General features: G+C 37.7%; 1 protein-coding gene, 3 long non-coding RNA genes and 1 pseudogene across 11 annotated transcripts; 4 read left to right on the top strand and 1 right to left on the bottom strand.

The window, feature by feature from the left end:
- The first annotated feature begins 12,531 nt into the window (after positions 1 to 12,531).
- Positions 12,532 to 13,267, top strand: LOC131227555 (copper transporter 5). Its single transcript, XM_058223356.1, has one exon. The coding sequence runs from the start codon at positions 12,619 to 12,621 to the stop codon at positions 13,048 to 13,050; it is 432 nt and encodes a 143-aa protein (XP_058079339.1). The 5' UTR covers positions 12,532 to 12,618; the 3' UTR covers positions 13,051 to 13,267.
- A 15,531-nt stretch (positions 13,268 to 28,798) lies between these two features.
- On the top strand, positions 28,799 to 31,527 carry LOC131227970 (pentatricopeptide repeat-containing protein At5g46460, mitochondrial-like; annotated as a pseudogene).
- Positions 31,528 to 32,724: 1,197 nt separating this feature from the next.
- Positions 32,725 to 50,242, top strand: LOC131227446 (uncharacterized). 5 transcript variants are annotated; one of them, XR_009162282.1, is made up of 7 exons: positions 32,725 to 32,940; positions 33,602 to 33,751; positions 36,032 to 36,128; positions 36,210 to 36,290; positions 38,056 to 38,140; positions 38,220 to 38,370; positions 39,137 to 39,438. It is a non-coding gene; the product is annotated as an uncharacterized LOC131227446 (long non-coding RNA). The 5 variants fall into 5 exon arrangements; XR_009162280.1 differs by lacking the exons at positions 32,725 to 32,940; positions 33,602 to 33,751 and adding an exon at positions 50,107 to 50,242 and having other exon boundaries at positions 35,826 to 36,128; positions 39,137 to 39,266; XR_009162281.1 differs by lacking the exons at positions 32,725 to 32,940; positions 33,602 to 33,751 and adding an exon at positions 38,542 to 38,684 and having other exon boundaries at positions 35,826 to 36,128.
- Positions 50,243 to 51,722: 1,480 nt separating this feature from the next.
- LOC131227447 (uncharacterized) lies at positions 51,723 to 58,365 on the top strand. The gene is made up of 7 exons (XR_009162284.1): positions 51,723 to 52,603; positions 52,760 to 53,052; positions 54,739 to 54,927; positions 56,272 to 56,427; positions 56,533 to 56,954; positions 57,035 to 57,092; positions 57,603 to 58,365. It is a non-coding gene; the product is annotated as an uncharacterized LOC131227447 (long non-coding RNA).
- A 4,670-nt stretch (positions 58,366 to 63,035) lies between these two features.
- Positions 63,036 to 68,241, bottom strand: LOC131227888 (uncharacterized). Of its 4 annotated transcripts, XR_009162570.1 has the most exons (6): positions 66,298 to 68,241; positions 65,739 to 65,878; positions 65,590 to 65,626; positions 64,449 to 64,517; positions 63,967 to 64,110; positions 63,036 to 63,472 (listed from the first exon to the last, which is right to left on the bottom strand). It is a non-coding gene; the product is annotated as an uncharacterized LOC131227888 (long non-coding RNA). The 4 variants fall into 4 exon arrangements; XR_009162568.1 differs by lacking the exon at positions 63,036 to 63,472 and having other exon boundaries at positions 63,684 to 64,110; XR_009162569.1 differs by lacking the exon at positions 63,036 to 63,472 and having other exon boundaries at positions 63,684 to 64,110; positions 67,284 to 68,240.
- Positions 68,242 to 72,089: the final 3,848 nt, after the last annotated feature.

Genomic DNA, 72,089 nt, shown 5'->3' with positions numbered 1-72,089 from the left:
AATGTACTTTAAAAACCTACTTTGATAGCATAAATTTTCGAGCTTTGAAAAAAAAAAAAAAAAAACACACGCATCCAGAGGAGGAGCCTACATTACTAATATTTTCAATTATAAAACCAAAATTCCAAACGAATAGAAATGAAAGAGAATTGGAGGGCGGATTCGGTGCTAACCGGGTAGCACGTCAGTGAGTGTTTCCCTAACCGTGGGGCCTACCTTTATGAATATGTTGCATATCCACGCCGTCCATCCATTTCTAAGATAATTTTATAATATGCAACCCAAAATTGAATCAAATCCAACTCTCAGGAGAATCACGCCACAGAAACAGTGGTAATTGAATGCCTACCATTAGAAACTTTGTAAGGCCCACTGTATGTTTGTATTTGCCATCTAACCTGTTGATAAGGTCACACATACTCAGGTAAAGGGAAAAAATATCATCTTGATCCAAAAATTTTGCCTCTGAAAAGTTTTTAATGGTGAAAATTCAATCCCCATTGTGTGGACCGCTTGAGATTTCGATCTACTTCATTTTGAGATCACTTCCTAAAATGATCTGAAAAAAAAGGGATGGACGGCGTGGATATTTTTTTTAAAAAATCATCTAGGTGGGTCCCACGGTAAGCGAAACCCACTATCGTGTTTACCCGGATGGCGGCGGGAACGGATTGGCTACTCCCCCTTACACCAGCCAATGGCTGTGGTCAGTGCTCTGTGGGCCCCACCATGATTTATGTGTTTCATCCATGCCATCCATCTATTTTTACAGATAATTTTACAGACTGAGACAAAAATGAGATATATCCAAATCTAAAAACATTTCGGCTGCTATAAAAGTTTTGGATCAAGCAGATTTTTGTTTTTTACCTTCATCTGCACCTGTATGATCAAATCAATAGGTTGGACGTCAAATAAACAATACAGTGGGCCTTAGGAGGATTTTAATGGTGGATATCCAATTGCTATTGTTTTCATGTAGTGTGGACCACCTGAGATTTATATCCTTCTAATTTTTGGTATAAAGCCCTATAATGATCTTTCAAAATGGATGAACGGAATGGATGAAACACATACATCATGATAGGGGCCACAGAGCACCGATCACCAGCCACGAGGCTCGTGGCAGGGGAGTAGCCAATCCGTTTCTGATGGCGGCTTTATCCACTTCCGGAGAATTGTTGATGTGCAGGTTGCCGTATGAAATTTCTATGCGGTTTCCCTTCTCTCGGTACACGTGGCACAAATGAAGGATGATCCGATCACATGTTTTGATGGGCCATTACGTGGATAGACCATTTGAAATATTCAAAGCCATCAAGCCATGGTAATGGTCCAATAAGTGGCCTACAAAGGGAACGGTTAGATCAATGGTCAATGTTCGATCAGGAAAAATACTTCCAATAACTGGATGGTCGTAGTTGTACAATCGTAGCTATTCTCACCATGCTTATAGCCAATTCACAGGGCGTCCAACGAGATCAACGGTCCCAATCAACGGATACATTTATCACGGCTACCGTAAGAAAGCCAAGTGCACGGAACTTCTATGCATTGCACAAGGAGAACTGACCATCTATCTACAGGCATCGGTTCCACGACTTGTGGTACGGCACCAATTTTTCCGATAAATTACCAATTAATAAGAAATCCGTACCATGAAAATGAATAAAAAAACGGTTAGGATTAGACTCGTAAAATATAAGCTGATATTATTATTAGGTGGCCCTCACCTATATGTTGAGTCATACCGTCCTTTGTTCATTGATTCCAACAGTATGGGCCATATGGTGATTGGAACAGATCGATTATTTTTTCACATTATCTTCATGGTTGGGCCTACCGATTCAATGGTACTGATGTTCGCAAGAGTTGAATTTTGGCAGAAAAGATGATGTGGCGCCACAAGGTATGGTACATTGCCTGTAGGTCATCCGTTCATCACGCCTTTTCTTGTATGGCAGAAAAAGAAAGTGTTTTTCCTTTGGGAAAATAAGAAATATTTTTTTCTTCGGATCTTCCCAAAAAATTCCCATCTTTCCCTAAAAAGAAAAAGAAAAAAGAGTTCGAGCCATTGCCTAAAGAAATAAACGGATCAGATGCTTAACCACGTCACTACTTGGTATCAAGCCCTAAATGATGTGTAAAAATGGATGAACGGAGTGGATGAAACACGTACATCATAGTGGGGCCCACAGAGCACCGACACCGGCCACCGGGCTCGTGGCTGGGGGAGTAGGCAATTCGTTTCCAGATTACACACCCTCTAAATATTTTACGTTTTTACACGCGTAAATGCAGTACTAGCGGCTATATATTTTGGACGAAAATGGCCCTATCGTCAAGAATAGAAAATATTGAAGGGTACATGATGGACGGTGAGATCTCTTCTGCCCATGTACCTCTCAGTAGTAAGGTGGTTACGTAGCATAAGGTACACTACCGGGTTCATAATCTGAGTGCCAGTGTATCAAGCTTCAAACAGTGCCAGAGTATCTAATAATTCCACCAATGGAATAAAAAAAAGAAAATGACCACTGTAGACAAAACCTAAGTTACCAACTTAGACTAGCACCAACCTAAGCCGAGCGCTGACGCTCCTCCAACTGAGAGTTGTACGAACGGCTTAGAAGAGATCAAAGTTACATGGCCCCGCAGCTATGTATTTATTATATCCTCAACGTTCATCCATATTTCAAGATCATTTCGGAGCATTATCCAAAAAAAAAAAAAAAATCATATCCAAAGATCAACTGGACCACACCACAAAGAGCAGCGGGGAAATTTCTAGCTTCCCTTGCTCAATTCCTAGGTTGCATCGCTGAATTTCTAGCTTCCCTCGCTCAATTCCTAGGATGTCTCGCTCAATTCATAGGTTCCTTCGCTAAATTTTTAGCTTCCCTCGCTCAATTCGTGGGTTTCCTTGCTGAATTTCTACGTTGTCTCGCTCAATTGCTAGGTTGCCTCGCTTAATTCTTAAGTTCCTTCGCTCAATTTATATATTGCCTCACTAAATTTCTAGCTTCTCTCGACAATTTATAGCTTCCCTCGCTCAAATCTTAGGTTGTCTCACTCAAATCCTATGTTGTCTCACTCAAATCCTAGGTTTCCTCGCTGAATTTCTAACTTCCCTCGCTCAATTCTTAGGTTGTCTCGCTCAATTCATAGGTTCTCTCACTCAATTGTTAGGTTGTCTGTCACGCCTCAAACTCGAAAACCGGGCTCACAAAATTCCTGATCGTCGAATCCAGCGCCGACAACATCTGTAGTACCTCATTCTATGCTCCCAGCGCCCATTCACCAGGTTCCGATCCTGGGATACTACGAGGAAGATTTTCATCATCAGTTTGATTCATAATAAGCATAACCAAAAGCATAACCTACAAACGATAACCAAATACTCCATCACATTTTTACTATGATAAAAAACTTTACAAGAACAATGAGCATAAAGGGAAATACAATGATAATGAACAAAAAGCTCCAAGATGATTTGCAAAGTGCTCCTGCCTCAGCGCTGCTGCGCTCCAACGTCACCTGCACGCAACGGTCGTGCATAAGCTTATGGAAAGCTTAGAGGGTGGTGTAAGTGTGTGCGTAAGGTAGTAATACAATTATGCAGTATCAGAGTAATGCGGAATATGCTGATGAATCCATGAATGCTATTAGTCGTACCAAGGCCATGCGGTGCAAGGCATGAATGATGTCAGCCATACTAAGGCCATACGATGCGAAATGCAACTCAAGCATGTGAATCCTCATCTAAGTCCACATATCAATACAGCTCAACTCTGGAATATCACCAGGGTCTAGTACACTCTAAACCAGATTGCCGCTCCATCGCGTAATAAGGCGAATGGAAGAGACCTCACTATCCGCCTGTCAATATCGGGCTCAGCTCGTCGATAGCGAACTCATTCCTCGAGCTGGTCAAACTCAGTCTAGCTTTGCCCCCTCCTCTCGGGCAGGTAAGGCCGCACCCCCTTCCAACCGACCATGACACAGTGGAAAGCGCGACCGTCTGGTAATCGGCACTCGGCGCTCATGCACCCACTCGGTTTAGACATTAGAGCAACCTCCTGGTACCATAAGGGTTTAGGAACTTTCACCCAGGGATATTTATAACACCCCATGTAGAACAAGATTTCCGGTCTCCAATCCTGCCAATCACAATATGCCTGTGGAAGCTACGACTCTGATGTCGCTAGGTCGTACAGTAACCATATCACCCAATGCAAAATGCATGAATCACACTATCCAATTATGTGACAATCCTGCACATATCGTGTGCTCATGTAGGACAGCACCGCCTATCCAGGTGCCCATAGACAATCTGTCCGAAGGCATATGCTATGATCAATCACTCCTCATATCAAGCATACATATGATGCGTATGAGCATGAATCATGGGATTATACTTAGCATGTTATATGGCGATGAATTTTATTCGCAACAAAGATGGGCCTAGATGGCCTACACATTACATGTACGGGCCTATCAATGGGCCCTAGGGAGAGTCATAATGCGGACATTTAACCAACACTATACTTGCAATGTGGACGTCAAACCATCATTGCTCCCAAGGCACGACCGCCATAAACATCATTACTCAAACCATGGTAGGGTCACACATTGTACCATGGGCCTTAGATACAATAAATGGGCCGCATCACATGGGCCTTATGTATATCAGGTGGGCCTCAAAGGATGGGCCATAACTGCATCAAGATGGGCCTCATCATATGGGCCTCATATATATCAGGGTGGGCCGAATTAAATGGGCCGATCAAATGGGCCTCAGGTATATCAATCGGGCCCACCCTTATGTATTTTGAGATCCGACCTATTCACAAGTTAACATGAGGATGGAGGAAATGAAAACAAATATCAACTAAATAGGAAACTACTGCTGCCCTTAGAAGTTGAACGGTGGATGTCATGGCCCACTATTTAAATGGTGGGGTCCACTTGAACTTTAGATCTGATTCATCCTTTTTGCCCATGCCATAAAATGGTATCCCAAAATGTTTGGATGGTATGGATACAGCGTGTGCATCATGGTGGGCCTCACCGTTCAAACAATGAATGGTGTAAAATACATACATCAATGTGGGGCCTGTGGGCTTCCTGCCGTTAAAGGGGCAGCTATATAGCTGTTACACATGCTGTAGTTGCACTAGAAAGGTAGAGTTGGGTCCCACGTAAGGCCCACCATCATGTATATATTATATAATATAATATATAATATATATAATATAATATATACTATATAAAATATAATATAATATATCCACGTCCAGGCCCTGGACGGCCTGGACAGTGCTACATACTATATACAATATATATAATATAATATATACTATATATATAATATAATATATATAATATAATAAAAAATCATGATCATCCAGGCCCTGGACGGCCCGGCCAACACACACATCAGGTGTAGCCCCACATGGGGCCCACCGTAATGTTTATTTTCCATCCAAACCGCTGAGAGTGAGAACCCAAAAGGGTTTTAATGGTAGCCACTCAATCCCACTATTTCCTAACGTGCGGGCCACCTGAGCTTCGGATGACGCTGGTTTTCGGGGGGCCCACCACCCAAAAGGAGGCCCACTAGATGCACGGTGTGGATCGCTCAACTCACATCACGGTGGGGGCCACGGTTGGGGCCGTGGGTCTGCCTGCCCGTCCGTCCGCCCTTCCGTCAGCACAGCAGGCCTGCGCGTTGACAGCAGCAGCGCCTGCTGCATGCATTTCATATTTTTTTTGTTTTTTATCTCTGAGGTATTTCATTTGTGGGGCCTGCGCTGGAAGAATCCAACCCCGCCATTGCTTCTCATATCTCAAGATAAGCCAAACAAGCCCAATATTCAATAGATTTTAGGGTACATAAACGAAAGAGGGATATTTCAACGGTAAAATCCGCTGTTTGCTATGTTATGGCCCGCCTGAAAGTCAGATTGGCCCCATTTTTCGGCTCAACACCTAAAATAATCTGGAGAATGGAATGGACGGCTTGGATTAGAACTATTCATCAAGGTGGGGCATACATAGACAGCCCTCCTAAAAGCTTTGAAAACAAAGCTAAAATTTGTGTTTTCCATTGACGTCCAGCGTCCCTGGACGCTGGACGGTATGGGCAACCCACATACATAAGGTGGGCCCTACTGAGGTGGGCCACTAAATGGAGGATGGTGTGAACACAACATATATAAAGTGGGCCCCACCAATAGATGGCTTGGATAAAATACATGCCTTATGGTGGAGTCCATCTTGATGGGCCACACAACCACCTCATCATCACATTAAAAAAATAGAAAAAGAGGGAGAGAGAGAGAGAGAGGGAAAGAGAGTGGGACTCGCGTGTGATGGAGGGACCCCGACACTATGGGCCTTCCGTTGCAATCAATCATACATCAAGTGGGTCTCATAACACATGGACCCAATAAATCAAAGATCAACGGTGGAGATCCCTTCTCTACCAAAATGGAAGGTTTAGATGACCTCTAACCATGCAAAAAAAATAAACATCATGATGGGGTCCATGGGGAATGGCCCCATCATGGAATGATCATGTGGATCAAGGTGGGCCATCGGCCACACCTAGGGTCCAAAGTGAGATCCATACCATCAATCGGTAGGTCTCACTTGGCCCTTCATAAAAAACAGAAATCTAGGCCTAATAGAAGCACTCACCGTTCGATCTTCTTGTTCCCTTGGATTCCTTTACTCCTTAGCTTTGATTCTAGCAGAAGAGATGAAGTTTGGATGGTTGAGATGGGAGATGAAAGGGTAGGAAAGGTGGGATACACTTGTTGCTTAGGAGGGCTTGGAGAGGCTTGGACGTGTGGTGTTTTCTTGCTTGGGAAAGAGAGTTTGAGAAATGAAAATGAGAGAGAGGGTTGTAAAGAGAGAGAGTGAAAGATGGGTGATGGATGATGGATGTGGTGGGTGATGTGTGTAAGAGCTTTTTGACTTTTGTGGTTGCTTGGTGTAAGAAAGGCATGGGTGTGTAAGAGACTTTTTGACTTTAGGGGATTGCTTGGGAATGGGTAAAAGGTGATGTGTACTTGATATGATGAGATTGATTGATGTGAAAAGTTTTAGAGATTCTCTCAAAATTCCCACGTGCGGTATTTTTCTCGCACCGAACGCTGGCCCACATCTCCTGGCCAGAGTATCGGATCGGCGCGGGAGATGCGGCATCGAAACCGCGGCGACGGCGCGGTTGCTAGGGTACAAGTTTCAAGTTGAGTCAATTTGATTTGACGGCATATGACGCTGGGTCATACGTAAATGTCGATTAAGGGTCGAATGTTGCCAGAATTCGACCGAAAAAACTGTGAAAACCTAAGGAACAGTACGGTCTAGGATACGGGTCTTACATTGCCTCCCTCAATTCCTAGGCTGTCTCGCTCAATTTCTAGCTTCCTTTACGCAATTTCTAGCTTCCCTCGCTCAAATCCTAAGTTGTTATGCTGAATATCTAGGTTCTCTCGCTTAATTTCTAGCTTCCCTCGCTCAATTCCTACGTTGCCTCGCTCAATTCCTACGTTGCCTCATTCAATTTCTAGGTTTCCTCGCACAATTTTTAGCTTTCCTCCCTCAAATCCTAGGTTGCCTCGCTGAATTTCTAGGTTCCCTCGCTCAAATTCTAGCTTCCCTCGCTCAATTTCTAACTTCCCTCGCTCAAATCGTATGTTTCCTCGCTGAATTTTTACTTTGCCTCGCTCAATTTCTTGGTTCCCTCGCTCAAATCTTAGGTTGTCTCGCTGAATTTCTAGGTTGCCTCGCTCAATTTCTAGTTTCTCTTGCTCAATTCGTAGGTTGCCTCGCTCAATTCTTAGGTTCCCTCGCTCAATTCCTATGTTGCCTTGCTCAATTTCTAGGTTCCCTCGCACAATTTCTAGCTTCCCTTGCTCAAATCCTAGGTTCCCTCGCTCAAATTCTAGCTTCCCTCGCTCAATTCCTAAGTTGCCTAGCTCAAATCGTAGGTTCCCTCGCTCAATTTCTAGGTTCCCTCGCTTAATTAATAGATAAAAATCATTGGTAAGTCACTCAGATGTGATCATATGCTAGTGGCATATCCAAGACTTGGAATTTCTTCATTTTGAGGTCAAATATATAATTTCATGGGTTTAGTATAAACATTATGTCAAACATTACGTACATTCCTAGGTTGTCTCGCTCAATTCATAGGTTCTCTCACTCAATTTTTAGCTTGCCTCAATGAATTTCTAGCTTCCCTTGCTCAATTCCTAGGTTGCCTCGCTCAATTCATATGTTCCCTTGCTCAATTCCTCGGTTCCCTCGCTCAATTCCTAAGTTGTCTTGCTCAATTCCTAGGTTCGCTCGCTCAATTTTTAGCATGCCTCGTTCAATTCCTAGGTTGCCTCGCTCAATTCCTAAGTTGTCGTGCTCAATTCCTAAGTTCCCTCGCTCAATTTCTAGCTTCCCTCCCTTAATTCCTAGGTTGCCTTGCTCAATTTGTATGTTGCCTCACTCAAATCCTATGTTCCCTCGCTCAATTCCTAGGTTGCCTTGCTCAATTTTTAGATTCCGTCGTTGAATTTTTAGGTTGCCTCGCTCAATTCTTAGGTTGCCTCTCTTAATTGCAAGGTTCCCTCGCTCAATTCCTAGGTTGCCTCGCTCAATTTCTAGCTTCTCTCACTCAATTCCTAAGTTCCCTCACTCAATTTTTAGCATGCCTCGCTCAATTCCTAGCTTCCCTCGCTCAATTTCTACCTTCCCTCGCTCAATTCCTAGGTTGCCTCGTTCAATTTGTAGGTTGCCTCGCTCAAATCCTATATTCCCTCACTCAATTTCTAGCTTCCCTCGCTCAATTCCTAGGTTGCCTCACTCAATTCCTAGGTTGTCTCGCTCAAATTGCGAGGTTCCCTCGCTTAATTTTTATCTTACCTCGTTCAATTCCTAGGTTGCCTCACTCAATTCCTAGGAGTGTGTGATCCTGATTTTTGATAAGATTTTAGATGCACCTTTGGCGCGGGTATGATCCTTTTGGACTGTTCTAAGATTTAAGATAATAGTCAATATGCCACATGGCTTAGTCCAATTCATAGCATGCTTGGAATATTATTATTTATGTATTTTTTTTGAGGCTATTGGAAACTAATCAAATGGGTTAAGTTGTTGTGCCAATTTGAACCTAACCTTTTCTTAGAAGGCTGCTTCCACCGTATTGGTTCTGGTTGCATTGACTTTTAGCTGGTTATATTAGAATCTGAGTTATCTCAATTTGTATAGTTGCTTATCCCCAACTACTGGCTGTTCTAACTTTAGGCAGAGACATGGTTTTTAACTACCACTAATTAAAAAGCATACTTTAACTAGTACTAAAATACATAATTTGCATGTTGTTACTCTCATTATTAGTAAATCTTATGTTTCCTTATCTTTCATTTATACAATTTGTATTCATGATTAGCTGGGTTTTCTTATTCTATTTGTTTAGTTGAATGAGTATGCTTGGCCTGCTATCAATTCCTTTCCTCGGTGTCTCACATGCTTAGTTGGTTTCAATGAAGTGCCTTAGGGGTTGTTTGGATGCGTGGAACTCCCCATTTAAGTTCAATGGAAACTGAGTTTCTATAATGAGTGTGTAATGGATAAAAAAGTCTCTTCTTCTTCTTCTTCTTCTTCTTCATATTCTTTTTTGATTCCCAGTATTGGCCATACCATGAGAATTTAGTGGTTTCTGACGTTCTGAATACTTTTAAACAGGTCCATTGTTGAATCAGTTGATTTTTGGATCAAGGCCAAACAAGGAATGGTATACTTGAGGGATGGGATGGATTTTATGCATGTTAGATCATTTAACCATCGTATGAGAATGTTGGATCATTTTTCATTTTCTTCTCTAAGAAATTGATCGCTTCTTGTTCTTTGCCTCTCTAATTTATTTCTTTTACAGGAATGATTATTCAATACATGTTTAGATTCAGAGGTGATTCGGTAAATGATGTATGTGAAATTTGTCTCATTGTATTTGATGCTCAAATGCAAGAAGAATGCATCATGATGCATGATTTTGCAAGAAAAGATTCGCAAATTCATATTGTTTTCATCTTGCATTAGAAAATTGCTATTCAAATCGCAATTGCCACTTTTCATATTGCAGCAGAAAAATGTTACTTGAATCAACTTAATGTGAATGGAGCATGGCCCAAAAAACCACCTCCCATTGACCTGGTTGACCCCATTTCAATGTCTTGCCCCAATGTTAAGGTTGGGTGTTTATGGTAATTAGGCTACGGTTATAATCCGTAGCCTTAGAGGTCCGCAAAATCCGTAGAAAGCAGGGGTATTTTCGTCCTCAAATTCACTCTCCGCACGTGCTCGTCTAAGTTGGTCACTTAAGCTTGTCTTCCTTCATAAAAACCGCTGGATAAAAGGTTTTGTCTACAGTGGTCATTTTCTCAATAAAAAATATTCGCGGGAAATGCTCCTGTGCTCCAGAGCACTAGAAGTTACAGTGCTTTTAGTTGCATCACTTGAACAGTCCATTCAATCAATCTGAACTGTTGGCTATGGAAAAATCACATCCATCAGATGTCATTCTGTCCTTGATTTGACCTTATTTTTTACAACCGTCCGATTTAAAAGCCATGGATGGGATTATTACAATTGCCTAACAAAAGTTGTCCTTTAGAATCATAAGAAATCTATTATAATACCTAACAAATAAATGAAAAAGATTTGTCAGTTGGACCTATTTTTACCTACATGATCTTGACCGTCCATATTAAAGTCCACTGATCAACGTTTCGTATTTGTCAGATCAGTGTCATGTTTAAATGGTACTCCATGATATCTGTTCTGAACCTAATGAACAGTCCAGATTAATAGATTAGACTCTCTAAGTGTTTCAATGCAAGTAGCACCACTATATTTTACAGAGCTACTTAGAGAAGATAGCATCTCTCCAAAGAGACAGCGATGACATCTTTCCTTGATTCTCACGGCTGTAAGCAAGTCCTCTATTTTGAGTTTTTGCAGGTGCCATCATTTGCCGTTGCATATTTCCTGGGATGATTTGTTAGCACCACTGTCTCTAAGAAGTTGACCACTTTAACCCCAGCTCATAAGTAATTATTTAAGTCAAAACTTATGTTGGGTGGACCATGGAATTGCAGTCAATGAACCAAATTCACAACTGATGTTAATTACTTTTATATATATATATATATATATATATATATATACATATATATATATATATATATATATATATGTGTGTGTGTGTGTGAGCGTGTGCGCACGTGCGTTTAACTTAAATGTCACATGTATATTAATGTGGGGCCATAAATCAAACATATTAAGGAGGCATATGAATGGACAACATGAATCAAACATATATATTAATGTGGGGCCATAAATATAATAGATTTCAAAATGTACTAAAATTTCAGCAATATCTATGATTGGAATAAGATAATATGATGCTTTGGTTAATCCAATCCTCCTGTAGTTAACAAACGTCAGATGGAATGAGGCAGATTTAAATCTCAGGTGGACCATAGAGTAGGGATTGAATTCCCACAGTTTGACACTCTATGGGGGTGCCAAGCTGCAAATTTTGTTTTCCTTTCATCCGTGTCTTTGTGGCCTTATCAACAAGTTGTATGCTAAATAAACATTAAAATGAGACATTTATAAGTTTTTTAATGGTGGGTGTTCAATCACCACTGTTTTCCTATGGTGTGGTCCACCTAAGATTTGGATCTGCCTTTTTCTACAGACCAGGCCGTTAAGATGATTTTTCAAAACAGATTACCGGCATGGATGTACAACACATACATTGAGGTGAGCCCCACAGTCAAGGCCTCACCAGGTAAGCTGTTACCCTGTCTGAAGCTTGAAGGCGATAATTGCAATGAAATCGGAACGCGTACTGAGTTACCTCAGTGCGCTTTTATCGTACTGAGTTAACTCTTTTAGGCCCACTGTGAATTTGTGGTTTATCCGCCCTGTTTATCTGCTTTTTCAGCTCATTTTAAGTAAAATTAAAAATTTTCCAAAACTCAAGTAGACCATACCATAGAGAACCGTTAGAATAATAATTTCCATTGTTGAAACCTTGCTATGGCCCACAGTGATGTTTATTTATCATCCCACGTGTTCATAAAATCACACATGCATGGATGAAAGGAAATCCAAAATTTTCTGTGGCCCTCAAAAAAATTTCAACGGTAGATCTTTAATTCAACTGTTTCCTATGGTATGGTCCACTTGAGCCTTGGAATATACTTCAATTTTGGGATCAAGCACTAAAATCATCTGATAAAATGGATGGATGGACTGGATAAAATACATAAATCACGGTGGGGCCCACAGAGCATACTGAGTTACTCAGTACGCAATCCGCTTCCAATTTCAATAATCCAAACCATAGGGAGTTATTTACAATTATCCCAAAAGGTAATGTCATTTTAGTAAATTAAGAGAAGATTAGTGGCAGTTCCCGGTCTTCATCTACCATTCTTCTCCTAACAAAAAAAAACCCATTCCTGTCTTGCCTTCCTCTCGCCACCCTCTCCTCTTCATCTCCTTCCCAAATCTCTCTCTCTCTCTCTCTCTCTCTCTCTCGCGAAGATGATGCATATGACCTTCTACTGGGGGAGGAAAGTAACTCTCCTGGTCGATTCGTGGAAGACCGATTCCTGGCCGAGTTACCTTCTCACTCTCCTCGCCCTCTTCCTTTTCTCCGCCTTCTACCAGTACATGGAAAACCGACGGCTCAGATTCAAGATCCTCTCTTCCTCCTCCTCCAAGCCCGCGCCATCATCATCCCCACCGTCCATCACCACCCCCCTCCTCTACCACACCAAGAACCCTGCTCGAGTCGCCTCTGCCATCCTCTTCGGTATCAATTCCGCCCTCGGATACCTCCTCATGCTCGCGATCATGTCCTTCAACGGTGGAGTCTTCATCGCCGTCGTCGTCGGCCTCGCTGTGGGGTATCTCATCTTTCGGGGCAGCGATGAGGATCTGATCGTCGTCGAGAATCCCTGCGCCTGCGCCTGAGATCCGACGGCTGGGATCTGATGGTTGGATGCCGCGACGGTTAGAGATCTGACCGTTGAACTCTCTCTCTCTGTCTCTGTTCCTGTCTTTTAAATTAGGGTTTCTTTTAAAAGAAAATATAGTGTGCGTTTGCTTTTATGTATGAATTTCTGAAATTGTTTGTATTTTTAAATATGCATATTTAAATGAATGATTTCTATGTATTTCTTGATCTGAATTCTGTGTGGATGATAAATGATGGATCTGTGATCCGGACCGTTGGATAACATGGGCTCGCTCTTGGATTGGGGGTGTACTTTGAAAATTTCCCGGTCGGAAGATCCTTGCCATCCAATGTTTGGCCCTTTTCTAGACATTTACAGGCCATTTGGCAGCATGGATCTTGGGGAGTTTGGAATTTCAATCCTGGCCGTGTTTGGCATCCAGGATTTTGGTGAATTTTAAATCAGTCTAAGATTGAAAATCCTCAAGCGGATGTCCTCGTCCTCTTTTGTTCTCAGAAAGAAGGGGATTATGGAATTCTAGAATTTTTAATCCTCTCCAATTATCATAAATACCTACTCCTCATTTTCTCATAGGCGGCTTTTTGAAACTCAACTAATGGAATGAAAATCTCAGAGATCAAGAACCATGGATTTGGATTCTTAAGTTAAAATCCAATAACCTTGAAACTAATTGCAAAAACAAATTCTACATGCTAGATTGAATGATCAAATATCACAAATAAGAGTGTTGGGTTGGGTTCATATAATCTTTTTTCAATTGAAACTAAGGGGTCCTATGGATGCCTGTAAAATTTTAAGTTGTAAACACTTTACACCTGAAATGAGTTTCAACTGTAAATCATTTACATAGTACTGTATTTACCTTTTAAATGGTATTCACACCACATAGAACTTGTGTCAGTAAATCCCCCAAAATCAGCTAATCACATAAAAAGGACTTGATTTTTTTAGGAGAGCGTCCAAGCAAGCACGCACCGGAGGTAGGGCTGTCAACGGGCCAGGCCTGGGGTAGATCTCGGCCCGGATTTTGAACTGTTTTAGGCTGGGCCATTCAAAATTCTGATTTTTCAGTCCCGTGCCCGGCCCATTGACAGCCCTAATTGGATTGATTGGATGTCCTTCACCCACCATAATGGCCCCAAATGCAATATGGAAGTTTTAAATGGTGGATGTCCCATCCTTCTCTCTTTTGTGGTCCATTTGATTATCAATCAAACTGTTTTACACACACACACAAAGCACATGACGGACATATTGGATGTATCGTATACATTATGGTGGGCACACACATCATGAGTGTGTATCAACCATTGTATTTTATTACGTATAAATAAAAGACTTTACCTATAATATGAAACATGACTTTTTATCAAATTTCGGATTACAGCTAAAAGTTTTACTCATTTTACTCTTTTTCAATCTGATTACTTTTACTCCTTTTACAACTCAAAGATTTTTACAAGCATCCGAATGACCCCTAAATGTAGTAAGTTTGGGTTTGCCAAACCCAGAGATTTATTTATTAAGATTATTATTATTTTTTTTATTTTTTATTATTTTTTTTAAGGGTGGCAAAACTTGGACCCAACCTAGAAATTCAAGGTTTGGGTTCATCTATCTTCCATATGGGTTGAGTTCGGATTGTGTCATGAAACCCAAAATTAGATGGTTTGGATTGGTTAATTGCTAGGGCGAAGATGGCAAGTCACCAGTATGTTCTACCCTTTGCTTCCTCATTAAACGCTACCTTTATATATACTTATTATATATTATAAAATAAATGAGTTTTAAAAACATGTAAACTTGATTCTAATAGTTCGAATTTGATTATAATAAGACTTATTTTATATTGAGTAAGAGCTCTAATTATGAGGTTGCTATTTTTATTTCTTTTTTTAACAAAATGATAATATATTTAGTTTATTTATTTATTTATATTTTTGGTTAAATAGGTTAGATGGATTCAATTTAGGTTTACCCATTTATAGATGGGTTAAGTTGGGATGGAGATTTTCAATTCATTTAACCCAAACCCATTGCCACCCCTAAATTTTGGTGTTCTAGCCAGATATCCCAAGCTGAGGCTTAGAATCTCGTTTCCGTCCTCATATTTTAGAAGATTTACTAACATTCACCCACACATTCACCATGTGGGTGAACTATGTACATGTTGGTTTATGTTGTAGGCCTTTTTGGTGTAGATTCAAGACTCCAACGTGAGACATGGAGTGACAATTAAAGCTCTAATAATTCCAGATATTAAGCTCATAAAATTCCAAGTCTACATCAGTTTGAAGAAGAAAAAGACGCCTGGGAAGATTCGCGCCCCCATGTTGGCACCGAAAGCTCTCACCCTTAGCGGGCGATATTCCTCTCCTTTTTCTATTCCAAAATCCTAAGGTGGGATTCATTTGGTACGTGTGGGCTTATATAGGATTAGGTGGGATGGAATTGCATTTGGTACCGTGCAAATTTTATCCGGCATTTGGGGAGGATGGGACGGGTTGGGATTAGGTGGGATCTAATTGCATTAGATCCCATGCGGGATTTCCGGTGGATTTTGAAAATCACTACACATGTGGGCCCCATGTTAATGCATGTGTTTTATCCACGCCATATCCATCCATATACACCCTTTATAGGTGACATTCTAGTTATATATGTATACAAGTGACCGACATCCATTGTGAATTTGGTTCGTTGATTATAAATCCATAGTTCACCAAACTGGATTTTGCTTAATCTAATGTTTTTCTCATGGCAAGAATTTAATCCCAAACATGAGGATTGGATGGCGCAAATACCCTGATATTTCGAGACATGCAATCATTGTGCAATAATGGTGTTAATCCTAACTAATTCAATTCTATACCATTTAATCCCACAGACCAAAGAGGCCCTAAGGTGGGCCCATGGTAAGGGCAGCACCTAGCCTTACAAGTGGGCCCGGCATTGAAGATGTACTACCAGATCGATGATCTGCCACTAAATTGAAAAAAAATGGAATCTTTATATAGAGGATTAACAAAATGTCTTTGATGTAGTTTAAGATTTTTTGAAGACTAGGCATCGGGTTAGCGTGACTCACTGGGTCGAATGATATTTACTGGTGGTCCGTGTTTGTCTGGCAAAGAGAATAAAGGGTGTAGATTCTTCAAAGCAGGCATGATTAGGCCATGAATCGCTGTGACTCAAGCCATCAGTTGGCTCGACTCAAGATGACTCACACGCTTGAGAAGCTTTATATATATATATATATAGAGAGAGAGAGAGAGAGAGAGAGAGAGAGAGAGAGAGAGAGAGAGAGGGGCATGCTTACCTACGCACGTGCGCACCTTTGCACACGTGTCATGGGTGTTGAATCCAAACGGTCCATAAGATGCGGAATCCCATGAAACCTTAGAGGGTGAATTTTCACCCTGATCTAAGATTCTGGTGGGCCATAGCAAAGAGAAATTCAAATCAAGGGAAGAAACTGTTTGCATTTTTCACGGCCCACCAAAGTTTCGGATCAAAGTAAAAATTTGTACTAGGACGTTTCATGAGGTTCTGCTTCATGTGGACCGTTCAGATTTGCGTGACTCATCAGATATGATGAGTTCTCAAAAAAGTTCGTATGTAGTACGTACGAACTGGTTAGCAGGTGAGCGTTTCCGTGCGTTTCCGTGTATATATATATATATATACACGAAAATGGAAGAGGCAGGTTTTGAACTAGTAACCTGCCATATGAGCCTGATTGTTTCTTCTGAGTTTCGTATGGTACTAAACATACAATGGTTGGAGTGAATCTCACGTAAAGATGACATTGTGCCTGTCAAAATCAAAGGTGGAGTGTCTTCGTGTTTTGACTTTAATTTTGATTTTGATTTTTTTCTTTTTTTCTTTTTTTCACTACTTTGAACATTTGATACCTAACCCTGGTTTAGGCCGTGATATAAAAATAAAATAAAATCAGGATGAATTGTGATTTAGATGGGTCACTACAGAATCCACTTCTCTTTTTGAAGGCTGAAATTAAAAAATGTCCGGCACGGACTGGTACTAGGTCCTGTCAGGGGCTCTGTGGGGCCACCATGATATATATGTTTTATCCATGCCGTCCATCAATTTTTAAAGATTATTATAGGGCATGGCCCAAAATGAGGCAGTCTGAAGGCTCAAGTGGACCACGCCACACGAAGCAGTGGGAATTAAATTTCTACTCTAAAAACTTCTTGAAGGGCACAGAAGGCATAGATCAAGCTGTTGTTTATATTTTCACTTCATACGGGTCCACGTGACCTTATGAACAAATTGGATAGAAATAAATATCATAGTGGGCCTTCGTAAGTTTTCAATTATCGGAAGTCAATCTCCACGGCTAGTTGTGGTGTGGTCCACTTAAGCCTTTAATCTGTCTCATTGTTTTATCTCGCACGCTATAATGATATGAAAAAATAGATAGACAACATCGATGAAAGATATACATCACGGTGGGCCCTACAGATCCCTTGCCAGGACCATCCATCTCTAGGTAGGTCCCGGTGAGGGGTGGTACCCAATTCACCCCCTAAAAATAGTGAAGGTCAAGACTGGTGGGGCATGCGTGGCATGCCATGACATCAACATAATATCAGGTCAATTAGATCATCAGATGTGCTACATTTGAATTGAAATATTTTGAATGGTATACATTATTTGTTATAGAGTGGCCTGCCTTACAATTGGATTGTCATTTATTTACTTCACCTACTAATAATGTTGATGTGCATCTGTTGGACGGATTGGATGTAAGTAGGGGTGTACATGAACCAAGTTAGCTCCGTTAGCTCGCTCAACTTGACTCGAAAAAGCTCAATTCGACTCGGTTGGAACTGAGTTCGAGCCGAGTTGAATTGATTTTTTGAGCTTGAAAAAATTTCGAATTGAATTCGAGCTTGCCTGAGCCCGACTCGACTTGGAAAGAACCCCAACTCAAATCAAACTCAGATCAAAATAGTTCGGTGACTCGGTTACTTTGATATTGATGTTACTCACCAAGTGTTTGATGAAATGACTCAACGAAGTGTCAACTGGTGGCAATGAATGTTTGTATATGAAACAAATACCATTTTTTCTTGATATTGATGTTGCCTTCAAGGTGTTTGATGAAATACTTGTAAACAGTTGTTGCTATTTTACATGTAGCGAGAGATTGAAAGTGCACAACATGTGTTTGTGAAAATGCCGTAGAGGCTGGATTTTTGTTCGAACTCAGCTTGAATTGGCCTGAGCTGGCTAGTCAAGCTCGAGGACTGAGCCGAGCCAAGCCGAGTTCGAGCTGGGTCAGCTAGTGGCCGAGCCAAATCGAGCTGAGGCCAACTCGACTCAGTTCGACTCGACGTACACCCCTAGATGTAAGACACATACCACATGGGCCCCACAACATTTGGATTTTCTACTTTGTTGCGAATAAAAGGCAAATGAGGGTGGTAATGTAATTTCTCCTCTTTAGAAAGGACCGCCCTGGAATATTAGTGTCTTAACCCACTGAGGGTGGTAATGTAATTTCTCCTCTTTAAAAAAATAAAAATAAAAATTCATTTACATATTGTTTTGGTTCGATTTACAGATTCGATCACGTGATAAATGCAGGCATGCTATAATATAATGTGCGACTCAATTTAATCCGAACAACTATGACCCCCAGCGCCAAGATAGGCGGATATGAAGTATGTGACCAAGATCGAATAAGATTAATTGCCTACTCAGCCACTTGCACATAGTAATTTCCCATCGTTATATGTCATCAAAACTTTTACTTTTCACCTTGTTTATTTTTCAATTATCGCTTCCACGTATTAAACGTGACAAACACATCAGATTTATGTCTCAAAATATAAACATAAACCTTCTTAGAGAAGTCGTCTATAAATGTGATAAAGTAAGACGACCATCTTCAAAAAATAATAGGCGATGGCCCCCACACATCAGAATGCACGTAATTAAGCTGCTCTTCACTGACATATATATATATATATATATATATATATATATATATATATATATATATATATTTTAAATTTTAAATGCAGCATCGACTCTTTCTCATATGTGCAATGCTTACATACATACAAATCAAAACTTTTAAAACTAGGAATTAACTTACGATTAAGAAGCATATTAATACCCCACTTACTCATGTGGCCTAGGCGTCCATGCCACAAATATGCCAATGTGAAATCCACTACAAATGTTTCGGCTCCACTAGATATGATATTTTCGATCAACCAGTAAATTTTATCGCTCCGTTGTGCCTTTATTACTGTAAAAGCCCATTTTAAAACCTTTAGGACACCATCATAACCAACGAACTTGCAACTAATTGTATCTGAAGTTCCCATATAGATCAAATTCCTTTTCAAATCCAGAATGTACCTCACATATGTCAGAATACACTATACCCCATCAAACATTCTGATGTGAATCGAACCAATTCTGATTATCTTATAAACATGATCATTGCTCATAAGAACCAACCCACCATTATACTCGCTATATGTGGTAAACCAACTTTGATAATGACACATATGGCACGATGCCCCCATATCCAAGATCCATTCCTGATAGAATTTTTTAGTTTTGGTCACCGACAATGCATCACAACTATCTGAGCCTTCACCGGATTCAACTGAATTAGCTTCCTTTGATGAATCATCTGACTTTTCATTCTTCTGACTTTGAGAAATTAACAGTCCTTTTTTAAATGTCGCATTCTCTGACAATTTCAATACTTTAACTTTCCTTTACCTTTTGGCTTAGATATATATCTTGGTTTTCCCTTTTCTCGCTTAGGGCGAGTTTGGGTAGCATAATTACGCGTTGATAGGAAGGATAAGATTGTCAAATCCCTCAATCCAAAATCCTATCTCATTTGGATATGTTGGGATTGCAGGCCAAAGTATAGATCCTATCCAGATGAATGGATTGTGAAATCCAACATTGGATATATCGTCGGGTTGCAGCTGAACCTCGAACCCATCCCGTTGTCTTCCTGAATCTATCCTACGGACTGTAGGATGAATTCTTTCAGGTTCGGCTTCGTTGACTGTAATGGTAGAGAAGCAATACTTTTTAGTGGGAAGCTGGCCCTTATTAAAGGTAGGTGGGCACTATTCCTCCTATTAGAGGGAGAAGGGAGCTCCATACCATTCGATTGGGGGTAAATAGAAGAAGTAAGCCCTCGTTTTCACACACTCAACCCCTTTTCCTTTGATCTTCCTTGAAATTTCCCTTCCATCAGGCAAACACAAGTGAATTGTACTAATTGCCTTGATCAAGTTCATCCAAATTTTCTTCATTCACAAAATCTAGACAATATGCTTTCCCAATTAGTATATGCTGAGGCCTTGCTAAATTAGGAGGGCTTTCATATTTAATCTTCATAGTTCAAAGTAATTTTTATCCTTAAATTTCTTTGTCTCAAACTTTATATTCGATCCCATTAACGTCATATCTCAAATCCAAATTAACAAACCAACTTATCTTGAACACCAATTGTTGGAAATCTAGCCATATGGAAGCACCTTAATCTTAATTAAAAAATTTAAAAAAAAAAATTTGAAAAAATGAAAATCCAAGGAAACACAGAGAATACATACTTTTTATGTGGAAAATCCTTGTAAGAAAATATCATGGCACGAAGTGATGATCAATCTACCATTCAAAGAGGACTACATGGATAAAGAGAACTTACAACAATGAAAACTTTAGTTCTCTCTCTCTCTCTCTCTCTCTCTCTCTCTCTCGTCGAGGCCTTAAAAAAATATAAAAATAACAAAAAATCGTTAACTCACTCTTAACCCTAAAAGCCCCCTATTCATGAGGGAAATGTCAAAAATACCTCTCTAAAGATTCACTAATACTTAAGCCTTGTTAACATATGAGCTCAGAAAAGTGAATAGACCCAATATTAATTTTGGTGTCACAATTTTAACAATTTTATAAGTATTATCTTATAGATAAGATGTATCTAGTGGGACCCACAATTTCAATGGTCTACATACATTAATACCACATGCGAGGAGGATGAGTCCTCAAATGAGAAAGTGGATTGCCCAATGAGGTGTACATGGGTGTGAGGAGGATGAGTTAAATACTTTCAATACTAAGGTCATGGGCTCGAGTACGTATTATGGTGTGGGTGGGTGTGAGGGCGTACATGTAAGTAATTTTTTTTTTAAAAAAAAAGAACAAAGAAGAGGCATATTGCCTGTGGCTCAACGTGGCTAAAGCTTTGTCGGCCAAGCATGATGGATGTGTTTTATTTAAATTGTCCATCTGTTTTGCCAACTTCTTAACGAATAAGCCTAAAAATGATGCAGAGCTGAAGCTCATGTGGACCACTACAGAAAGCATAAAACGTTGGGAATATAACGCTACTGTTGAAAACATCTTATGGGCTATGAAAGTTTTGGATAAGTTTGTATGTGTTCATCCTGCACCGATGTCTCTTTGACCTCAGGAACACTAGATGAAATAAACATCAAGGTAGGCCTTGGGAAGTTTTCAATAGTGGGCATTCAATCCGTGCTGTTTTCCATCATGTGATCCATTTGAGCTTTGTATCTGCATCATTTTAGGGCTAAGATGAGCTAACAAAACGGATATAACACATATAACACAGTCAGTACGGTATTAACATCATTATTGCACAATGATTGTATGTCTGGAAATACTATTGCATTGTAGCCATCAAATTTCATATTTGGGATAACATTTTTGTTTAAAAAAATACTGAATTAAGCAAAATTATGTTTGGTGGACCATGGAATTATAATCTACGGACCAAATTAACAGCGGATGACATTCACTTATATACTTATACAAGCAGAATGTCACATGTAAATAGTGTGTATGGATGTACAGCATGAATAAACACATGATCAATGTGAGGCCCACTTGTACAGTGGATTTCAAAATTCACAGGAATTCCGCATGGATCAAATGCCACTAAATGCAATTCTATCTCATATAATCCCAACCTTTACCATCCTCTCCAAATGCTGTATGGAATTGTGACGGCCAAATACAATTCTATCCCACAAGAACACCATGGATTGGTGGGTGGAGGTAGAATGCACTTACTCAGGAAAAGAAAAGGAAAGGAAAGAAGAAATCCAGTTGTCGCTGGTATACTCTCTCTTATCGATGGTGGCTTCACGGCACATGGACAGATCTGGGCCATCCATCACGTAGGGACTTCACAGCACATTGACAGATCTGGGCCATCCATCACATATGGATCGCTGTGGGAAATCAATGTCTGAAGAATCAGACTGGTTCAGCCATCAGGGGAGTGAAACTTTTATCTTAAAAAATAGATATATACTAAAACTGTCCAACGGTCTAAATTCAAAATACATGTACGTCCTACCTAATGACCCGCAGATCTTTTTTCTCTTATGCATGATCGCATTGCTCCCGATTCTATGAATGGCGTGGATCTGGCACAAGTATGCCATGTTGCGCACGAGTCACGCTTTAAGTCCAATCTCACACGCACGCGAGTCCAGGCAGTATTCCTAGACCCTCAAACATGGGAAGCTTTGTTTATTGTAACCTTGGATGTTGCAACTGCTAAGGATTAAAGACAGAACGGTCAGTGTCTCTCGAATCATCAAAATCAAGAAAGTGAAATTTCCAACTGAGAAGGAATCCTCTACCAATGGGAAACGGATGTGGGCCCCACCATGATGTATGTGTTTCATCCATGCCGTCCACCCATTCTTACAGATCATTTTATGGTATGAGCCCAAAAATTAGGTTGATCCAAATCTCAAGTGGACCCCACAATGTTGATTGAACGCCCACCATTAAAAACTTATTGGGGGCACAAAAGTTTTGGATCAATCTGATATATTTTTCCCCTCTTCATCCAAGTCTGTATGACCTAATCAACAGCTTAGATGTCAAATAACCATTACAGTCAGCCCTAGGAGGTTTTTAATGGTGGAAATCCAATCACTACTGTTTTCCCATCGTGTGGTCCACCTGAGATTTAAATCTACCTCAATTTTAGGATCAAGCCCTAAAATTATCTTTCAAAATGGATGGACAGCGTGGATAAAACACATATATCGTGGTGGCGTCCACATAACACTGACCACTAGCCACCTGGCTGGTGGCAGCGTCTTTAGCCAAACCGCGTCGGAAAAGCTTTTACAACGGCTCTTATACACGGACGCGGATTGCGTCCTACCCCAGTCCGTCCGGGTAGGGCTCTGTGGTGCCCACCGTGATGTAAGAGTTCTATCCACGCCGTTAATCGCTTTTCTCATGTCAAAGATATGTATTTAAAATTGAAGCAGGTCCACAGCTCCATTGGACCACACTGGAGGAAGCTGCAGTCATAATGACACCCACTGTTGAAACCTCTCTAAGGGTCACCGTGATGTTTTTTTTATCATCCGACCTATAAATAAGGTCATGTAGACGTGGATGAAGTGAAAAAACAAATATTATCTTGATCCGAAACTTCTCCAACTCCCAAGAAGTTTTTAATTGTGGATATTAAATCCCCACTTTGTGGTCCACTTAAGCCCTGTACCTTGCTCAGTGTTTGGTTCATACATTAAAATGATCTGAGAAAAGCAATTAACGGCTTGGATAAAACACTTACATCATGGTGGGCCCCACAGAGCCTTGCCCGAACATACACCTTCCTAATTCAAGTTATTAATATGCAGTTAATAACTTTTCAAGTTTAGGATTTCCATAGGCATACCTCCATGTATCCTTTAAACTCAATAGGGAAGAAACTTCACATTTTAGTTTCTCATTTTTTATTTTTAATTTTTCCAGTTCAGTTGTTTTGGAATTCAAATCACATTTAGTTTTTTCAAAACAATCAGAAATATGAGATTTTTCTAATACTGAATTTTCAAAATCCTCTTTTAATTTTAGAAATTTTTCTTTTTGAAGTTTAAGCTTAACAGCAATCTTACAACTCTCCCTGTATAGGGCATTATAGGCATCCTAAAGATCATCTTCATTATCATTCTCAGGGTCACTCCTTTGATATTCAGATGTATCGCAACTATCAAAAGAAGTGACTCTGACTAGAGTCATTAAAGCCTTGACTTTATTTGAAGTTTCAGGTTCTGATTCATTCGACTCAGAAGAATCTTCAGAGTTGGATGATTCATCCCATGTGGCTAACATGCGTTTTCGCTTTGGCTTGTCCTTCTTTGGACACTTATTTGTCAAATGCTCATATTCATGACAGGTGAAACACTATCTTTTAGAGATTTACAGTTTTTAGATTTACCCTTTTTCTTCTCAGAGGGTTTTTTAAAATCAACTCTTTTCTTACTTTTAAAAATCTTATAAAACTTTTTTGCAAGTAAAGTCATATCATCCTTTGAGTTTTCACAATCAGAATTAACATTACTATCATGAGAAGTAGATTTAGATGATTTAAGAGCTATAGACTTACCCTTTGGAGTTTTGAAATTTAACTCGTATGTTTGAAGTGAACCAATAAATTCTTCAACCTTCATGTTATCTGTGTCTCTAAGTTCCTGAATGGCAATCATCTTGGAATTAGTTTCGTATAGAAGTCCATGAAAGACTCATTTTCTTTCATACGAATTTCCTCAAACTTAGTGGTGAGGATCTGAACCTTAGACTTTTTTACAATAGATGTACCCTCGCGTGTCATTTCAAGAATGTCCCAGGCTTATTTAGCAATATCACAAGAAATGATTCTTTTAAATTCATTAGGTGATAGTGCACAAGTGATTGCATTTAAAGCCTTAGCATTTGCACTGCTCTCATTTTTCTGAAGAGTAGTCCACGTGTAAAATGGTGTTTCCTTCATAGACTTGGTTCCATCACTGCCTAGAACCTCAGACATTAGTGGTTTCCATTTAGTCACCATAGCTTGCCACACGCTTTCATCAATGGATTTCAGAAATATCTTCATCCTGACTTTCCAATAAGCATACTTGGAGCCATTAATGGTGATGGCCTAGTAATAGATAGACTATCAAAATTTGACATCCTAAAAGCTCTAGATCGATAAGCTCAGGAAATAAATCAAATAGAATGAGCCACGTAGTTTTGATACCACTTGAAGAGGGCGAGCTCCTAGTCCTACAGGGCGGGGGACTACCAAATAAAAAATAAACACAGAAAATAAAAGTAGATGGCCGAAACAAATAGCAACCTCAAATGTAATAGTATTGAGAGGTTGATACAAACGTTGTTCAAAGGACAACCTTACACCAAAAACCAAGGTTTATAGTAGGACAACCTGATTTCTTGAACGCAATAAGGATAAAAAACTCAAACCAATGCAAGGAGCAATAGAAGCAAATCTAGCTATTACAACATTCATCACAAATACATGAAATAAATACAAGCATTCACGACATACATCATCACCATCCAAACTCCAAGAATTATAGTGGTTCGGTGTGTACACCAACTGTTCTAAAACAGTCACACCTACTCCACTCCCAATAATCACAACCTATACGATATTGGCTTTCACTATGAAAGAAGGTTTTCTAAGGTTCACCTTAAAACCTTTATAATTGCGTTTTCAATGGGCTACCACAAAAAAAAAAAAAAAAATCCACACTGAGATTTTCTGGCTATCTTGGTCTAAACTAGTGTTCGTAATATCAATACTATATATCGGCCGATATTATCGTTATCGATGGTCGGCGATACGAAACCCTTGAGATTTCCCTCAGAAATACAAAAAAATATGGAATCCTGTGTATCGTGCGATATATCGCACAAATATTGTAAAATATCATGCGATATTGCCGATATCGATGATATATCGGCATTTATCGTGACTTTTTCCCTTGATTGCATAAACAAAATCGTCGGAATATCTTCATAACCACCTACGATTCCATAAATTCGAAAAATAAAAATAAATAATAAATAGGAAAAAAATCTCTTACCTCAAATATGCCTGAAGGGGTGGCCTTACTAGATTTGGTGGGCCAATCGTCGACAATGCCGGATAAGCTTAAAACCCTTTTTTTTTTCTTCTGGATAGAATCGCTTTGAAAGAAATCAGATTTTCATCGAGGTTTTTGGGATTTGGGTAGGGATTTTGAAAAAAGAAAGAAAGAATAGAGAAATTTTTGGGATTTTGAATGGATTTGAAATCGCAGGGCTTGCAGCGGGTTGCGCCTTTAACAGAGAAGAAGAGTTGGTTTCCTCTTTTAATTCGGAGGAAATCGGATTGCATATTGAGTTATTCAATACGCTCTTATGGTACTGAGTAAATTCTTTTGGGCCCACTTTGAATTCACATGGTTTATCCACGCCGTCCATCCGTTTTTGAAAATCATTTTAGTGGTTGAGCCCAAAATTGAAGTATATCAAAAGCTCAAGTAGACCATACCAAAGGAAACAGTGAAGGTATTGATTTCCACCGTTGAAACCTTTCCAAGGACCCCAGTGATGTTTATTTGTCATCCAAACTGTTCATAAAATCAAAAAGACATGGATGAAGGGAAAACACAAATATTATCTTGATCTAAAACTTTTGTGGGCCCTCAAGAAATTTTCAACGGTAGAATTCTATTCACATTGTTTCAGGTGCTATGGTCCACTTGAGCTTTGGATATGATTCATTTTTGGTCTAAAGCGCTAAAGTTATATGATAAAATGGATGGACGGAGTTGATAAAATGCATGAATGACGGTGGGCCACACAGAGTTTATTCAATACGCTCAGCATACAAATTTACTCGGTACGCGCTCCGCTTACCACTGTATACCCCACCTTTTATCTACGAAAACTGTGTTTCTGTAGACCTATAGCTACGGATTATAACCGTAGCCATATGAGTAAGCCCAGGGCCCACCTCCATAGATGTATTATACATCCATACCATCCATATGTTCTTCTATATTATTTTAGGATATGATCTAAAAAATGAAGGTGATAAAAGTTTAAGGTAGACCACACCACTAGAAAAAGTTATCATTGAATTTCCACTATTAAAAGCTTCCTAGTGTCCACAATAATGGTTATTGAACATCCAACCTATTTATAAGGTCATACAGATTTGGATGGAAAGAAAATGCAATATCGGCTTGATCTAAAACTTTTATGGCCCATAAAAGGTTTTTAGCGGTTATTAAGAACTATTTCCTATGGTGTGGCTCACTAGTAAAAACTTCCTCAGGCCCATTGTTTCTTGTGGTGTGATCCACCTAAGATTTGGATCTGCTTCAGTTTTGGGCCGGTGTCCTAAAATGAATTGGCAAGAAGGATGGACAGTGTAGATATATCACGCACACACTGAGGTGTGGCCCACATAATAGTAACGGTGTCTAATGGTTTCGTTTTAACAATTAAGTGTCCACTAATGATATTAGAATTTTTTTGGCCTAATAATAATTGGGTTTTTATACATCTCTTGATACATTTATAAATATTATGCATTTTATTTTAATATAGTTGCCTTAGTTCAATCGGACAACGCTTAGCTTAGGACCTTATACAAAAGATCCTTATTGTGTGCAAATTTTTTTGCAATGTTATGATTTAAAACTATGTATTAAGATCTTTTTGGACAATCCCTGAAGTTTTATTAAAAAATTCAACTATTTTCCCAATGTTTCCCAAAAAGTGTGATAAATTATACGATACAAATGATATGTCCCGTGCGATAACCGATACATATCTATATCCCAAGGGTGCGATACATAGCGCGATACCGATATTTCGAACGCTAGTCAAAACCACAATAGAGATTTTCTAATAATCTCAAAAACTAAAAACTATAATTGAAAATACTTATCTATAGATTCTCTTTGAATGTAGCCTGGAAGAACTACTTCTTGATGATGAAGATGTCCAATGTTCAATCACTCAAATGGAAAGGTTCTATGTCTAAATGATTTTTAAATTAAATCAACCTTAGGCTACTTTGATTCAATTTCTTAGATCTCAAAAAAAGGTAGAATAAAATTTCTTTTTATCAAATTAGAATGAAGTAGCTATAGATCAAGAAATTATAAATCAAAAAGCTATAAAAAGAATCTTTAAATTACCTTATAATAGCTTAACAATCACGCAGACTCATCTCTAGAGTGGTGGCTTGAATTGGCTTGGAATGAATGAAAAAAGCTAAGAAAAGTCCTCTATTTATAAGCTGAAAACGGTTTCATCGACTGGTCTAAGGTCAACCTCGACTGGTCCCGAGAGCAACTAAATTTCAAAAATTTTGGTACGATCGGATAAGACTGACCTTTGACTGGTCAAGTGGGGTTCAAAGTAGTTGCTGAAGTTCGAGCCGAGATAAATCTAACTATCAAGTGGACCACACTGCAAAAAGCATTGGGGGATTGAATATATACAATTGAATCCCGTTTTGCTGTCACCGAAGTTTTGGATCAATATGAAATTTGTTTTTCCTCTTCATTCAGGTCTTTTTGACCTTATGATCAGATTGGATGGAGGGTAAACATTACGGTGGCCCTATGAATTTTTTAACAGTGAAAATCATCATATCCGCTGTTATTTGTGGTGTGATCCAGATGATATTTGGATATAATTCATTTTTTTGGATAATGCTCTAAAATGATCTCTAAAAATAGGTGTAGATATAATAAATACATTACAGTGGGCCCCACGTAACTTTGATCTCCTTTGAACCGTTGGTACAACTCGGAGCCCGAGGAGCGTCAATGCTCGTCTTCTCACGACACGTACCTACAGCAGCTATATAGCTGCTGTGTGGTACACCAGCCAATCCGCTTCCGGAAAGATAAGGGGCCGATCCGTACCGTACATCTCGTGGGCCCAGGCTCAGCTATGTTTGGTTCAGCAAAAACAGTTGTTGTGAATGTTCAGTTCCGTTGTTCCTTTGCAATACCATGCAGAAACTTCCGGCTATTATTCTGGATTTCAAATTGTTACAAACACTCTTCTTGGATTTCAATACTTGGTCAGAAATCCTTCGCTTCGTTGGTGGGTATGAAAAATACTTACCCAAAAAGCACTCCTTCATGGAATTCGATCATCTCCAATCACATCAGAAATGAAAGATTAGATGACGCCCGTCGCGTTTTCGACAAAATCCCATCACCCGATCTATACCTATATACAATAATGATCACGGGCTACTCTCGAATCAATCGAATTAATGAAGCCCTCCAAATGTTCTACAAAATGCCGACTCGCGACGTGGTCTCTTGGAATTCAATGATCAAAGGGTGTCTAGATTGTGGGAAATTGGATATTGCTAGGAGAATTTTTGACGAGATGCCTGAACGAAATTGCGTCTCTTGGACTACCATTGTAGATGGGTTTGCTCGGTTTGGAAGAATTGAAGTTGCGGAGGAATTGTTTTATAACATGCCTTCGAGGGATGCTGCTGCATGGAATTCAATGATTTTTGGATATTGTAGCAATGGTAGAATTGAAGATGCCTGTAAACTGTTCGAAAAGATGCCTCACCCAAATGTGATTTCGTGGACCACGATGATCAGTGGGCTTGATCAGTGTGGGGACAGTGACAAAGCATTGGTTTTCTTTCAGCAAATGCAGGTTTCGGGAGTTGAACCCACCTCAAGCACCTTTGCTTGTGTGGTTACAGCTTGTGCTAATATACCAGCATTAGATCAAGGCATTCAGCTCCATGCCCATCTTGTAAAGGTGGGTGACATCTTCGACACTTTTGTTTCTACTTCGCTTATTACTCTTTATGCAAACTGCAAGAGAATTGAAAATTCTTGCAAGCTTTTTGAAGAAAACAAGAATAGAGATGTGGTTGTATGGACAGCTCTTTTAACTGGTTATGGCTCAAACGATCAACATGAAAGTGCATTGGAAGTTTTTTGTAACATGACCAAGGTCAGGATAAAGCCCAACCAGTCCACTTTCACCAGTGTATTGAATTCATGCTGTAGGCTAGAGGCTCTTGATGGAGGAAAAGCGGTCCACACAAAAACCATTAAGGCGGGACTGGATCTTGAAGTATTTGTGGGGAATTCTCTCATTGTCATGTATACCAAATGCGGAAACATCAGTGATGGGGTGATCGTGTTTAACAGCATGAGCAAGAGGAACCTTGTTTCATGGAACGCTATTATAACCGGGTGTGCACAACATGGGTATGGCCAGCTTGCACTTGAATTCTTTGACCGTATGGTACACGCTGCTGTACGACCGGATGAGATCACATTCGTGGGATTGCTAACTGCCTGTAGCCATTGTAGAATGTTAGAGATGGGTCGGCATTTTTTCGAATTGTTGAATCAGGACCCATCCATTGACATGAGGCTTGAGCACTATGCATGTATGGTGGATGTTTTAGGTCGATCTGGACAGTTGGAGGAAGCAGAGGAGATTATTAAAAACATGCCCATGAGTCCAAATTCAATGATCTGGCTGGCTCTACTTGGTGCTTGCAAGGTGCATTCTAACTTAGAAGTGGGTAGAAGAGCTGCAAAACAGTTATTCCATCTTGAACCACATAGTAGTGCTGCTTATATTTTATTGTCGAACATATATGCTTCGTCTGGTAGATGGAATGATGTCTTGCGAATTAGAGCGATGATGAAAGAGAGAGGGATTATAAAGACACCTGGGTGCAGTTGGATTACACCAAAGTGGTCGAGGCATGAGTTCTTGAGTGTAGATAGGTCTCCACCCAATGAGCACGCAAATATATGAAAAGCTGGATTTTTTGAGTGGTAAATTGAAAGAGCTTGGTTATCTTCCTGATAAGCAGTTTGTGTTACATGATGTGGAGGATGAACAAAGGAAACAATGTTGGCCTACCACAGCGAGAGGCTTGCTATTGGCTTTGGGCTTGTTAGTACTGCAGAGGGGAGTGCGATAACGATGATCAAGAATCTTCGCATTTGTGGTGATTGTCATTGTGCCATAAAGCTTATATCGAAGATCATTGGCCGTGAGATCGTTGTAAGAGATTCGAATCGCTTCCACCATTTTAGGAATGAGACTTGCTCCTGCGGAGATTATTGGTAGATGTTTTGCAAAGTTTGGATCACTTTGAAAGGTTGGTAATGCTTGAGTTGATTCTTGGGTAAGCTCCAAAAAGTGCGATATGTGACACCAAGAACAAGTGTACAGTGGCGATTGGAGCTGCATGTTTGTATAATTTTGAAATTGGGAAGCAATGTTGAGAAATGTTTACAAGTGAGAGTAATCACAGCTAGAAATTGTGATTTTTACCAACACATCAAAGTCATTGGGTTTGACAGCTTTCTTGACTGCTGTAGAGAGAGAAGTGGAGGTGAAAGGGAATCAAAGTGCTCTTTGTTAATTTATAATAATAATAATAATAAATTGGTTCATTCGGAAAACAACAATCTTCTCTCGATCTTCTTTTCTATCATTTTCTTGTCTTTAGTTATTTTTAAAATTTGTTCTTTTTTTATCTTGAGTTATTTTGAAGATTTGGAGAAATTTCAGAAATTTTAGATTGCAAATTAAAAAAAAAGAAAAAAAAGTCAGGGTATAAACTGTAAATTAAATAAAATAAAGAAGTCAGGAATGTATGTTGTATAAGTGTATTCAAGGTGCAAGTTTGTGGATTTGCAGGCCAAAAGTCCACATTGCTCTAATTCAGTATATATATATATATATATATATATATATATATATATATATATATATATATATATATATTATTTCGGAGCTGGATTTGTTGTAACCTCTTACAAACTGGTTTAAACATTAGTAGAATGAGAATAATTCTATAAAGATACCAACACTATAATGCACCTTAAACATATTTTTAAGTGTATTTTCTTTTATTTCCACCTCTTTTATGCACATCCCCTCTTTCAAGAAATGCGCAGGGAACTTTTGATTGGCTCCTTACTGCAAGTGGCCCGCCAATGCAACCTAAACAGCCGATGTGTGGTTAGCCTTGAAGGATGGGGAGATTGCATGTATTGTCTTCTAAAGTAATATAGAATACATTGACTCAACCTCAATTATAAGTAACTCAGTAGGTTTAGGGTACTGAGTAAACTCTGTGGGGCCTACCATAATTTATGTATTTTATCCCCTCTATCCATCCATTTACCAGATAATTTTAGGGCTTGTTCTCAAAAAATGAAACATGTCCAAAGCTCAAGTGGACAATACCATGGGAAACAGTGTGAATTGAATGTCTACAGTTGAAAACTTCTTATAGGCCACGGGAGTATTGGATCAAGCTGATATTCTTGTTTTCCCTTTATCCATATCAATGTGATCTCATGAACAAATTGGATGACAATTAAACATAACTGTGGGCCCTAGGTGTGGTCCACTTGAACTTTGGATATATTTTAATTTAGGACGCAACTACTGAAATGAGCTGGAAAAAAGATGTATGGCATGGATAAACCACGTACATTTATAGTGGGCGCAACAGAGTTACTGAACAAGATAAAAGTGTACTAACTTACTCAGCACGCAATTCCAATTCGGATCTTTGAGCAGCTAGCTAGCGCGTCCGGATCCTCTGTTACAGGTGAACAGGGATTTCCTATTACCCCAGTCTTGATTGGTCCATGTCACCGCTCTCTTTTTTTTAAAAAAAAAACTTAAAGAAAATTACGGACTCCAAACCATTATAAAAAAAAAAGTAAAAAACAGAGGAAAAAAAAAAAAAAAAAACCAGAAAAAGAAAATGGAAAGGGAGGGAAAAGAAAAAGAAGAAAATGAAGAGAGTCCATCTCCTATCTCTCTCTCTCCTCTCACTCTCACTCTCCCTATCTATCTCTCTCAGATATTCTTTTCAAGCATTTAGGTTTTGATCTTCTTTTTTTTCCTCTTCTTTCTTGAAGCTGTTCGAGTGATATGCAGAGATTGGGTGAATCGCTCTTGTAAATTGCGGAAAAGACTCTCAACTCTACATCTATCAGTAAGATCTATGTGCTTTTACATTGGAGGGATAGTGAGCCATTCAATCTCTTATATTTCAAATCCAAAACCTCCAGATTGCATGTTTGAACGTGGGTTAATAAATATGTATATAAGGTGTGAGGATTTGGCACATGCCTGCAAGCTATTCGACATTATGCCTGACAGGAACATTGTCTCTGTAAGTGCATTTTTTTATTTCTATTTTTTAAAATATAATCTTCCTACTTGCGATTGGGTTTTAAGAGGTCTTAATTTGGATATATTCTATTAATGATCTCCCAGATAAGATAACATTTGATTAGTCCCCTGCAAATAGGGCCACTGCAGGTCTGTGATGAAATAATAAAATATATAGCAACTGTCCACGTTCAGTGAGAGGAAAAAGAAATTGGATACAATCTTCCAATCTGGGGGCTTGTGGGGCCTGTTAAACCAAATGTTCTGGATCACTGAGCCACAAGCCTCTCTTGTTCAAACTGAGGATACCATGCCTATCCTCAGGCTGGGGTTCCTGTAATTTCTCTGTCCTCTAACATAGCAAAACACGCTGTCATTGCTTATCTTTTTTCTTTGCATCATTAGAGAAGCACTAATGATGTACTGACCTTGTTTTTTGGCATAAGTCATGTTGTCTTCCTTTTCCATGATACTGTGTACAGGGCAAGTGCACACTTAAGATGAAGTTGTTGGGCGGGAACAGGAACCAAATGACTTGCATCACGTTTGATTTCTCAATTGGGTTCGGATCACCCATCAGCGAGAGTTAAGGTCAAGGCATGGATGGGGGACAGCTCTTGTCTACATCTCGTGTAAGTTTCAAATTTGTATCACTACGTGGATAGTTAATTTCACTCGAATATTGTGATCGTTCTAGCAGAACTCTGTATGTATGCTCATTCTCCTTTGGATTGTGAAAACGCAAGCAAATGCTATATCCACCTACTTAGATGATATTACATTGTTCATATTTAGAAGTTATTGGGTTTGCTTGGATGCACTATCGTTTTGAATTGCAATTGTTAGTCTAATAAAGTGGGTTAAAAAAAAAGTTCAAATCATGAACTTCTCTAGCATTTATATTTGGGGATCATTGCTCGAGATTTCAATTAGTAATTTGATGTGGGATGTGAAAGGAAATGCAACTGCGAATTGAGGGATACTTCCTGTTATGAATTCTAGGAAACATCATTCATTTATGTTATTTCCTCATTTAACAAACTGTTCAGAATTCAATTTGCTCATGCATTCAAGCACAGCCTTTGTGTATGCTTTGGTGGTTTTTCGAACACATTGTGATGGGGATACTGTTGTCAGGACCATTTATAGTTCTGCTAAAGCCCACATGCACAGTGGCATATGCCAAAGAATGTGCGTATGTGGTACATCTAAGTTGTGAATGAGGTAGGCCCCACCATTGAGATGACCTAGGAGAAAAAATATAAATCTCTGTAGACCATTAGGGTACTTCATTGATGTGAACAGTGGGAAAATTCTTTTTAAAATAACCTGTTGCCATCGTACATGTGTGGCTCACCTAGCGAGATGAACAGCCTGACTTCTGCACCATTGGGTTTTTTCCATACAATTATCTAGTGAATGGGATGCTTACTCGAATTGAGGTATTGCATTAAATTGCAACACTTCTGGCCAGGCATCATACAATTATCTACTGCTATTTTTGTCATTTGGCTTGCATTCATCTAACATCTCTAGTAGAGAAGAGGTATTTGAAATATTTCAAACCATGGGAGATGTTTACAAATATTCCCTTTTATTACAGTAAATTAGCATTTCCACACCAAGAATCGAGGTTTGGACAAAATGAGGATCCTGTTTCCTATTATGTGGGCCTGGTGACCACTTACCACCATTTGGATGGACATGTAATCATATGCATTATTTAATAATTAATGCTCAACGTAAACATAAAAAATCACGGTAATAAACATGTATGTTGAATCTACACCACTTGATTTTTTTTATTTTTTATTCCTAATTGCCTATTATTCACATACAAGTACCTTTTGGTCTAAGCCATGTTCACAGCGTATATTAGAATCTTTTGAAACACTACCAAAAAATCGAGCAAAGGGCTCAGACATTGAAAGTTCTTTGGTACGGATTAAATCCGTAGCAATTATACATTTAATCCGTAGCTAAAACTTACTTGATCCGTAGCTAAAACCTAGAGCTTCACCGGAACCTTATTAGATATTGATGATGCTTAAGGGGTTCCATGGGGCCCATTGGAATATATTTGTTTGATCTAAGCCGCTCATCAATTTTCATATACAATTTCAGTCGATGAGCCCAAAATTTATGTAGATTAAAGGTCTAAGTGGATCACACCATAAGAAATAATAAAAATTAGATTTCTATGGTTAATATGTTGTGTGGTCTTCTTACAGCTTCGATCTGACTCATTTTTTGCATCAATACTTAAAATAATATTTTAAAATTAATGGACGGAGTGGATAAATAAACTACATCACGGTGGGCCCCATGATCCTAAAACTCAAATGATTTATGGGTCGTCCATCACGCGCCCCTCCTAAAACTAAGCGCGCCCTCCCAAATCCAAAATCAGTCCGCCCTTTTCTCCCGCGCGCAGCAAAGCTCCCAAAACCCATCTCTCAATCTCTCTCTCCATCTCTCTCTCGCACTCAGCCTCTCCATCTCCCTCGCCTTCTCTCGATCTCCCGCTCTCCCTCACGCGCTCAGCCTCTCCATCTCAGTCCGCCCTTTTCTCCTGCGTGCAGCAGACCTCCCAAAACCCATCTCTCAATCTTCAAAACCCCCTTTCGCCATAAGAAGGAGAATAAGAAGGAGAAGGAGAAGAAGATCTCTGTATAGACAGACTTCAAGATGTTCCCATGCGAGAGATTCTCCATAGAAAAAGGTTCAGATTTGAAAAGGAGTGGTTTTAATGACCTGTTTGAAGTAATTTCATTGTGATTTTCATGAATTCGAAGCTTCAGATTAGTTTTCCTGCCTTTTGTTTGAATTTGTTAAAGAATTTTGCTCATTTTTTGTTTCTTGCTTTGCTTTGAAGTGATTGTTCTCGTTTTTCCTGGAAAATCAATATATAGAACAGAGAAATCTCAGTGTCGTGAAATCAACGCTACTCTACGATCCAATCCAGAGATTTTCTGAAGAAATAATGCAGTTTCATTGATGTTTTCTCATGTAAGTCTTCAGAAATCTCATTAATTTTTCGTTTGTGTTTCATTGAATTTTAAATTTTAGTTTATTCGGATTTCATGTTAGGATACCTCGCTTTGGAGCATTTTTATTGTGAGTCGTGAACGGATTTCATTTTTCTGGAGAATTTGAAGGATTTCTTAGAAGGTATGGCGTTCTGCTTGCAATTCCTGATGAGTGAAGCGTATATTTATTTTGATTTATTCTACTTTTGCAGTTCTCTCATTTATGGATTGAGGAATTGTTTCATCTGGTAATTGATATCATTTGAGCTTTTGAAGGTTTTTCAAGGAATATGATCGTTTTATGATTATGATTTTGTACTTTTTTGTGTGTCCTTGTAAATCTTGATGATCTTGCTGTAAATATCCTCCTTTTTTTTTCAATTGATTTTTTTGTGCTCTGTATCCTCACTTATTGATTGTTGAGGCATCTGAGATTTTATTATTATCATTATTAAACACGAAGCTTTTGAGTGCTTCCTTGTCTTTTTCGTAGTTCTTTGAATGAAAATCAAAATTCCGAGTGGAGACTTGTGTTCCTGTTTTCCTAAATATCCATGGTATTTTATTTTATGATTGATAAATTTGGTTTCTAAAAACAAACAAAGAAATAGAGGGCCCGATTTCTGTTTGAGGGACATGACTCTTGAGTCAGACATTTGAAACTGTATGCTTGGGACATGTGGACGAGATAGATATGAAGTTTTGTTCTCAAAAAATGTTTGTTCATCTTTCTCGTACTCCTTGAAAATCCTCAGAAGCTTTGACATTTTCCTGCATGAAATGGTCTTGGTTGAGTGCCCTCATCATTGTAAATGCGGTTTTATGGTTGGTGAATATGGATAGTCCAGGTGGGAATTGCAATGAATGGTCCAGGATACAAGAACCACAATGATTGGACCTTTGAATGTGGATCATTGACTTCCTTTTTTGCATTCCTTTCATGGCCACAGATCAGGCAGCTAATTGGGAAGGTCATTCTGCCATATATCTGCTTCGCTAACCTTACAACCGCGTTGACAGTGGACTAGCAATAAACCATGACTGGCTCACAAGCAGAGGTGTCCTTGACAAAATTGTTCTTCTGCTCAACTAGAATGCTCTTGTAGCTTGAATTGGTGACCGTTCTATTAAATCTGATGCTTTGAGCATGGTACTCCTACTACTGAATCCATGATTGTTTAGGACATTACTTTGGGCTTGTGTTGGATTCTATTCATCAGCAGTGACTTCACAATTACTAATTTCTATGCATAGCCTGTTAAATGACTGAAAATTAACTTTAAGTGCCAAGCCTATGTATTTTTGATTAGGAATTCTGCTGCCCTATCCACACAAAATCGAAGATCGCCATTTGATAAAAGAGAAAAGCTTTGATACTCTGGCAAAGCATTATGGTTGATCCACAGGCATTAAGAAATTTTATGCTTGGCATCATGGTTTTTATTTAAAAAAATAAATTGTGTAGGATGTTGGAGGCGCTCATGTTTTTATAAATCATGAAATTTTGGACTTCTAACTTGTGATGGGCATCAAGAAGAATTTAAGGACCTTTCCTACCTGAGACTTGAGGGCTTCCTAGCAGTTCTTCTTTATTTGCTTGAGGTTCAGGATGAAAGTATAGATGCATTATTTAGAATTTTAGAAAGACAATGAAACTAGAATTGGACTAATGCATCCCTAACCTACAATTGGTTTGGAGTTGCTGTGAAAATTTATAATGTGCTTGCAAATATAGAAGTAGAAAAATTGGGGAAACGTGGGGAGAACTCCAAAGCTTGTTGTATTCTATAACCAAGTTTCACATTGTAACACTAACAAATTGAGGTTTGGAATGTTTCATTTTACCCTCCGTCATTGTTGATTTGTGTTAACATGATTTGAAAACTAGTTTTCCCTTGTCGACACAGTCAATGTTTGCATGTCAGTTGAGCTTGTCAAGGAGAAGGGCTTTAGAATGAGATCGTTAATTATGGAGGAGATCCTGAAAGTGCAGTATCTTCGGTTTTATGGTTTTACTTTGTACATTCCTGTATTGATTGCTCATGCATGACGGTTATGCGCATTCTTTCAGGTGGATGTTGTATGTGGGAGGATTGGAGTTGCATATTTCAGATTCAAGCATATGTTGTTGTCATACATGCAGATCAATTCTTCTATGTTTGGGTGCATGGCGATTGGATCTGAAAATTTGAGATTTTCATTCATTTATTTCATGACTTTTGGTAAGATCTTCTTTAATTGTTAATTTATTTAATTTGAATGGAAGAAGGATTGATTATTCAATGCAAACTCAATTTATGGAGAGGTGTAGTTTAGTCTAAAAATACCTGAGCTTTCATTTGAAAAAAAAGAAGAAGAAGGAATTATACTTAATTTGATGTTTCATTTCTTAGCATATAGCTCAAAGACCTTGATGTAAGAAGAACGAAAAATAAACTGGAACAACCCTGTGAGAGCTGCGGTTTGCCTCTGTAAGTTAAAAGTGCAAAGAAGGCAGAGATCTGTTCCAGTATATGGGCTATCAATACCACAAAAGGTTAGATTTCCCCATATTTGGCATATGGACCAACAATATGGGATTTTCTCGTATGGGAGATACTCAGTATATGGGCTATCAATACAACTAAAAGTTATAGGATTTCCCCATATTTGGCATATGGACCACCAATATGGGATTTCCCCATATGGAAGATAATCAGTATATGGGCTATCAATCACAAGCTGCCCCATGGATTTGAATCATGGGTTCATTGGTCACTTGTACAAACAGAACCTAAGCATGCCATAGATTTTCTCAAGCTGAGCATTGTTTAATGCCTCTTTTATGTTGCACGGATTGTTATCCCATTTTATACAAGAATTTGACTTGGAATGAGTGGAACAATTTGATCACGATCCATGAGTATGGACGAATTTATGCAAGAGAGAATAAATCATTGGCACTCATAGATCCAATTGGTAGAATTTGAATGTTTCTTTGATTTGCAGGTTTACTTGTGATGGGATTCTGGTGGAAGGTCTGTTCTGGAAGGATGTTAGCAAACTGATTGATGATTATAGTGGAGATTCTCGAAAGAATAAATGAACTCAAACAGGACGAATAGATATGACACGACAGGTCAGACAGCAGTTTGCGCTCATCCCTTAAAAATTTTAAGGCAATTCGAATTCTACTGGTTTTAAAGAACTCGAGTTCATAGGATTCATGGCCAACCATTTCTCTGGACATCTCTTTGAAAACAGAAATGAATATGTAACTTCTCTTTCCTACCGAGGCCATTTTAAACCTCCACACCTCTTAAATGGGGATGGCCACAGGCAGCAGCCCTGGTGGTCCACCTTGCTCCCAGGCCTGGCCTGCCATGTCCCATGTTCGGCCTTGATTTTTAGGCTTGTGCGTCCACCCAGGGCTGAATTTAGGCCCCATATAAAGAGCCTGCCCAGATTCTATATCTTTCGTTCAAGCCTGGGCCAAGCTAAGAGGTGCAAGGCGGTTTATATGACTGTGATCTCTCCACATGCTGACCCATGCATAGTAAATATTTTGAATTGGCTTTTCATCTGAATATTCAAGGCCTGTTTCAAGATAGTTGTGGTAAATCCGACCCCGATTCCGTACCCGCAGGCATGACTTATGTTTTGTATGTTTACACTTCATATTCCACGCATATATTGACAAAATAACCTCATTCATAAAATATAACAATCTAAAATTTTAATAATTAAACATTTATTTAAAGAAAGATGTCCACCGTTCCAACTATTCAAGATTATCATCAAACACATATCATCGTAATGTTGTCATACAAAATGTACAATACACTTATTTAGAAAATGGTAAAGAAACAAAATAAATAAAAGAAAATATCTTAAAGCTCCTCCATGTGATCCTGATCCAGAAATATTAAAATCCCAACAGGTAAAGCTGAGAAGCCTAGTGAGTAATCTCAACACAGGTTGCAAAATAACCTCATATAACATGAATAAAAGTATTAAAAGATACAATATCTATTTAGGTAAAACAACAAATGAGGAGATCTAATAAACACCAAATTTCAACGTAAATTCAAAGAAACATGAATGAATGAAATCAACATATGATATACTCCATAATAAAAGGTGTGGTTTATTATTTTAAACACCAGGGCCAGTTTACACCGGTTGGCCAACACCCGCGCCAATACAACACCTAGCCTGGCAATGGGAACCTCTTGCATGACATGCTCACCCATCCAAAGGGCACTTGGTGAGGGACCCATTTGTACGTTAGCTGGTCAAACTACTACCCTACCGAACCTGGCAGTGGGAACCTTTTGCAATCCTGACATGCTCACCCACTCAAAGGGTACGGTAGATGTTCCAAAAGGTACCAGTTGAGTTTCTGGGACTTTCAACCCAAGGGTCTTAATCGCCCTACCTATTTACGCTTTAGGGATTTTCAACCCAGAGGACTTGATCGCCTCACCTATTTTCCTGGTGTTTCATAACTGTTTTAATGATGCATGATTTTAATATTGCATAAATCAAATATTTCTAAATATCTTCAATGACTACTATTCTTTGGTCAATCCATAATACTTGATGTACATGATTTAATAAACTAAAAACAAAATTTTCAATCAATGTAAATTGTATGTAGATAATTAAAATTTTACATAAAAATAAAATAAACATTCAACATAATCTATTAGATCATGGTTAAAATACAATGAAAAAAATAAACATGCAACGTGATTTATTAAATCTTGATTAAAAAGATAAGCATGCAACATGATTTCTACGATTTAAGATCTATGTATAATATATATATAATCTCACGATTTTGCAATAACTTTTAACAAAACAAAATCTAAATGCAAATAAATAAAATATATATATATATATATATATATATATATATATATATATATATATATATATATTTCGATAGGATTAACAATAAGACTATAAAACTTCAATGAAATCATATTAAAGCAATGACAATAAAAATAATAATTTAAACAACATTTTAAGAAGCAGGGTAAGTAATTACGTCAAATTAAAAAGTACATCCAAGATAGCAATTTTGTATTACAAGTACAATTGAATTAACAAATAAAATGAATTAAATTAAATTATATAAAGTTTTCATAAATATCAAGTGAGAGAAAACTCACTTTTTCTTAAAAGTATTTTCTTTTTCTTTTTTTTCTTTTTTTTTTCTTTTCTTCCTCTCTCTTCCTTTTTCTCTCTCTTCTTTTCTTTCTTCCTTTTTCTCTCTCTTCTCTCTCTCCCTCTCTTTCCAACGTGAATGTCCAGCAATCTACTTCTCTTTTGTAAGAGTCACACCACATCCCACTTCTCTTCCTTTGCTCCTTATTTATAAGGGTAGCATCTCACGTGTGCTATTAATGTCTTTTAAAATTTCAGTTTTCTTTCATTTTTCTTTCTTTCTTTCTTTTGGTTTACACCACGTGCACAAATCTAAATGCTTCACATGCATTTATGCTTCCATTTTGCAATTCTTTTCATAACGTTTCTTTTTTTTTTTTCTTTTGCAACGTGGGCTGGTTAAATGCACACATTCACCATGCATCTTATGTGCACCACATGCATGTGCCACATGTATGTGTAAGCTATGATGCATGCATGGCTACTTGTGTGTGTGTGAGAGGTATGTATGTGATGTGTTTGGTGTATGTGTGTGGTTGGGATGTATTTGATGGTACAAGGAAGATGAAGATGGATGGAAGGATAAGTGTATAATAGAAGGACGGATATATGTATGGGTAGATGGATGGATAAATGTACGGCTAGATGAGATCGGGGAATGGACTTTGTTATGTACCTGTGGATTATTGGTGAGATGGACGGTCAGTTTAGATGGATGGTAGATGGATGGATAAGTATTCTGATGATTTCAACATATGGACGGTTTGATGGTTGTATTGTTGGATGGATGGTTAAATATATGGTTGGATTTATTAGTTAACGAACAGTTGGATTAGATATGTCCAAATTAATGGTTGAGATTGAACCAATTGATCTTGTAGATCGACGGTCATATCAGACTAATTGGGTACATTGATCAATGGTTAAAATTGGACAGTCAAGATTTATTTGGGTTATTACATTCTACCCTCCTTAATAGAAATTTCATCCTCGAAATTTACATACCTATAATACGAATAGGTGAGGGTATTTCTCTTGGATCTTGGTCTCTCATTCCCAATAAGCCTCTTCCTCGATATGGTTACTCCACTGAACCTTGACGAATGGTATAACGCTCGATCGAAGCACTTGATCTTTCCGGTCAAGAATACGTACTGGGTGTTTGATATATGAAGCGTCTTCCCAAATCTCTAATGGTTGCCAGTCTATAACATGAGAAATGTCCCGCTCATATTTCCTTAACATCGACACATGGAAAACATCATTAATAACAGACAACTGAGGCGGTAAAGCAAGCCTATATGCGACAACACCAACCCTCTCTAGAATCTCAAATGGACCTATATACCTTGGAGCCAACTTTCCTTTTTACCGAACCTCATAACGCCCTTCATAAGAGAAATCTTTAAGAAGACGTGATCTCCAACTGCAAACTCTAGATCTCTTCTGCGATTGTCTGCATAAATCTTCTAATGACTTTGGGCTACGCGCAAACGGTTTCTAATGATAAAAATCTTCTTCATTGTCTCTTGCACAATCTCTGGTCCAAGCAAACTACCTTCTCCAACTTCTATCCAACAATTTGGAGATCTACAAGGCCTCCCATACAAAGCCTCATATGGTGCCATGTCGATACTCGTCTGGTAGCTATTATTATAAGCGAACTCGATCAATGGTAAATGATCATCCCAATTCCCTTTGAAATCAAGCACGCAAGCTCGGAGCATGTCTTCAAGGATCTGATTCACTCTTTTAGTCTACCCATCAGTCTGAGGGTGAAAAGCGGTGCTAAAATCAAGAGTGGTTCCCAGTGCCTTCTGTAAACTTCTCCAAAAATGAGACGTAAACCTAGAATCCCAATTGGATACGATAGATATAGGCACTCTGTGCAGTCTAACTATTTCTTTAATATATAGTTTATGTAATTCCTCTAAGGGATAGGAAGCACGTATAGGAAGAAAATGTGTGGACTTAGTTAACCGGTCGACGATGACCCAAACTACATCATGATTATTACGTGTCCGTGACAATCCCATAATGAAATCCATGGATATGTGCTCCCACTTCCACTCAGAAATCGGTATGGCTGTAACATCCCTGACAGCTTCTGATGCTCTGCTTTCACCTATTGACATGTGAGGCATTTGGCCACAAAATCAGCGATCTCCCTCTTCATATTATTCCACCATTACTGCCTACGTATATCGTGATACATCTTCGTACCTCCAGGGTGGATTGTGAACTTAGTGCGGTGTGCCTCGTCCATAATTTCCTTCTTTAATTCAGCCATATTTGGTATACATAATCTTCCTTGGAACCTTAATCCACCATCGGTACCAACTTTCCATTATGACTTACCACCTTTTTCAGCTTCTATTACCTTAGCTTATAGCCATGAATCTTATTGTTGAGCTTCTATAACCTTACTAATTAAGGAAGGTTGAGCGGCTAGGTTCAAGAGACGAGCTACAGATGCTTGCGGATTCAATTGGATGTCAAAATCCTTTATTGTATCTAACATTTTCCATCGCTGAATCATGAGATGAGCGATTACTCCGTGTGGCTTACGACTTAAGGCATCTGCTACTACATTGGCTTTACCTGGATGATATTGAAGGGTGAAGTCATAGTCCTTCAAGAATTCCATCCACCGACGCTGCCTCATATTTAATTCTTTCTGAGAGAAAAGATACTTCAGACTCTTATGGTCTGAAAATAGCTCAAACTTCTCCCCATATAGATAATGCCTCCATACTTTGAGAGCGAAAACCACGGCTGCCAACTCCAAGTCATGAGTAGGGTAATTCTGCTCATGCACTTTCAGTTGCCTAGAGGCGTAAGCTACAACCTTACCTTGTTGCATAAGGACGCAACCTAAACCTCTATATGAAGCATCACTGAAGATTACAAACTTTTCACCACTCGAAGGAATGGTGAGGACAGGCGTTGTCATCAACCTAATCTTTAACTCTGAAAATGCCTGATCACAAGTATCATCCCAAATGAACTTTACACCCTTCCTGGTCAATCGAGTTAACGGTGCCGCAATTCGAGAGAAGTCTTTGATAAATCTTTGATAATACCCTGCTAAACCAAGAAAACTACGTATTTCGGTCACACTCGTGGGCTGTTCCCACTTTAATACTGCTTCTACCTTTGATGGGTCTACTGATACACCCTTCTTCGAAACTACATGGCCCAAAAATTTCACTTCCTCCTTCCAAAAGTCACACTTTTCAAATTTAGCATATAATCGGTGTTCCTTCAGGGTTTGAAGAGTGACTCTAAGATGTTGCTCATGTTCTTCCTGGGTCTTTGAATATATAAGAATATCATCTATGAATACTATGACAAAACAATCTAGGTGTGGCTTAAATACTCTGTTTATTAGGTCCATAAATACTGCCGGTGCATTTATTAGTCCAAACGGCATCACGAGAAACTTGTAGTGGCCATAACGAGTCCTAAAGGCCGTCTTTGGTATGTCTACTTCTTTAATTCTAAGCTGGTGATATCTTGACCGCAAATCTATTTTGGAGAAAAACTTGGCTTCTTTCAACTGATCGAAAAGATCATCTATCCTAGGAAGTGGGTACTTATTTTTAATGGTAACCTTGTTTAGTTGGCGATAATCAATACATAATCTCATCGAGCCATCTTTCTTCCTTACAAATAAGACTGGTGCACCCCACGGTGATGTACTCAGCCAAAAAAAACCCTGCTCCAATAACTTTTGAATCTGCTCCTTCAGTTCCTTCAACTCTACTGGTGCCATACGGTACGGTGCCAGGGAGATTGGTGAGATCTTGAGAATAAGATCTATACTGAAATCGATCTCTCTTCTTGGAGGCAACCATGGTATTTCTTAAAATACGTCCAAAAACTCACATACAACTAAAATTTGATCGATACCCACTTCATGTGATTCGTCTTCCAAAAGTGCTAAGAAATTGCATAACGAACCGTCCTTTTGCTCTCCAAGAAACTGGAGTCTTGGTCGTGCATGAATAAAGAAGGTCATGGTCTTCTCAAAACAATCCAACTTTGTATGGAACGAAGATAACTAATCCATTTCCAGACTAACATCGAACTCTTGCATTTCCAACATGGTAAGATTGTCTAACAACACGGAATCTCCAACCATGATAGGGCATGATCTACATATTTATTTTAACAACGTGAAACTTCCTATTGGTGTAGCAATTACTAAATTCTTATATAGTGTTTTAGGAGATAGACCCAATATATGCACAAAAGGAGTCGAGATAAAAGAATACGTATCTCTTGAATCAAATAAAACTTGAGCGGGCGAGGAATAGATAATTATGGTACCTTCTACCACTGCTCCATTAGAATTTGCGTCTGGTTGTGCTATGGTGAACACACTACCCTGGGCCAGTTGTTGAGGAGCTCAGCCTTCCTGCCTTGGCTGGTGGTGTTGTTGTTGTGGCCGTTGCTGTTGCTAAGGGGGTCTTTGCTTTGGAGGTCTCTGATACTGTTCCAGTGCTTGATGATATGGGGGTCTCTGGTATTGTGGTTGAGGTGCTTGAAACTGTGGCTGAGGTCTCGGGTGCATTTATGGGGGCACCTGATAATGTAGTTGCTGAGGTGGTTGTTTACAAAAATGCGCAGATTGACCCTCCATTCCGCAGTTATAGCATTTACCCATAAATCGGTTCATTGGCTGAGTAGGAGTTGAGGTGTTTATTACCATCGTCTTTAGTTTCTTGGAAGCATCACCCTGTGTTTGAGATGTATTCGATGTAGCCCTAGCATTGCTCTTCACTTCTCTCTTTTGGTTACGACTTTTCCAGAATTCTTCATTGTCTTGCTCTATCATTAGAGCCCGTTCTACTATATCGGCATACAATCTAAGCTTAAGTGGACTCAACTTGTTACGAATTGACCCTCTCAGACCTCGCTCAAACTTCTTAGCTTTGCGAGCTTCATCCTGAATCATAAATGGGGCAAAACAGGATAATTCAGTAAATTCAGACTCATACTGGCCTACAGTCATCTCCCCCTGTTTTAAGCTTATGAATTCCTCTACTTTTTGCTCCCCTACACACTCAGGAAAGTATTTCTCATTGAACTTCTCACAGAACATATCCGATGTCCATGCAGTATCTTTTTCAATTGTTCTAGCAATTGTCTCCCACCAGTGGTCGGCCTCTCCCTCTAACATAAAAATCGCAAGTGTAACCTTCTGCTCCTTATCACATCCTAAAACAGTGAATCTCTTCTCTATTTGCTTTTTCCACTTTTCTGCCTCCATAGGGTCCGACAAACCCTTAAAAGTAGGCGGCTTCAATCTCTTAAATTTCTCTATTAAGCCACCAATGTCATCATGTGCAACTTGGGCGGCTCCTCTATTATCACAACGAATGTGTTGTCCAAGAATAGCGGTCATGTCGCCTAAAGCACGAAAGACCCCATCCAGTGATTGGCCACTTTCGGTGGTCCCCGATATGGCTGCCACAGGACTGGCTCTACCTCTACCTCTATTTCCACGCCGGCTCCCAGACATGTTCTAAATCAAACAATAAGCTTTAAATATCACATAAGGATGGATCATTAAAAGATACTATAAGTTAAGTTTTGATCACAACAACACTCACAGGGGATATATCCTAATTTTCAAAGTGGCTAAGTTTTCAAGTAAAACCCTAGGTCCTCAATGATTCTAAACTTGAGCTTTGATACCAATCTGTCATGCCCCGAAATCCGGCACCTGGGTATATCCGACCCCGATTCCGTACCCGCAGGCATGACTTATGTTTTGTATGTTTACATTTCATATTTTACACATATATTGACAAAATAACCTCATTCATAAAATATAACCATCCAAAAATTTATTAATCAAACATTTATTTAAAGAAAAATGTTAATGTTCCAATTATTCAAGATTATCATTAAACACATGTGATCGTAATATTGTTATACTAAATATTTATTACACTTATTTAGAAAATGGTAAAGAAACAAAAATAAATAAAAGAAAATCTCTTTAAGCTCCTCCATGTGATCCCGATCCTGAAATTTTAAAATCCCAACAGGGTAAGCTGTGAAGCCTAGTGAGTAATCTCAACACAAGTTTCAAAATAACCTCATATAACATGAATAAAAATGTATTAAAAGATACAATACCTATTTAGGTAAAACAAAAAATGAGGAAATTTAATAAACAAAATTTTTCAACGTAAATTCAAAGAAACATGAATGAATGAAATCAACATATGCTATACTCCATAATAACATGTGCAGTTTATTCTTTTTAACACCAGGGCTAGTTTACACCGATTGGCCAACACCGGCGCTGATACAACACCTAGCCTAGTAATGGGAACCTCTTGCATGACATGCTCACCCATCCAAAGGGCACTTGGTGAGGGACCCATTTATACGTTAGTTGGTCAGACTACTACCCTATCGAACCTGACAATGAGAACCTTTGACAGTCCTGACATGCTCACTCACTCAAAGGGTAAGGTAGAGGTTCCAAAAGGTACTAGTTGGGTTTCAGGGACTTTTAACCCAATGGTCTTGATCGCCCTACTTATTTACGCTTTAGGGATTTTCAACCCAGAGGACTTGATTGCCCCACTTATTTTCTGGTGTTTTATAACTGTTTTAATGATGCATGATTTTAATATTGCATAAATCAAATATTTCTAAATATCTTCAATGACTACTATTCTTTGGTCAATCCATAATACTTGATGTACATGATTTAATAAACTAAAAACAAAATTTTCAATCAATGTAAATTGTATGTAGATAATTAAAATTTTACATAAAAATAAAATAAACATTCAACATAATCTATTAGATCATGGTTAAAATACAATGAAAAAAATAAACATGCAACGTGATTTATTAAATCTTGATTAAAAAGATAAGCATGCAACATGATTTATATGATTTAAGATCTATATAAAAATATATATATAAACTCAAGATTTTGCAATAACTTTTAACAAAACAAAATCTAAATGCAAATAAATAATATATATATATATATATATATATATATATATATATATATATATATATATATATATATATAGATAGGATTAACAATAAGACTATAAAACTTCAATGAAATCATATTAAAGCAATGACAATAAAAATAATAATTTAAACAACATTTTAAGAAGCAGGGTAAGTAATTACGTCAAATTAAAAAGTACATCCAAGATGGCAATTTTGTATTACAAGTACAATTGAATTAACAAATAAAATGAATTAAATTAAATTATATAAAGTTTTCATAAATATCAAGTGAGAGAAAACTCACTTTTTCTTAAAAGTATTTTCTTTTTCTTTTTTTCTTTTTTTCTTTTTTTTCTTTTCTTCCTCTCTCTTCCTTTTTCTCTCTCTTCTTTTCTTTCTTCCTTTTTCTCTCTCTTCTCTCTCTCCCTCTCTTTCCAACGTGAATGTCCAGCAATCTACTTCTCTTTTGTAAGAGTCACACCACATCCCACTTCTCTTCCTTTGCTCCTTATTTATAAGGATAGCATCTCACGTGTGTTATTAATGTCTTTTAAAATTTCAGTTTTCTTTCGTTTTTCTTTCTTTCTTTCTTTCTTTCTTTTGGTTTACACCACGTGCACAAATCTAAATGCTTCACATGCATTTATGCTTCCGTTTTGCAATTCTTTTCATAACGTTTCTTTTTTTTTTTTTTTTTTCTTTTGCAACGTGGGCTGGTTAAATGCACACATTCACCATGCATCTTATGTGCACCACATGCATGTGCCACATGTATGTGTAAGCTATGATGCATGCATGGCTACTTGTGTGTGTGTGAGAGGTATGTATGTGATGTGTTTGGTGTATGTGTGTGGTTGGGATGTATTGGATGGTACATGGATGATGTAGATGGATGGATGGATTAGTGTATAATAGATGGACGGATAGATGTATGGGTAGATGGATGGATAAATGTACGGCTAGATGAGATTGGGGAATGGACTTTGTTATGTACCTGTGGATTATTGGTGAGATGGACGGTCATGGATGGTCAGTTTAGATGTAAGGACAAGTGTTCTGATGATTTCAGCATATGGACGGTTTGATGGTTGTATTGTTGGATGGATGGTTAAATATATGGTTGGATTTATTAGTTAACGAACAGTTGGATCGGATATGTTCAAATTAATGGTTGAGATTGAACCAATTGATCTTGTAGATCGATGGTCATATTAGGCTAATTGGGTACATTGGTCAACGGTTAAAATTTGACGGTCAAGATTTATTTGGGTTATTACACAAGGCCTGTTTCAAGATAGTTGTGGTAAATGTGTCTACTGTCAAGGAGCCTCATAAGCCACATTGGTCAAATGTCCTCCATGCAGTAGTCAGGCACTTGCCAAAACCATTGATCAGTTGATCATGGAATTTCGGCATGTTTATTGCAGATTGTTGAGTTGCTCGCTCCTTAAATGTGGACTGTTACTTTGCCATTGCTCACCTTTTGCACCATCAGTCCATCTGTTGACAGGCAGCTGTTTGGATTACTAGGATTATCTCAACTGTCATGATTTTTTGGGACGCCGATTGGGTACTACCCCTGTCATTCCTTATCTAGGAATGGACAGGGCTTTGAGGCCACCGTGATGTATGGGTTTTATCCACACCGTCCATCCATTTTGCCATATCATATTAGGGTACAAGCCCAAAAATGGGCGGTTCTAAGGCTGAAGTGGATCACACATTGGGGATTAAACACGTACTATTGCAAACTTTTTGGGGGCCACAAAAGTTTTGGATTAAGCTGATATTTATGTTTTCCCTTCGTCCAGGTCTATGTGACCTTATGAACAGGTTAGATGGCAATTAACCATCACGGTGGGCCCTAGGAAGGTTTCAACGGTGGTTCTCATTATCACTGCTTCTTCCTGTGGTGTGGTCTTCTTGACCCTTGGATCTGCCTCGTTTTTGGGCTGAGCAAACTGAAAGTGAATTCCATGCTCTTGTATATTTGTCAGAATTTACTTGTTGGTTTGGAGCTGCTAAGTCCTAACTAACAAGAAATTCTGACTGTTTCCAATTCATGCACATAAGCACATTTGGTGGGATGTAGTTAGGCTTGGAAGATTCGAACAAGAAACATGTAACTGTGGACTAGATGAGTTGGATTCATGAATTGAACAAATTGAAGTTGCAAAAAAAAAAGAAGAAGTAATAATGCCCTGAATTGAATGGACTTATTTTGCAAAGTGATATCAACAAATCGAATTCTATAGGCATCCCATGAATAATTGCTGACTAATCCCATTTCAAATCAATCATAAAACTGAAAACTATTAGCAATATTTCTATCAATCTGATGTGTGCGTGCTTTTGTTATTTGTGTTGTTAGAAATTTTGACTGTTGAGTTTTGAGCAGTGGAGTGTGTTTCAATCTAAATAGATCTGATCACCAACAAATGGTCCTAGGGAATCTAAATAGAAGTGATCACCAGCAAGTCATGGTGGACCATGGACATTATAAAGGTGTTAGATTGGCATCAATCGAGATTTATTTGGCCCATCAGCTAATTGCGGATCTGTCTTTTACAGTTTGACCACCAGTCTTCAAGTAGCTTAGATTTGCAGCATGGGAGTTCTGAAAGTTCAAATATGAGAGATGTTAGACAAGGTTCAAGCCCAGGTTCAAAAGTCACTAGGGGAGTATGTATAGCATGCACTTCCTTACAGCATGATTTTTCTAACCTGACAATAGTTTTTCCTCCTAGATGTAAGTTCTGCTCCTGCCTCTACTAGTCTATTTGTACTAAATACAGCTGCAGTCCATGCCACTTGGATTTTTTGCTTCTTTTACCAATACATTTTCTTTTGGCAACATGTATCCAATCACCAATGTAGTATCTAACATGCATATGAATTTTTGGCTGGAAAATTTTCTTCCTGCAGCTTTGCACACTGGGTAATCAACCTCAGTCCGAGCTCTCCAGTTAGGCAGCAATGTAGTAGTTTGTCCTCTAGAAGGATTGTAATTGATTCATTATTGAATGAATGATTATGCAGGTGGTAACTGAACGAATGAATGATTATAAATTTTTTTAATCTAGAAAATAGCTACGGATATTAACCGTAGCTATTTTTAAATTTGGCATATTGCTATGGATCCAACACTACTTTTAGCTACCAATAATATCCGTAGTTGTAGGCACTTTTGGCTACAGAAATAATTCCTACGGACTATATCCACTTGATTTTTTATTTTTTTATTTTTCATAATTGCATATTATTCACATACAAGTACCTTTTAGTCTAAGCCATGTTCATAGCGTATATTAGAATCTTTTGAAAAGCAATAGAATTTAAACTTTTGAAGTCTAAATCTATAATTCTGCATAACCGTCTACCTATATCTACCGCACCCCTCTAATGAACACTAATTCTTCCTTAATCTAATTCTCATGTAAGTTAAGTAATGGATTATAAGATCTTAATTGTTGAAATTACCATTAAGTATGATAAAAATAATTTAACTGTTAAATAAAAGATCAATGGTTGAAAACACTCATACAACTATTTTAAATATTTTGAGTATTAGTACCAAGAAAAACAACTTGATGAATGGCCTGATCTACCAGATTTTAACAAAAAGAGTGTCCCCATCTAACTATATACATTACTACCACATTGGCATCATAGAGTCAACAATAACTGAGCTTCTTTCCTGGTCATATTCAGTAGTAGTTGAGTCATGGTTTAGACCATGGTTAGACCCTAAGCTAATGTAAGATTGGTAAGCCTCCAGGTGCAAAGTTTGCATGGTAACACGCCGACATTACTTACAGGAAAGCTGGAAATGTACACGACATTTTTTTTTTTAGTTTAATTGGACCCATTTAAAATGTTGGTTATTGGTGGGATGCATTTGAATCGAGCTGATTTTAAGAAGTCTCTTGTCTTTCTTTCTTTCTTTTTATTTATCTAAAATTCTGTGTAGTGATGCTTTCAAGAGACTAGTAAAAGCACCAATAAGAATCTGTGGTGATCGACAGATCGAGAGAATTCATTCGTCTCCAACAGTCAAGTTCTTTAAAAAAAAAATCTGCTCTGTATTTGATTTTCCTGATCTGTTATTATCATCTGCTTGTTTTTCTTTGATCCATCTCGTTTCATCTAGAAAAAATAGATTTTTTCCATTGTTTTGATAGATTCATGTGAATTTCACTTTGGTTAATTTTCACCATACAACTTGTTTTTGTTTGTTATGTAACAAGGAACAGAAGGTTTGAGAGAATGTTAGCCTCGCATGACGTGCCTGACTCTCACCATCAGAAGGTATGCTGGTAGTAGGTCCCTGCCTTACAGAAGAGAGGTTGGCTGTTTGAATTCCATCCTGCTCAACAATTTTCATTGTATGTTCTTAAAACAGAAAAACAAGTAATTCAGTAAACTAGTCTCTCAAGCTAACAGTTTCTGTATGTTTGGCTATAGCAATCTTCCTTGGTTATGGTTTCTCAAAGGCATCAGTCCTGTGGTGATATTGAAGAATGCAGCTCAAGTGACAAGATATTCTGACCAAAACCAGCAGCAATCTTCTAAGATACAGCAACACTCCTCAATATAAAATGCATCAATAAGAAGACGGGAGAGCAGTACACGGAAGGGCCCAAGGTTGAAAAGTACAAGGAGATGCTGGTGAAGAAAACTCAAGATCAGGGCGCCCAGTTTATTTCTTATCACCCAGTCAAAGCGGAGTGGAAGTTCAAGGTTGATCACTTCAGCCGGTATGAATTCTGCAAGATTGAGGATTCATGTGCATGTGATGGGGACATCACGTGCACATGCGCACTCACACCGTCTCTCATGTGCATGCTTCTTTTCAAATTGAACTTATGTTTGTGTAGCATTTCCGATTGCAAGAAATAAGACCGTTTTTGCACACTGAAGTAGATAAAAGAGGCATGTTTGTCTTGCATCTGTTTATTTTATTTTATTTTTATTTTTATTTTTTTGAGAAAGATTTTTCTCTATGGCTACAGATTTGACCCATAGACTTTGACCATTTTCCTGAATAACTGACGATTTAGGGGCGTCTAGCACAACCGCGGGTAGAGGTCCCTGACCGCCAGTAAAGGCTTTACCGATGCCACTTTTACCGGCGGTTTTTTGGGCCTTTATAAAGGTCAGTTTTCTTATAGTGTAATGGAATGCTGTTTACATATTAAAATTTCACTTTTGAGATGTGATAACGATCAAGGAAGTTGAAGTCATGTAAGTGACAAGTTTTGAGATTGTTGGAGGCTCTTGAGGCTCTTCAAATGAGTCGGTGCTTACTTTTGATGATTTACAAACACAACATACTTGTATAACGAATATCACATCTCCAAGCTTAGGTGTTGAATTGCAATTTTAGTCATCTTGATTGTTGGGTTTGATACTTCCTGCCTTAATTAGTATTCGACAGGTCAGGGCTGGTGCTGTTTTGGGATGTACAATATCATACATAATTCAATTCAACATCCAAACATAACCTTTTATTCACCAACTGACATGACCTCTATTTAACTAAATTTTGTGACTTGAATCTATTTAGGTAACTATTACTTTTGCTTTATCACCTAAGATTTTTTTTTTTTTAATTATTTCTTTTGAGGGTTTTAAATAAATGAATATTAAAAACTGGAAATAGAAAAATAAACTATAATCTTCACCAAAATAAACAACAATATCATATTTCTAAGCGAAATCACTTCACACTCACACAACCATATCATCTCCTCAAGTGTAACCTCATCATATAGTTTATCAATTGTATCACATTCTCAAGTGGATCCACCACACCAACTGTTAAACAACCATATCATATCCTCAAGTGCAACCTCATGACACAGTCCATAAAGTGTTTCACATTCTCAAGCGGAACCACATCACACTATCACACAACCATATCATATGCATCCTCAAGTGCAATCTCATCATATAGTCCACCAACTGTATCATATTCTCAAGTGGAATCACATCACACTATCGTCTCAACCATGTCATGCGCTCAAGTGCAACGTAATCACATAGTCCATCAACTATATCATATCCTCAAGTGTAACCACATCACATTATCATAAAACCATATCATATCCTCAGGTGCAAACTCATCACGCTGTCCATCAATCGTATCACATTCTCAAGTGGATATATACCTCATTACACTATCACACTACCATACCACATCCTTAAGTACAACTCCATCATGTTGTCCATCAACTGTATCACATTCTCACGTGGACACATCACACTCACACAAGAGATATGTGGTTTTTCACTATGACATTATTTCAAAGGGAAACAACAATAGCTCACCTTGAAAAGCCAGAAAGTTGATTTTAGCTCAATCTATGGTTTGCATAAAGTGGATCTCATCATTGTGGAGTTTCTTTTGGTAGTTTTTATTTACTGTGTGAAATCAATTGCAGGACTTATCTAGGTGCAAGGAAACATTGTCAACCCTTAAAGCCATGCTGGGGCAAGGAGGCTATCCACAACTAGAACTGGACATAGCTCACCTTGAAAAGGAAATTGAGTTATATTCACTGGAGAAGCTGTGTTATGAAGCTCAAATGATGGTATGGTAAATGAGAAGGCTCCATCTCCTTTTCAAGTAGGTATTCTCTCTCTGTATATTTGATCACTTTAATGTTAATGCATTAATCTAGGTGCAATCTTATTCGGAAAGTGGTTGTGAACTGTGGACTGTGGTAAATGAGAAGGCTCCATCTCCTCTTTTTTTGTGTTGTTGTGAACTATGGACTTGCATTTGATCACTTTAATGTTAATGCATTAACATTGAAAAGGTGCTTTTTTTATTCCGTCCTTTACTTCTTTCAGAGTAGATTTGGAGCTGGTTCCTTTTTTTGCAAAGGCTGGAAGTTGAGTTCCTTTCTTTAATGGAAGGATTGGATTTTTGTAGCTGCTTTTAATCAGCTCGAGTTCAAGGAACTTGAATAATTTCCTTTTCAATCCTAACCAGAAAAGAATATTGTTTTTTTTTTTTTCCTTTTACAATTTTTAAAAAAAAATTATTTTTGTAGCTGCTTCTTGAATTCCAAATGCTTTGTGTGAGTGGTTAGGGTATCCTAATCCAGATTTTGCCAGGTCCCATACCCTCCACATCGATTTGTGCATGAAAGCGGCACTTTTATGCTTAGTCACAATTTTGGAAGTTTTCTAAAAAGAAAATAGTTCAAAATTGCGATTATTTAGAAGAAACTACTGCTTTTGTTATGGAAGTTTGATGTGGAGGATATCAGAGATGGGAAGTCTTTTACTTGATTGATATGGAATCAGTTGGATACTGTGAAAATTGTATGGAGGCAGATTGTAAATCTTTTGGGTCTGTGTATCTTCTTTCAATATGCTTCAGTCCACTTGATCTATTTGATGATATAGATATACCAATGCAGAGAAAATCTTCTTTTCTTTTTTGGTAAATTGAAAATCATTACATACCCACTTTATCATTTATAATATCTGGACTGCAACATTTCAATATGCAGGGGGAACTTGGTGCAAATGCTATATTAGCTGTGCCAATTGCTGCTTGTCAAATGCTATACCCAAAACTCATGTGGGCTATTACACCACATGAAACAATGTGGATTGAACGCCTAGCAGTGACAAAAGTTTCCTATCAGGATAATATTTGTTCCCATGGTTTATTTAAGCGATAATAATTCTATTTATTTGTCTGTTGTCTAGTCATGTAGGTCTACAAATGTGCATTCAGAATTAGTATTCCCCATTTTTAAAATCACTTTATTGGATGATGAATTATGAGATCCTTGACCGAGGGTGTGCACAATATACTTGGATTTTGAGGGGACTGCAATAGTTTGGTATTTGTTATCTGTAGCATTGATGTTGGACAGTGATGGTCCTGCAGTCTATATAAGTTTATTGATGTTCTTAGATATGAGAAGATAAATTGCTTCATTACATTTTTTGTGCAGGAAATTGCTTCACATCTGGGCTTTCCTGATGGTTCTGTAAGCCACTATGGTTTGGATGTTGATGTTAATAGTGTGTTATTAATGGCTGACATTGTTCTTTATGGTTCCTTTGAAGTACCCATCATTGCTCCTGACTTGGCTAGCATAAAAAGATATGTGAGTTTAGTGCCATTTAAACTCATCCTTGTTTCCTTTACATTTACATGACTGAAGTTCGCAATTTTTTTATTTATATTTATTAAAAAACCCGTCTTAATATAGGTTGTTAACGGAGTCCATGGTTTGATTTTTCAAGCACGTGAACCTGAGACGATAGTGTAGAGCTTTCTCGATTTTAGTATCGGACATGAAGCTGTCTAAATTTGCTCATGTAGTTGCTTACTCTGGAAAGTTACTTGCTAGGAACATACTAGCATCAGAGTTTATAACGGGCTATGCAAAGCTTTTAGAAAATGTTCTTCAGTTTCCATCAAATTCCATGCTCCCCAGGTCCATTTCTCAGCTTTAAAAATACAATTGGGAATGGAATTTGTTCAGGAAGAAATCATATGAGAGAGGCACGAGCGAACAATGAAGCCAAAACTGAACTTGAGAGTCGTTTGAGAGAAGCTGGGGAGCGAGAAGCTACCCTTGTTCAAGCACTTGAATAACTGAGGCAGACTCTTAGTAGAACAGAGCAGCAGGTATTTATTTGATCCTGATTCTTGGCCCGTAATTTCACTAAGTAACAAAAAATGATTCATTTGTTGGTTTGCTGTTGTAGGCAGTTTTTAGAGAGGACATGGTTCGAAGAGACATTGATGATCTTCAAAGATTGGGTGGTATGCAACAACAAAAAGATTAAAATTGTAGTAATTGCCTATTTTTTGCTGATCTTATATCTTATTTATTTATTTATTTTTGCAGGTAAAAGTCTCCGTTATAGCGTTTGGTTGCATCAAATGGCCAAAGGTACATTTGGTTGCATCATGATCATCATCACCATAACCTTGTCCCATCTATTTGATGTTGGCTTTCTGACAATTATCATGGTTGGTTGGCAAAAGTTTGACAACCAGCAAACCAGTGCCACCTGAGATTAGCACTTTTATGTGGACTGGGGACAAAAGTTTGACATCCAGCAAACCAATGCCACTTGGCATCAAGCCTCCTTTAGCCCTATCCACATATTGGTTGGCACGTCGCTACTTTTTATCTATTTAGTAACTTTTAATATTTTCTACTTTCAAAGTCGCCAAATGAATATTGGCAAGAAATTAGAGCTGTTCAGGCAATGCATGAAGTGGCAACTAGCTAATTTCTTTTCTTTTTTTTTGCTGACATTGTTGTAGGAGGCAGCCATGATACGATTGGATATGAGTGAATATATGGTGTGGCAAAGAAAGTAGTTGGCAAGATTAAAGTGGAAGGTTAGTTTTCAATGGTATAAACCGAATGTGGGTGCTAATTGATGAATTTTCAGGGATTCTATGCCCACTTTTTAGTCTTAAGCACAACCTGTGAAGTGATATGAGCTTAGCTATAGGAACTTTCTGCTCAAGATGCCACTCCTGCTTCCTTTCCCATTCGAAGTTGTGATGCTGCTACAATTTTCTTTTTTTCTAAGAATTTCAACCACTATGGTATTGGATGCTCCAGGCCTGGTCATATGGAGAACTTTGTCTTGGTTTTTAATTAATTGTGGGCTTTTCTATTATATTACTGTTCTTTCTGGAGAATGTGCAAATGAAGTGGTGAGCTTTCACAATTTTTGCTTCAGTTATTTTCTCTAGGAATGCAACTATAGAGGGATTTAACTCTTGGAATTACTGGAAGATGCTCATACCAGACATGGACTGCTGGGCTATGATGGTATGATGCATATAGGCTTCTTCTCTTTTCTTTTGTAGGTTATTAAAAAGAAAAAAAAAATGTCATTCCTGTTACTTCTGATCAACTACTAGAGGTTATAAAAAGTGTCTCAAAATTTCAAGTCTTCATTGTATTATAAATTAGAGGTACAATTGATCTACAGTGGAATGATGGCCACACACACATTGATGAAACGATGACCATTTATATTAATTTTCTTTTTTGGACGATTATTAGAGTAAATTGGTGTAGAGTTTAACATAATTTTTTTTTTCCAAGAAGTGTATGCTCAAAGTAAAATAAAATCTTGAGAACTCATTGATCTACTTGCAGCTCAACCAGGTCCTTTCAATTGGCCTGGCCTCTTGAGTCCAAAATTGACCTATTACATTACCAACCTAGCAAATTTCTTCTGACAGTTCACTTGGACTGCAAAATCAAAATACCAGTTTTCTGAATTGACTTCCAAAAATATCGAATTAGAATTATAAGCTAGCACATAATTGGATGCATCTCATGCTTGTCTACTCTCATCGTTCAAATCTGAAATTGCTTGGCATGATGCAAACTATGCCCAGATATTGGAATACCTTCGAGATGAGTATGAGCTTGCGCAACATTTCGGAAGCCTCGATTTCATATTAAAATTTGTGGAGGTATAGTCCTTCTTGCTATTGTTGTTTCCCTTTGAAATAATGTCTTGTAGAGTTCAATGTTCGTGAAGAAAGTTTGCAATTGGTTTAAAACTCACCGATTGAGCTAAAATCAACTTTCTGGCTTTGCTGTGAGAATGTGATACGGTTGATGGAAAACATGATAGAGTCGTACTTGAGGATGTGGTATGGTAGTGTGATAGTGTAATGAGGTATATAATCACTTGAGAATGTGATACGATTGATGGACAACGTGATGAGTTTGCATCTAAGGATATGATATGGTTGTATGATAATGTGATGTGGTTACACTTGAGGATATGATATGGTTGATGGACTATATGATTACGTTGCACTTGAGCGCATAACATGGTTGAAACGATAGTGTGATATGATTCCACTTGAGAATATGATACAGTTGATGGACTATATGATGAGGTTACACTTGAGGATGCATATGATATGGTTGTGTGATAGTGTGATGTGGTTCCGCTTGAGAATGTGAAACACTTTATGGACTGTGATGAGGTTGCACTTGAGGATATAATATGGTTGTGTGACAGTATGGTGTGGTGGATCCACTTGAGAATGTGATACGGTTGATAGACTATATGATGAGGTTGCACTTGAGGATGCATATGATATGGTTATGTGATAGTGTGATATGGTTCCGCTTGAGAATGTGAAACACTTTATGGACTGTGATGAGGTTGCACTTGAGGATATAATATGGTTGTGTGACAGTATGGTGTGGTGGATCCACTTGAGAATGTGATACAGTAGTGTCAGGTGCAAACTCATCAGTATCACATTCTCAAGTGGATATATACCACATTACACTATCACACTACCATACCACATCCTCAAGTACAACTCCATCACGTTGTCAATCAACCATATCACATTCCTAAGTGGACACATCACACTCACACAACCATATATCATATCTTCAAGTATAACCTCATCACATAGTCCTTCAATTTATTTCATTCTCAACTGTAACCTCATCACACTGTCGCACTACAATATCTTATCCTCAAGTGTAACCTCATCACATAGTCCTTCAATTTCTTTCATTCTCAAGTGTAACCTCATCACACTGTCGCACTATCATATCATATCCTCAAGTGTAACCTCATCACATAGTCCATCAACTGTATCATATTTTCAAGTGTAACATGGTCACACTGTCACATAACCATGGATTATCCAACGTGATGACATAATCCATCAACCGTATCACATTCCCAAGTGGAGATCATTTATCACACTCTCATACAATCATATCATATTCTAAAGCGCAAATAGTCCATCAACCGTATCACAATTTAGGGATTTACTAGTTCTTTTTTAAAATTTATATGTGTTTTTTAAGAATTTGCTGGTGCTTTTTCAAGATTCACCGGGGACCAGTAGAAGCACTGGAAAATGCCGCTAGCCGCTGGCAAAAGATTTAGCGATGCCCCATTTTTCGGTATTTGTCTAGCCACCATAATATGACAATACATTTAATTAAAATTTGTTGCTTGAATCTATTTAGCTAGCTGTTACTTTTTCTTTAAGACCTAAGAATTTTTATTTTTTTTCTTATCGATTATTTCTTTTGAAGGATTTAAATAAATGAATATTGAAAATAGGATATATAAAAATAAACTATAATCTTTGCCAAAATAAACTACCATGTTACATTCTCAACCAGAACCACATCACAGTATCACACAAACATATCACATCCTTAAGTGCAACCTCATCACATAGTCCATCAATCGTATCATGATCTCAAGTTGAACAACCACATCATACCGTCACACAATCATATCACATCCTCAAGTGCAACATCATCACATAGTCCATCAACTATTTCACATTCTCAACTGTAACATCATCGCACTATCACACTACCATATCACATCCTCAAGTGCAACATCACCACATAGTCCATCAACCGTATCACATTCTCAAGTGGAATCACATCACACTGTCACACAACCATATCATATCCTCAAATGCAATCATCACATAGTCCATCAACCGTGTCACATTCTTAGGTAGATATACCTTATCACACTATCACACAACTATATCATATCCTCAAGTGTAATCTCATCACATAATTCATAAATCGTATTACATTTTTAAGTTGATATACTCACACTATCACACAACCATATCATATCCTTAAGTATAACATCATCACATAACCCATCAACCATATCATATTCTCAAGTGTAACCACATCACACTATCACCCAACCATATCATATCCTCAAGTGTATCCTCTTCACATAGTTCGACCTCTTCACATAGTTCATCAACCGTATTACATTCTCAAGTGGAGCCACATCACACTCTCATATAACCATATCATAAATCCTCAAGTACAATCTCATCACATACTCTATCAACCGTATCACATTCTCAAGTGAAACTACTTTACATTATCATACAATCATATCATATCCTCAAGTTTAACATCATCATATAGTCATTCAACCATATGACATTATTCAATTTGGAACCACTTCACATTGTCACACAATCATATCATATCCTAAAGTACAACCTAATCACATAGTTCATCAACCGTATCATATTCTCAAGTGTAACCACATCGTACTATCACACAACCATATTAATGAAAGAAGTGGCAGACACCATGTGAGAGAGTACAATCTATATCAGAATAGGTACATGCATCTGTGGAAGTGATACAGTTGATGGACTATATGATGAAATTATACTTAAGGCGTTGATATAATATTGCCCTGGTATGATGGGGTTACACTTGAGAATGTGATACAGTTGATGGACTAAGTGATGAGGTTACCCTTAAGGATATGATGTAGTTGTGTGATAGTGTGAAGTGGTTCTACTTGAGGATATGATATGGTTGATAGACTATATGATGAGATTGTGCTTGAGGATGTGATATGGTTCCACTTGAGAATATGATATGGTTATCGTACTATGTGATGAGGTTGCACTGGATGATATGATATGGTTGTGTGATAGTATGATGTGGTTATATTCGAGAATATGATATACTTGATATACCATGTGATCATTAGGTTGCACATATGCATATGATATGATTATGTGACAGTGTGAAGTGGTTCCAGGTTGAAGAATGTGATATGGTTAATGGACTATTTGCACTTGAGAATATGATATGATTGTATTATAGTATAATAAATGATCTTTGCTTAGGAATGTGATATGGTTGATGGACTATGTCATAATGTTGGATAATCCAAAATTGTGTGACAGTGTGATCATGTTACACTTGAAAATATGATATAATTGATGGACTTGAGGTTACGCTTGAGGATATGATATTGTAGTGCGACAATGTGATGATGTTACACTTGATAATGTAAGAAATTGAAGGATTATGCGATGAGGTTACACTTGAGGATATGATATGTAGTTGTATGAGTGTGATGTGTCCACTTGATAATGTGATACGGTTGATGAACGACGTGATGGAGTTGTACTTAAGGATGTGGTATGGTAGTGTGATAGTATGATGATGTATATATCCACTTGAGAATGTGATGTGATTGATGGACAGCGTGATGAGTTTGCACCTGAGGATATGATATGGTTGTATGATAATGTGATGTGGTTACACTTGAGGATATGATATGGTTGATGGACTATGTGATTAGGTTGCACTTGAACACATGACATGGTTGAGACGATAGTGTGATGTGATTCCACTTGAGAATATGATACAGTTGATGGACTATATAATGAGGTTGCACTTGAGGATGCATATGATATGGTTGTGTGATAGTGTGATATGGTTTCGTTTGAGAATGTGAAACACTTTATGGATTGTGTGATGAGGTTGCACTTGAGGATATGATATGGTTGTTTAACAGTTGGTGTGGTGGATCAACTTGAGAATGTGATACGATTGATAAACTATATGATGAGGTTACACTTGATGATACGATATGGTTGTGTGAGTGTGAAGTGATTTCACTTTAAAATGTGATATGGTTGTTTATTTTTGCGAAGATTATAGTTTATTTTTCTATTTTCAGTTTTCAATCTTCATTCATTTAAAGCCCTCAAAAGAAATAACAAAAAAATGGCAAAAAGTAAAAATAATAATAATAATAATAATGTTAGGTGATAAACCAAAAGTAATCGCAACCAGAAAAGGGCCAAAACCTACGGATAAAAACCGTAGCCAAAGATCCCTGGGTACGATATAAGGCTACAGCTATTATCCGTAGCTCTTTTTTTAAAATAAATAAATAAATAAATGGCTTACCATTGCTAGTGCATGCCCTGATAGATCAACTCATCTAAAAATTTCGAATTCAACAATAAAAGAAACATGCACAACAACTTTCATGAATCAAATCATCCAAGTTATTCCCAACTGTATAAAATTCTTTATCCATTGTAAACACTTTACAAGCTAGCCAAATGCACAATCTGTTTACTTGTAAACAGATTGCCTCTTAAAAGGGAAGTGGAATAGTGTTACCTTTTCAAGAGGTCTTATCGATGAACTAACAATACAAGAATCAAATATAATGAAAGATAAAGCAGTTATGCTCTTCCATAAGAGATTCTAGTCATATTCAAGCATCCAAGAACAAGTAAAGCAAGAAATCACATGGATCCTCACCACTGAATTACTTACCTTCTTATTTTATAGAGAAACTAAGAGTTCTTGAAACCTGTAAAATTTAGTTGCTGCATCCTTAAATTGCTTTTAAACAAGCCCCTAACAAACATCACAAAGAAATAAATGCATTAAAGAACAACTGCGCATTGTGGTCCTTGCTATTAGAAAGGAATTTGATATGTTCTGCTGAAAGGTCCACCTAACAATTTGGGGCACATCCAAATGCAATCATAAGTGATAACCACATTGAAAAAACAAATCAATGATCAAGAAAGCATCTTCATTTAACAATATGCAACAACAAAACTATGGTGCATACATGAATGTTTCGAGATATGCAACAACAAATTCAGTTGGATAAAATTACCAAGGTTTTTTATGCTGCTCTCTAAAGGCTTAGTAAAGAAATGACCAAAATGACAAAAAATAAAGATGGAATGTCTAAAAGAAATTGATGCAGACATGTTCAAATGGAGGAAAAAAGCTAAAGGAAATAAGATAAAAGCCGGGGAAACATTCAGGAACTATACTGCTGGTTAGTTATACCTCCTGTTCAAGCACAGATTCAGCATGGTTAGCTCTTTCACGAGACTGCACCTTTGGTGCAAAATCCACAATATCATTTCCATCCTTTGACCTGCAATTCATATCTGAATCTTCTACTATGGAAATTCCATCATCATCCTGAATCTACACCAAAAAGCAGTATCAGTGAAAAGTCACTGCACCATTATTTCATCCCTTCATCTGGAAGTGCCTTGGGAAATGGTTTATAGAATGCTTTTCTGCCAACATAATCTTTTGTTCACTTCAAGTACCTTGAAACTTAAAGGAATAATATTCCAGGGCAGGGAAAAGGAAAACAGAATTCACCATTCAGGATTCATTTTCCGTGGTATCCCATGAAATCACCATATAGGCAATCATCGTCAATTTGAGGTACTTCCATGTACTACCAAAATGAACCATTTCTAGACATTTTTCATGGTTTTAAGCATTAATATCTAACTAAAATTGAACCTCCTTACTTTGGCAGCTTGAGCTTTCAAATCCTCCAGATTAAAATTCCATGCACTGATTCCACAAATGTACTCTTGCTGCAAGACCCGAAGAGAATGAGTGCAAGAAATTCAAAATATATAGATAATATTGACATGATTAGCTCCCAGCTACTAGCACTAGTATTTCATAACAAAAGCCCAACAGAGAGACTGGGTTGAAAACCATATATTTCATAACAAGAACAGTTTTCATCTTAATCATTTCATTACTTTTAAACTTTTCATCAATGATATAGTTCACAAGTAAACATATCTATAACCTTCATCAACTAATGGAACCATACTTCGCCAACCCCTATTGATAAGCAATATTTACTAGTCAGAAATTAAATCAAGTACTGAAACAAACAACCACTGTCAAAATCCACAAAAAAATAAAAATAAAAAATAAAAAAATATTAAGCAGATTAATTGAATAAGGAACTCAAAAGAAAATCTTACACATTATAAAGAAAACCCAAATCATGTATTAGTAATTAAAGGGATAGAAAAGGGAATAATCCTGACATGAAGAGGAACAGAAAAAAAAATTACAAAAATAGAGAAAATGGATTAAAACAATCAGTTCATGACTATGTAAAATCAATGCCATTAGCAAATATCATACCATATGCTTTTGCTGATTCCGTATGATCCCTAGAGAATTATGAATAAGAATAATTGTAGCAATATATTTAAACTGTGGCATTCCAAAGAGGGGTTATCCAATGCTGGATACAAAGAATGGTGTTTTTTTAAAACCTGATCTAGCAATGGTAAACATAGGACTCACCCACCTTTTGGCACTCTTGGCTATTCACCTGGTGGGACTCATCATGGATGATCTTTCTATCCAATTGATGGGTTGAAAGTGGAGGTAAGAAATGATGTTCCATGTTTGAGAAGAAGCATGGATCAAGTTGGATGGTTAGGACCACATGATGGTTTCCTCATCAATTATGGGGCCCACCACGTGGACAGTTATGGATCACCAAATGGCAAGCCAACACATGTACAATTTGCTGGTCCTAGTAAAATGGTGTATTTCCTCTATTCAAAATGGTGTCCATTAAAAGCAATTCTTCAAAGAACTCATACTGAAAGATTGAAGCCATAACAGCTCCCTTACATTTGTTTGGAAGGCTCTGATCCTTTGGATCTTCCCACTGCAATTTGTAGATATAGAAGAAGAGGAAAAAAGAAGGGCAAGCTTGTTTCAATGTACAATGAGGTAAATTTTGCAAGTGACTACACATATCAATCTTAGAAGAAACTCACAGTTTAGTGGGCTTAGAACTTCTTTTCTCTTGCCTTCCAATTTCTCCTTCATATTAGAAAGAGACTCGAACTGAGGAGCATATGAAACCTGTAGTTGATTCCCGAGGAAAACAAACTCATCTAGTTTCCTCTTTGCAAACCTGCAAAAATCAGGCCACATATTCAAATGTTGTGGCCCAACATTCACAGTTGAATACTCCAATGGCCACATAATGGAAATTATGAAAAACGGAGGTATATTTGTTGCATTTTGAATCTGTTGCACCTTATTGAAAAAAAAATGTGCATATTCAATTAAATAGCCCAAATTAGATGCTAGAACATGTTATAATTAAAAATTCATTATGAAAGAAATTCAAATATTCCAAACAAAAAGTAAATTAGATATAAATTAGACAAAAGCTGATTTCATTATCTCCAATATCTCTAATCATAAATTAGACAACGATCAGGTAAAATCAAAGAAAAGATGACATCATGGCAACAATCTTGGGTATGAGAGCTTCCTATAACTAATGAAATTCACTACTATAGTCAAAAACTAACTCCAATTGCCTACATTCTTTAAGGACACTTCTAGACACTCGCCTATAGAACCCGGGGCTTTGAGTATAGACAGCAAATTCCCTTCTGGTTGGGGCTCATCACTCAATGACAACAATGGTGAAGTCATTGATGCGTCCCCACCTATCGCAGGAAAAAGAAAAAGTATAGAACAGTATCAATAAATAAGCAACTTTAATAAGAAGCAATCATAAAATCTCCTTGACATGAGTGGTGAAAACAATTGAAAACTTCATATATTTAACAGGACCACCACAATAATAATTTAAAGAAAAAAATGGTAAGAGTTACATGGCATCTGTGTGATGGATAAATGGCAGAACATTCTTGTCAGCAAGAGCTGGCAGAACAGTATCATTAAAGAGTTAATAACCAAAACACTAGCAGAATCATGAATCACGAACAACTCTATGGTTTATAAGATCAACAAAAAATAGGCAATTACTACAATTTTAATCTTTTTGTTGTTGCATAAGTGGGCTAGCAGAAGTGGATGGAAGCTGCACAAAAATTGATCCCTTAAGAGGAGGCCCTTTCATTGGCCCCATCCATTGGGTGGGTCACTGCATGCATAACCATCCATTTTATTTTTTTTAACAGTGAATTGTACATGTGGCCCACATTATGGTTGGATCTGCTGAACTTTAGAGTGCCCATTATGGTTGGATCTTCAACATGAAAACCATTTTGTGTTGAAAAAGAGACTAAATCTGCATGCATGCAGACTAAATTCTAATGTACTAACTTCAATTTCACCTAGACAAGCAAAGATGGATGAGGGAGAAATTTTTAAATCAAATGGTCCTAAAAAATGGATTAAAACAATCACTTCATGACTATGTAAAATCAATGCCATTAGCAAATATCACACACCAAAAAAAAAAAAACACCAGTATCAACAATCAATGGGATGGAAAAAGAAAAAAAAAGTTCACCAAAATACTATTGCTAATAAAATCTAAATATCGAAATGCACTATACCAGCTCCTTTTGCAACAGCTCCTTGAAGATGAGTGGGGCCCACCATCAAAGGCCTGATGGAAACACCATAAGCTTCCACATATGAAATCTCAGTCACATTCAACTCTTGAAAACTTTAAGCCCATCTCATCATCAACAGCCCAACAAGAGGCAAAACCCACAAAAGCTTTATGGTTTTTCTTCCTCTCTGCTACAAAGATTAAGATGAGAAAGAAGGAATATGAAAATACTCAGTTATGCTTCTAAGGTTTTTTTTTCCCATTTCAATTGATGGTAAAAGTAGAGATGAGAGAAGCATCTACAACCATGACAACCTATTATGGTACTGAATTATTAATATTTGGCTTACCATTAAATAATAAATAACCAACAATTCTAACATTTTTCATAGGACTAAGAAAACTCATGATAAGAAGGAAAGAGAAGAATAAATAGGAGGATGTGGAATATGCCTCATCCTAACCTTAATCTGACAAATAAGAGGGAAACATTATGTAACGGATGAGTGAGACAAGTGTATTGCATCATCCAGCAATCAAAAACCAGTATATTGGTGGGTCTTGAGCCTCCAAGTCTCCCCTACAGTGGGGATGCCCAAGATGGCAAACAGTCCATACCATGTTTTAATGTACCTTCTCAACTCTGTTTAATGACCCATCTCTGGGGCTATCATGGGTATAAATTGACATAGTAAATGCATGCCTCTTGAAAAAAAAATTTCAATTTGATGGATTTAGTCTGCATGAAATCCAAACTTTTTGCCTGTAAATACTATAAATCATTTACAGTCTGTAAAATGATTTACGGGCAAAAAAGGCCATCCAAAAGCAAGAGGATTAGGCAATCAGGGAATCCCTATTTACCAAATAATAGAGGATCCGGACTCAAAAAAAAATTATTATTATACTCGTATCGAATGTGGACAATCTATCTGCTTTATTCCCAACCATTTATGCCGGCCGCGAATTAAAGAAGGATTCAAATATATTCCAATGGGGAGACTTGGGGGATCCACCATCCATGGCGAGGCCCATCATTCCAACTGTAGGGATTTCAATCAGTGGGTCTTATTTACACAAAAAATCCAAATCCTTGGCCGTAGGACCATCATACAGAGTAACGGATGAGCTACAGCCGTAAGATGCTGCTTTTTCCTGGCCACAGGAAATCCGTAACGTTAAAAACGGTAGGCCACAACATGAAAATCGGCTTACGCAAAAATCTGGCTGGCCCTCTAATAAGATGGGCCACATTGATGGAATCAATGAACGATCTACGGTTTGACTCAGAGCCTGATTTTTGTGCAATGTGATCTTTATGGTAGGGCGGTGAAATGACACAGAAGAATCCAACAACTTGCCAACGGAAGCAGTCGTCACTTTTCTCTAAAGCAGTGAATCTTTTTAAAGAATGTGGAGTCCAAATTTAAAGGAAAACCCAACTAAAATATACGAAAATTCAAATACCAACCTCGTAAATCTTCTGCAATTTCTATAACTCTTGCCTTTTAGCCAGAAAGGAAAACGACCCAATAGAAGAGAGATAGAGAGAGAGAGAGAGAGAGAGAGAGAGAGAGGAGATAAGACTCTCTCCTTTTCTTCTTTTTCTTTTCCCTCCTTTCCGTCTTCTTTTTCTGGTTTTTTTTTTTCCTTTGTTTTTTTTTTTTTTTAATGGTTTGGAGTCCGTAGTTTTATTTTAGTTTTTTTAAAGAGACTGGTGACGTGGACCAATCAAGACTGGGGTAACAGGAAATCCCTGTATACCAGGTAACAAAGGATCCGGATTATTGCTTACACGTATGATAACGACAGGACTAGCCCACCATTTTAGTTCTGCACCATCTAAAAGATGATGGTGACTTTTAGTCGTACACATGGGACGGTTGTGTTATAATGCGGACTGTCCCACGCCAGTGCCCATCCCAACCATTCCATTAATGAATATTAAATAAAAGATTAAAAGTAAAATAGCCAGCGGTTTAAATTTCACATCCTGTGTTATCAATCTTTTTTTAAGTATTATCTTTACTTCTTAGTGCACAATTTACCTCTCTTACTTTCTATCCAAGTGGAGTAAAATCAAGTAATACTTGAACTTCTGTGTATATGTTTATTGAATTCTGACTATTGTGAATTTTTTCAAAAGTAACATTTCATTATTTTAGAATATGTCAGATAAAGTGATGATGAACATCAATGTACTTAGTTCGGGAGTAATATATCGAGTTATTTGTCAAATTAATCGTGCTCTCACTATCACAATGCTCAGACACGATTTCCTGTTGAAGCTCCAACTCATTCATTATTCCTTTCAACCAGATAGTTTCCTTGAATGCCTTTGTCACCGACGCATTACCATGTATTTAGCTTCGGTAGTAAAAAGTATAACTACAGACTGAAGCTTAGACATTCAACTAATAGCTTAACCCACTAGCATAAACAAGTAACTGGAAGTGAACCTTTTATTATCCACATTCTCTACATAATCCAAATCAACATAGCCTACGAGTCTCTCTTCTGAATCTTTGAAATACAAGACGTAGTCATTCGTACCTTATATATAGTGAAGTAACAATTTCACCACTTTTCAATGTTAATTGCCGAGGTTCGACATGTATCTTCTTACAACAACAACTGCATGTGAAATATCATGTCTTGTATAGACCATTACATACATAAGACTACCAATTGCGGTCGAATAGGGCACACAAGACATTTATCACTTTCTTCATCTGACGTAAGACATAATTCTAAATAAAGCCGAAAGTGAGCAGTGTGGGGAGTATTAACCAATTTCGCATTTTTCAGTCCGAACTTGACTACAATCTTCTCAAGATATTCCTCCTGAGACAACCATAGCCTGCTTCTTTCCGTATCCCTGTGTACATTAATGCCGATAATCTTCTTTGCATCCTCCGAGTCTTTTATTTCAAATGTCCTAGATAATTGAGCCTTAAATATGCTGATTTTAGACATGTTATCACTGACAATAAACACATCGTCAATATATGACACTAGAATGATGAATTCCTTACCACTCAGTGTCTAAAATAAACATAATGATGAAATTCACTATTAATAAAACTTTGGTTCAACATGAAAGAATTAAACTTCTGATACCACTACCAAGGCGATTGTTTTAGATCATATAATGATATCTTCAACTTGTAAATAAGATCGTTCTTTCCCTGCACCTCGAACCCTTCTGGTTGCTTTATGTTAATTTACTTTTCTAATTCCTCATGTAGAAATACAGTTTTAACATCCATTGTTCCAATTTCATAATGTATCGAGCCATTAAAGCCAATACAAATCTAATAGATACCTACTTTGCCACTAGCATGAAAATCTCACTGAAGTCAACACATTCCTTCTAAGCATATCAATTATATTTGCTATCAATCTAGCCTTGTACCTAATTAGTTTCTTCTGGAATATCCACTTGCACCTGATCGCCCTTCTTCCTAAAAGGCAGCTCGACTAGCTCACATGTGTAATTTTTATACAAACAATCAATCTCTTCATACATAGCTACTATCCTCTTTTCTACATCTTTATTTCTAAAACTTCTTGGAAAGTAGTTGGACGCCCCTTATCTGTAATGAAAGTAAATGCAACATTAAAGTTACCCCTGTATCTTAATGGTAACATGAAATCCCTTGGTGGATTTCTCCTGATAGGTGGCGGCTCCACCTTTTCCTATACCTTAACATGCGGCTCAGGTTCCTCAAGTGTCTCACCCTTGTCTAATTCCACATCAACAACTGACTTTTTCCGTTTCATTTTTCTTATCTTTTTGAAACGAGGAATCATTATCAAATTTAATATCTCGACTAATAATGATTTTCTGTGAAGCACGGTCTAACAACATGTAACCTTTCACCCCATTACCATAGCCAACAAAGGTACACTTTTTTTCTTTCTGGTCTAACTTATCTTTGTCAACAGATGGTACATAAGAGTAAGCATCACAATAAAAAAAATTCAAACCCGACTAATCAACTACCTGACCACTCATACTTTCTTAGAAAATGTTCAATTAATAACTGTAAAGTGAGACCTATTCATCAGATAACAAGCTGTAGAAATAGCTTCAACCCAAAGCTCTTTAGCCAACCTAGAATTGTTCAACATACTTCGAATCATTTCCAAAAGAGTCCGGTTCATATGTTTTCCAACACCATTCTTCTCTAGCGTATGTTTCATTGTGTTATTCTTGATTATTCCCTCATTCTTGCAATACTAATCAAATTCTCTTAAAGTAATTCCCTACCGTTATATGTCATCAAAACTTTTACTTTTCACCTTGTCTATTTTTCAATTATCGCTTCCACATATTAAACGTGACAAACACATCAGATTTATGTCTCAAAATACAAACATAAACCTTCTTAGAGAAGTTGTCTATAAATGTGATAAAGTAAGACGACCATCTTCAAAAAATAATAGGCGATGGCCCCCACACATCAGAATGCATGTAATTAAGCTGCTCTTTACTGACAGATTTTTTTTATTATTTTAAAACGCAGCATCGACTCTTTCCCATATGTGCAATGCTCACATACATACAAATCAAAACTTTTAAGACTAGGAATTAACTTACGATCAAGAAGCACATTAATACCCCACATGTCAATGTGGAATCCACTACAAATGTTTCGGCTCCACTAGATATGATATTTTTGATCAACCAGTAAATGTTATCGCTTCGTTGTGCCTTTATTACTATAAAAGCCTATTTTAAAACCTTTAGGACACCATCATAACCAACAAACTTGCAACTAATTGTATCCAAAGTTCCCATATA

Source organism: Magnolia sinica, chromosome 15, assembly GCF_029962835.1.
Source record: "Magnolia sinica isolate HGM2019 chromosome 15, MsV1, whole genome shotgun sequence".
Classification (NCBI taxonomy): Eukaryota; Viridiplantae; Streptophyta; class Magnoliopsida; order Magnoliales; family Magnoliaceae; genus Magnolia; species Magnolia sinica.
Note: the sequence above shows the minus strand (reverse complement) of the source record. Positions and strands in the feature narration are given on the sequence as shown.

Coding starts and splice junctions, on each gene's coding strand:
- LOC131227555 (XM_058223356.1), top strand. CDS start 12,619: ATGATGCATATGACCTTCTACTGGGGGAGGAAAGTAACTCTCCTGGTC.